Source organism: Malania oleifera, chromosome 7, assembly GCF_029873635.1.
Source record: "Malania oleifera isolate guangnan ecotype guangnan chromosome 7, ASM2987363v1, whole genome shotgun sequence".
In the NCBI taxonomy this organism is placed as follows: domain Eukaryota; kingdom Viridiplantae; phylum Streptophyta; class Magnoliopsida; order Santalales; family Ximeniaceae; genus Malania; species Malania oleifera.
The window spans coordinates 46825997-46898085 of record NC_080423.1 but is presented as its reverse complement, the minus strand read 5'-3'; the positions used below and the strand labels follow the sequence as shown (position 1 = coordinate 46898085).

At 35.3% G+C, this 72089-nt stretch overlaps 1 pseudogene; it reads right to left on the bottom strand.

The window, feature by feature from the left end:
* Nucleotides 1-17574: 17574 nt before the first annotated feature.
* LOC131160829 (uncharacterized) lies at nucleotides 17575-59520 on the bottom strand (annotated as a pseudogene).
* Between the last annotated feature and the right edge of the window lie 12569 nt (nucleotides 59521-72089).

The window sequence follows — 72089 nt, the reverse complement described above, 5'->3', positions numbered from 1 at the left end:
TCACAAGACAAGCATAAAAGACCCAAGCGCCAAGAATGTTCAAAGTCTTAGAAGTCTTTATGTAAGTGCTACATATTTAAAATATCTTTTTGAAATATTTTTGAAACTTTTTTAGGGTTGAACATGGACTTAGAGACCATATTTTTAAAACCCTAGAAAATGTGCTTGACAAAGTTATATTTAAGTCATTCAAATAACCAGAGGGTTTTTCGACACTATAAGTCCAATCCCATTTTGATAATGACAAATCACTTGGTATTTGATCTGTGCATTGAGATTGTGAACAGGAACAATATTTAGCATGTACGGAAGGTCATGAAGTCATGGAAGCCACGAGGATTAAAGCACATATATATATATATACCCTGGCACAAGTTATGGAACTAAGAAGAGTAGAAGAATGAAGATGCAAGCATCAAGTTCAAGATTGTCATGGGAATGGATATTTAGAATTAATGTATGAGCATATTTTATATGATATAGCTAGAAGCTCAAAATATATACACATGCATCTCATGAAAACCTTCATGGGTTAAATATGGATTCAGAGAACTTATTTTTAAGCTCTGGAAAATGTTTTATAAGATGTTAAAGCAAGAGAGCTCAAATGGTTTTTGAAAAGAAAATAAAAAAACAAAAGTTGGACTACATAGACGACTGAGGATTACTCTCAAAAGTCTGAAGATGCAACTTCAAATGACTAAAGTTTTACTTCAAACGTCTCAAGAATTTCCTCAGATGATTGAAAAATTAGTTCATAATTTTCAAGAATTAATTTTGAAACACAGAACAGGCAGAAGACGTTCGGATGTATAAACCTTAAGTTCTGTCATTTGAACTAGGGACTTCAGAAGACTGAACCCTCAGTTCAGTCATCTGACCCTGTGTCTAGACTAAAATTTTCAATGCTTTAAGGAACATCAGACGTCTGAATCTGAATCTTCAGTTGTCTGAACCAGTGAGAAGTTTAAAAATATGGTCTTTAGCAAGAGAACATGTGGGTTATCTATTTGATCAAATTGATCCAATGGCCAGGACTTATCCTAAGGCCGAAATTACCTACATAATCAACCTCTAAACCCTAGTGCCTTAACCTTTAGCATGGGATTGAGTGTATTGAACATTTAGCACAACTTGGGAGAGCATTGAACACGCTGCTGAATTCTTGCTTGGGATTTCAAAGCATATATGTCGAATCTGAGCTAAGGCTACATTGATTTTCAAAAGGCATTCTAGCGATTGTTGTGCATTCAACTTGGTATTGAGGTTTGGTAAATCGATCTATTTGTTACTACTCATTTTGAAAGAGTTTTTCATTTCAAAAATTTATCGTTGATTATTATTTAAGAGATTGATCTTGAGTGTACTTATATATATATATATAGATTGTTTTGAAAAGATCACTACTTAAGAAAAGTTTTGCCAATGGTTGAATATTTTTTATTCAAGTGTTTATTCATTTAAAGACTTGATATTATTTATATTACAAAATCACTTGATTAAATATCCTAAGAGCTCATAACTATATATATTATAGAGGGCTTTTTTAAAAAAAATTTAAATTATATTAGGGTTTTGATCTTTGGAACACATATTATATATATATATATATACATATTCATATACAAAGATCATATTGTGTTTTTGATATTTAGAATAAAACTAATCGATCTAGATTTTTGGGGCAAAGTTGAATTAAGTATTTGTATTGAGATCATTTTGTTGGATTCAATAATTGAAGCGAAATAGTCATATTCTTTTAAACCGAAGATTATTCAGTGATTTTATTGACCACATTACATACATTCATTGAGCTTCAAGTTTTTATCATATGAATATGTGTTAGGAATTTCTATTGTACTCACTAGCTTTGCTAGAAGCAATATTGAGTTTTTGTAGATTTGAAAGTTTATATTGTAATCGCAGTTTGGGTTATGAACCGAGTGAGGAGGAAGTTGTGCCTCTTGTAAGTAGCGGATTGTAAGGGAAGCTCCATCCCAGTTAAAGGAGCAGGGATTTAGTGGAATCCTTGAGTGGGTTGCTCAAGGTGATGACATAGGCTGGGTTGGCTAAACCTCGTAAAATTATGTTTGCCTTCTCTCTTCCCTTATCTTTTGAATTTCTGCGTGCATTTCATTATCAATTTTTGCATGTTTGTATGTTGATTTATACTATAGGCACTTAATAATTAATTGGGTAACATAGAATTTATTGAGATAATAATTTGAATTAATTTCAAGCCCCTGCAATTAATTTTTTAAATATTGAAATAAGGACTAAGTGGTAAAATAAACTTAAAGATTTTTAAAATACCCAATTCACCCCCTCTTGGGATAACACCGGAATTAACATTTGGTACCAGAGCGGGTTTGCATAGACTTAACTGTTCATTTTTTAAAAAGATCACATGACACACATTGGTGTAACTCCATTTGGTGAGTGACACTCGTCCACTAGACCACTCATTTTGTTCGATGTAAATTACACCTATTGGAAATGTAGGATGAGTATCTATCTTTTGAATGCGGATTGGAAAGTATGGAAAATAGTTTCTAAGGGAAACCATATTCCCACGAAAGTAGTTGACAAGGTAAATGTTCCTAAGATTGAAGATGAATATAGAGAGGACGACTGGAAATCTGTGCAAATAAATGCTACTACAATGAATTGGTTATTTTGTCCACTAGATGTAAATGAATTTAATAGGGTGATAGCCTGTAACACTGCTAAAGAGATTTGTAAAAAATTAGAAGTTACATATGAAGGTACTAAGGAAGTAAAGTATAGTAGGATAGACATGCTTACTAGTGAAAATGACCACTGATGAATCTATTCAATCCATGTACACTAGAGTCACACAAATCACAAATTCTTTAAATGCTCTTGGTAAATTTTACCCTACCTATGAGTTGATTAGGAAAATACTTAGGGGACTACCTCTAGTTTGGGAAGCTAAAGCTACTGCAATAGTGGAAGGGAGAAATCTGAAGGAGATGTCTATTGATGAACTAATTGGATCACGCATCACCTATGAGCTTGCAATAAATGAGAGGAAGAATGAGCAAATTAAAGCAAATATAACTACAGAACTTAAGGCATCATCTCACTACTCCAGTGAGGGAAGTGATTCAAAATTGGATGAAAACATGGAATTTATCACTAAGAAATTTGGAGAGTTCATGAGAAAGAACAAGAAATACACCAAAAAATTCAAGGGCTCAAAAGCAGAAAAGGGAGAGTCAAGTAGAAGGAAGCAAAAAGATGATCCTCCCATGTATTATAACTGTAGAGATTTTGGACATATCAAGCCAGATTGTCCCCAACTGAAGAAAGTGTCTAAGAAGATGAAGAAGAAGAAGAAGGCTCTAAAGGTGGGTTGGGACACTCATAATGCCAGTAGTTCAGAATCTGAATTCAGTGATGATGAAATTACGAATCTATGTCTGATGGCTCACGATGACCACGAGGTACAATCTTTTTGTTTAGCTTCATCTTACTATTCAAGTGATTCAAAGAATGAAAATAGCATGCTTTCTTATGATGAATTGCATCAAGAATATCTGTATACCCTTAAAATTCTTTATAAAATGAAGAAGAAAAGTTTTGGTTTGAAATTAAAATTGAAAGAATTTTCGAAGTTAGTTGAAAGTCAAAATGAAACTTATGCATCTCTTAGGAAAGACAAGGATTTGAAAATTGAGGAGTTAGAAAAAAATTTGAAAGATAAATCTAAGATTATTTGTAAATTTATAGAATGTCAAAATAATTTTGAAAAACTCCTAGGAGCATAAAGAAATTTCTTAGAGAAAGAAGGTCTTGGATTTAATAGGAAGGAGAATCTAAAGCAAAGACATCTCTACATGGGATATTTTGTAAGAGAGTCAAAATCGTATGTTTCAACTAAAGACTATTATAGAAATATTACATGTTTTAAATGTAAGAGGTTAGGTCACATAAAATTTGACTATCCTTTCAAAAATAAAATGTCAAAATTAAGAAAGTATGGAAAGTCAAAGGAGAATCTAGTACTAACCCCCATGGACTCAAAAAAATATGGGTACCAAAAGTAGTTATTTGATTATGTCTTGTAGATGTCCTTGAGATTGTCCTCCTCAAAGGACAAGTGGTAAATGGATAGCAGATGCTCGCGACATATGACAGGAGATAAAGCTAAATTTGCATCTATCATATCCAAATGTGAAGGATTCGTTACATTTGGGGATAACTCTATAGGTAAAATCATTGGAGTTGGTAAGGTTGGTAAGGAACCTTCACTTGTCATTGATAACGTGTTATTAGTTGATGGATTAAAACATAACTTATTGATTATAAGTCAACTATGTGATAAAGGCTATAAAGTCTCATTTGAACATGACAAATGCATTGTAGAGAAAAAATCTGAAAACAAAATATTGTTTACTACTGATCGTCATGAAACTGTCTACACCACTAGCTTTGACAATCTTGCTTCTCAACATGTTACTTGGTTTTCTGCTATAAATGAGACTAGTTGGATTTGGCATAGGAGACTAGGACACGCAAACATGGACTTAATATCTAAACTTGTTAAGGAAGAATTAGTTAAGGGATTTCTTAACACTAATTCGTGAAAGATAAAATCTGTGATGCATGACAACTAGGAAAATAAGCAAGAACTAGCTTTAAGAAGAAGAGAGTATTCTCTCCTGCTAGGCCACTTCAAATGCTACGCTTAGATTTATTTGTTCAAAACCCAACTCAGAGTTTGGGAGGAAAATCATATGCATTCATCATAGTTGATGATTATTCAAGATATACATGGGTACTATTTTTAGGTCACAAAGATGAAGCATGTGAACAGTTCATATATTTGTGTAAGAAAATTCAAAATTAAAAGGGTTATACTGTTACTAAAATCCAAAGTGATATGGGCAGAGAATTTAAAAATCAAGGCATGGAAGATTATTGCAGTTCATTAGGAATAGTTTATAATTTTTCGGCTCCTAGAACACCACATCAGAATGGTGTAGTTGAAAGAGAGAATAGGTCCATATAAGAAATGGCCAGAACTATGCTTAACGAACATAGACTACCTTAGTACTTTTGGGCTGAGGCAGTAAATACTGCTTGCTATGTTCTAAATAGAGTTTTGATTAGACCATCTCTAAATAAGACTCCTTATGAATTATGGAATGGCCATTGACCAAACATATTATATTTTCATGTCTTTGACTATAAATGTTTTGTGCTTAGACACAATGAACATTTAGGAAAGTTTGATGTGAAATCAGATGAAGGTATCTTTTTGAGGTATACCTTAGATAGTTCCTACAGAGTATATAATTAAAAAAATTAACCGTTATAGAATCCATTCATGTAGTATTCGATGAGCAAAATCCCTTCTCTAATGGGACTGATGAAGATGAAATTGAGATAAATAAGGAATTTGAAAAACTGTCTATTGAAAATTATTCAAAAAAGAGAAATGAAATTAAGGAACATCTGCTGAAACTAATCAAATTGAAAATGAGGTTAATGAACTATCTAAAGAATGGAAGTACATAAAGAGTCATCCCATTGATCAAATAATAGGTGAACCATTATGTGGAGTAGCCACATGATCCTCACTTAAGAATATGATTAGTCATTTTGCCTTTTTGTCTCAAGAAGAACCTAGGAATGTCAGTGAAGTAATTGAGGATGAATCTTGGGTGATGCCCATGCAAGAAGAGTTAAACCAGTTTGAGAGAAATAAAGTATGGACATTAGTTCCTAGACTTGAGGATAAGATAATTATTGGAACAAAGTGGATATATTAGAAGAAGAAATATGAACATGGGATAGTTGTTAGAAATAAGGCAAGACTAGTAGCTTAGGGATATAACTAGAAAGAAAGAATAGATTTTGAAGAAACCTTTGCATCTGTAGCTAGAATGGAAGCCATTCAAACTCTTTTAGCCTATGTTGCTTTTAAGGATTTCAAGCTGTGTTAAATGGATGCCAAAAGCACATTTTTAAATGGCTACATAAGTGGAAAGGTATATGTAGAACAACCCCCAGGTTTTGAAAACGATAAGTATCCAAAACATGTTTATAAACTAACTAATGTCTTGTATAGTTTAAAGCAAGCTCCTAGAGCTTGGTATGAAAGGCTAAGCAGTTTTCTACTAGATAATGGATTTATCAGAGGAAGGAAAGACACAACACTTTTCATAAAGTCTAAGAAAGATGACATGCTCCTAGTTCAAGTATATGTAGATGATATCATATTTGGAGCAACAAATAAAGACTTGTGTAGTGAGTTTGCAATCACTATGCAAAATGAATTTGAAATGAGCATGATGGATGAACTAAATTTCTTCCTAGGATTTCAGATCAAACATGCAAAACACATAATTTTTATAAATCAATCAAAGTACATTAGGGATCTGCTCAAAAATTTTAAAATGGAAGATGGAAAAATACTAGGGACACCTATGAGCTCTTCCTTGAAATTACATGAGGATGAACAAGGTATACCAGTAGATGTCAAGCTCTATCATGGAATGATTGGTAGCTTACTATATCTGACTGCTAGTAGACCTGACATAATGTTCAGCATATGTTTGTACGCAAGATTTCAAGCTGCATCAAAAGAGTCACATTTGTTAGCTGTCAAACGAATACTTAGATACCTTATAGGAACTATTGAACTGGGGTTATGGTATCCTAAGTGTACATCCTTTGAGATTATCAGCTATTCAGATGATGATTTTGTTGGTAGTAAAGTGGATAGAAAGAGCACGAGTGGCACTTGTCATTTCTTAGGACATTCTTTATTCTTTTGGTTTTCCAAGAAGCATAATTCAGTTGCTCTTTCCACAGTTGAGGCAGAATACACAACGGTTGGAAGTTGTTCTGCTTAAACATTATACATGAAACAACAACTTATGGATTTTGGATTAGGCTATGATACAGTTCCTATAAGGTGCGACAATACGGGTGCAATAAACATCTCAAAGAATCCTATATTACATTCATGAACTAAATATATAGAAATTAGACATCATCTTCTTCGTGATCATATGAAAGAAGGATATGTGACTTTTGAGTTTGTATGCACAGATGAACAATAGGTAGACATATTCACGAAACCACTTGTAGAGGATAGGTTTATCCAAATTAGACGTCAATTAGGCCTAATGCATAGTCGAAAAGTTGCCTAAAATTATATTAGATGACATAATTTAGGGGCAGCAACATCACTTAATATTCACAATTGGTTAAAAATTTTAAATTCAACTCATTTGTTCCCATTTGATATTAAACTCGTATCATGATGAGTGCATGTTAACTGATACATGTTACTCCTCCCATAACCTTTGAACTTTAGTGACTGTTTTTTGTTTATCTATGTTTATGAAATTTGACACACTGTGTATGTTCACATTACAATTTAATTCAACACCACAAATTTTTGCATTAGCAAGGGGGACAAGAAAATTGAATTAACATAGGGAGACATATTTCACATAACATTTTTTGAAATCTGAAGGTTGCATATTTAAAAAAAAAAAAATTGAGATTTAATTATGTCTGAACATTTTTGTTATATACCATTCTGTTGATGTCAAAAGGGGGAGAAGAATATATGGTAATAGAAAAAATATAAGGTTTATCATATTGCTGAATATTTAATTGTGCATTATTTGAGAGGGAGCCTTGTTAGGCATAACCCATTTTATATTTTTGCTTGTCTAATTTTCATCATCAAAAAAGGGGGAGATTGTCGACTCTATGAGTCCAATTCTTTTTAGATGATGACAAATCACTTGGTATTTGATCTGTATATTGAGATTGTGAAAAGGAACAATAATTAGCATGCCCGAAAGGTAATGAAGTCATGGAAGCCACGAGGATTAAAGCATATATATATATATATATATATATATATATATATATATATACACTAGCACAAGTTATGGAACTAAGATGAGTAGAAGAATCAAAATGCAAGCATCTTATGCAAGCATCAAGTTCAAAATCACCATGGGAATGGGTACTTAGAATTGATGTATGTGCATATTTTATATGATATAACTAGAAGCTCCAAATATATGCACACGCATCATATGAAAACCTTCTAGGGTTAAATATGGATTTAGAGAACTTATTTTTAAACCGTGGAAAATGTTTTACAAGAGGTTAAAGCAAGAGAGCTTAAATGGTATTTCAAAACAAAAAAAATAAAAAAATTGAAGTTGGACTGCCCAGATGACTGAGGATTACCCTCAAAATTCTGAAGATGCAACTTCAAACGACTGAAGTTTTACTTTAGACGTTTGAAGAATTTCCTCAAATGACTGAAGAATTAGTTCAGAAGTTTGAAAAATTAATTTTGAAACACAGAACAGGCAGAACACCTTTAGATGTCTGAACCTTAAGTTCAGTCGTCTGACCCTGTGTCCATATTAAAATTTTTAGTGCTTTAAGAAACATTAGATGTCTGAAACCGAATCTTCAGTCATCTGAACTTGCGGGAAGTTTAAAAATTTGATCTTTAGCTAGAGAACACCCAGGTTATACACTTGATCAAATTGATCTAACGGTCAGGACTTATCCTAAGGCTAAGATTTATATAATCAACCTCTAAACCCTAGTGCCTCAACCTTTGGCATGATATTAAGTGCCTTGAACGTTTAGCACAACTTGGGAGAGCATTAAACACACTTTTGAATTCTTTCTTGGGATTTCAAAGCATTTACGTCAATCTGAGCAAATGCTACATTGATTTTCAAAACGCATTCTAGCGATTGTTGTGCATTCAACTTGGTATTGGGGCTTGGTAAATCGATCTATTTGTTACTACTTATTCTTAAAGAGTTTTTCATCTCAAAAATTTATCATTGAATATTATTTGAGAGATTGATCTTGAGTGTACTTATATATATATATATATATATATATATATATAGATTGTTTTGAAAAGATCACTACTTGAGAAAATTTTTTCCAATGGTTGAATATTTTTTATTCAAGTGTTTATTCATTTAAAGAATTGATATTTTCGATATTAGAAAAACCACTTGATTAAATATCCTAAGAGCTCATAACTATATACATGAGTGAGATATATTTTCTCAAAAATATTATATTAGGTTTTAGATCTTTGGAACACATATTATATATATATATATATATATATATACATATTCATATACAAAGATTATATTGTATTTTGGATATTTGGAATAAAACTAATCAATCTAGATTTTTGGAGCAAAACTGAATTACATATTTGTATTGAGATCATTTCGTTGGATTCAATATTTGAACCGGAATAGTCATATTCTTTTAAACTGAAGATTATTTAGTGATTTTATTGGCCACATTACATACACTCATTGACCTTCAAGCTTTTATCATATGAATATATGTTAGGAATTTCTATTGTACTCACTAGCTTTGTTAGAAGCAATATTGAGTTTTTGCAGATTTGAAAATTTATATTCTAATCATGGTTCGGGTTGTGAACTAAGTGAGGAGGAAGTTGTGCCCTCTTGTAAGCAGTCGATTGTAAGGGAAGCTCCATCCCCGTTAAAGGAGTAGAGATATAGTGGAATCCTTGAGTGGGTTGCTTAAGGCGAGGACGTACGCCGGGTTGACTGAACCTCGTAAAATGGTGTTTGCCTTCTCTCTTCCCTTATATTTTTAATTTCCATTTGCATTTCATTATCAGCTTTTGCATGTTTGTATGTTGCTTTATATTATACACACTTGATAATTAATTGGGTAAAATAGAATTTATTGAGATAATAATTTGAATTAATTTCAAGCCTTGCAATTAATTTGTTAAATATTGAAATAGGGATTAAGTGGTAAAATAAACTTAAATATTTTATAATACCCAATTCACCCCCACTTGGGATTACATTTGAATTAACAAGTTTAAAAATGAAAAATGAAAGATTTTTAGAAAATGAACGAGTCAACCGACTGACAAGATTACACTGGGTTTACTCAGCCGACTGACAGGAATACAACGGTTAAATAAATTGCCTAGCCAACTGAACAAAAGAACTGACTTTACTCAGCTGACTAACAATGTCCAGCCGACTGACATTTTTGAACGTGGTCGAGCTAGCCTACTGACAAATTAATAGATTTTGTTTCTGGTAGACAGAAAGGCCTCAATCACCTGTCCAGCCGACTGACCTTGTGAAATACAATACTTAGTCTTTTGTCCAGCCGACCGACTCCATGAGAATTTGAATTATTAAACTTCAACGAGAAAATTCTAAAAATCAGTTTTTTAAATGTGAACGTTGTAAAAACTTGGTGGACACTCAAACTAACTTGAGGAACAAGGAAACCAATCCTAAAAAGTCTATAAATATTACCTTAATCCTAAGAAATTAATAACCAAGGCAATCACACAGCATTCTTGAAATCCAACTCTCAATCTCTCTCAAAGTTATCTATTGTTCACACTCCATCTGGGAGATGCCTTATGAATTACTACTGAATCACAAGCATACGGTTCTCATAATGATTTTTCTCAATGTCAAAAGAACCCTTGGTGATCTCTACACTTGAGCTTCAATTATATCTCATATTGGTATTTAAATTCTTGAAGTACATAGTGCTGATTTTGTACTAATTTACTCTATTTGGATAGTGTTCTTGTACATAGTGTTTATTTCATATTTTTTGTAGTTCTTGGATGATTCAAGGTGTTTGGTTCATTGGCTAACCGTGGGGTATCGCTTATAGAGGTGCTGCTCTAGCCTAATAGAAGGAGTGACCGAGTAAGGCGATATCAATTGGAGAGGCGGGCTCTAGCCAATTGAAAGAGTTTGTAATGACTTTGTTCCACCCAAAAAAGGGACTGGTTTAGTAAATCCATTGGTGGTTTGCCAAAGGCGAGGACGTAGGCTAGGGATACGATGAACCTTGTAAAAACTCAGTCTCACTTTCTTTCCCTTACTCTCTTTACTTTCAGCATATATAAACTGCGTGGATGCTGTAAATTCTTAATCATATACTATGTGGATTAGATATTAAATAAACTTAAGCTTAATTAGTTTTTGTAATTTCGGAAATCGAAAAGGAGTACATTGGTTGATCCATACTTTGTGGAAACCGTAAGGGAGTTTGTTGATTGGTAAAACACCAAAAGATTCTTTAAATTGAAATTCTATTTAAATGTCTAAGCTTTTGGAAAGTTTATTGGATTTTATATTGCACTTCATTTTTAGAAAGCAAATTCATTATCAAAGGGCTTGCATTAAACCATAGGGCTTGAATCAAACTTTCATATATACAAGGCTACAAACAAACAAAATATGAATCTTATATCTTAGTTTGAATATTGTGGTTAATTGAAAAATTGATTGATTTTAATGATTGATTGGTTAATTACATTGTTGGTATATGGTTATGGATTGAATATTGTTTTAAATATTTATTGTGTATTTGATAAATCAACAAGAAGTCAAGAATTCATTAAAAAGAATTAAAAGAGGGTAAGCATTCTTGAAAAGAATTTCTTTTTAAATCTAATTCACCCCCCTCTTGGGACTATACCTTAGTTTTCACGATGCTAGGTACAGAAGGAGATGAATAAATTGACTACTTTGGTGTCTTGGATGACATTATAGAGCTTTAGTATGAAGCTAGTAGACTTGTCCACATGTTCAAGTGTACATGGTGGGTCATTAGAAATAAAAAGAGTCGGATAAACACGGATGCCTACTTTACCAGTATCAATCCTAGCAAAACATGGTGTCAAAATGACCTTTTTGTGCAAGCAAAGCAAGTAGAACCAGTGTTCTACCTTAAGGACATGAAATTGAAGGGTGAATGGCATGTGACCCAAAAAGTTCCTCCTCAAAATTCATATGACATTAGAGAAGTCGTAGATGGGGAGAAAAGTGTCAGTGATGAGGCTTACCAAGAAGGGCAGCCATCTATTTGTGTAGTAACGCAATTTGCTTTCAATGTTGCCGAGGAAGGAGTCGATCGTATACCATTGAGTAGGGTTGGTGCTACGGCAAAACACATAGGAACTGCCAGCATTAGAATTGAACAATCTGTACACATTGACTTCATTGACAATGATGAAACTGATGGGGAAAATGAAATTGCTTCTGAGTGATATAGTGAAGACGAAGACACTCAGTAAAGTTAGGATAATACCGATATTGAGGACGTATAGGTTTAGGTACGCATGTTATGTTGTCACCATGTATCTGACACATGTATTCTACTAAAAATATATTTATGATGGATCCATATAATATCAAATCTTCTTATATTTACTTGTGTAATATTTTATAGACATAGCGCTAGGAGGTCGTCGAGGCCGACTTCAGTCTAGACTTTCTACTTCATCGTCTCCAGTGAATGTTCTAACATCCTTAAGACTAGCAGAGGACATCGGTCCTCATACGGCACCATCACCATCTCAGCCCTCGGGACCCCGACTAGACATGGATCCATCAGCTAGGGATCAAACTCAGTGTGAGTTGCATACCATAGTGAGCAGCATTGGTAAGGTTACGAGTAATTGAGTTAGGATAAAACTATCGACGGTCATTCACATGTATGAATCAAATATTGTTTTTTAACTCTTCTTTCATCATTGACCTCTACAGCACAATGAGGTCAGGCCATGGTGGAGCAAAGAACACCAAGTTACAAAAACACCTACTCAAGATTGGGGAGTGGATACAGATCGACATTCCTCCAGGCTTCACAGCCCCACTTGGGGGCATTTGGTGCAAAGCTTGGACCTAGGAGCTCGGCATTATATGCCGACAATATGCTCTAGCCACCGCATTCAACTAGCCACAGGTGACAGACGCTCAGCATAATGTCCTGTACAGGTGCATATTGGTAAGTAATTCCTTTTTTTAAAACTTTTAATGTACTAGCTAAATAATTGTCTAACATTCTAACTGTATTTCATATGCTGGAGGAGTTTGATATGGACATTCTCCATGCTGATCATGTAAAAAGGGCGGTCAACGTGCAACTCTGCAACAAATTTAAGACCTATCAAACCAAAATGCTCCAGCATTTTAGGGCGATGGGTGATTAGGCAGAAGCGCACCCATACGATAAGATAACCCAAGAGGATTGGGAGGTGGTGTGTTGCCATTTCCGCGACCCACATTATAAGGTGATGTGTTTGTATTATAATAACTACATTTTCATATTGATGTGGCTAATAAAAAGTCATTACATATTTTTTGTAGAGTATATGTGAAAAAAATGCTGAGAGCCGCAACAAACTCCCTACGACGCATTGCGGTGGGTCAAGGTTATTTATCAATCATTGAATGGTAATTACTATAAAACTATCTAAGCATTACCTGACGAGTGTTATTTATGTTTACACTGCCAAATTAATATTAATGATGTTTTATATGATAATGTAGCGTGATCCTAGGTGTAGAGACCCAGTGAATTATATTAATTAAATAATCGGATGAGGGGAGAAAAGAAATTATAAATTGGAATTCAATAGAGTCTCGTCAACGAACGCAACACGTTTGTCGATGAACATGCTTGATGGAATCATCAACGTGGACATACATCTAGCTGACAAGAAGTTACAAAGGGGCTATTTTTAGTTCTAAATTTTGTCGACGAGGAATGATCATTCGTCGACGAACTCCCTTTATGGCCTCGTCCACGAGGTGACATTTCTCGTCGATGAGTGCAAGTGTATAAATAGCCTAAACTCGATTTGCACAGCAGAATTTAGGCGAAGAACCTCTCTCTCTCTCTCTCTCTCTGTCTCTCCTCTTCCGTTTTCCTTCCTTATCTCTAAGATTTTGGATCCGTTTTTTACCAAATCGACGATTTGAAGTTGCCACGCTACTCCTGGGGAAGTTCTCTTCAAGTCTTCTAGAGTAGATCATTGGTGGGACTAACTTGGACTCCATCCCAAGTTCAAGGTAAGGCTTTTTATTAAGTATTTGGCATTCCTACAATTGTAGAAAATGTAGCACTCAAAGAAATGCTGAAGTTTTGTTCGGGGAAATGTTGTTTTCAACGTGTTGAATGGGGAACCCTGTAGGTGCAGGACTAGTCGTTTTAGGGGCTTTCTAATAGTTAGGTAAGGGAATAAACTAAAACAGTAATTTTCCATGAAAATTATTATTAATTAATAGCAGATTAATTTTTAGAAAGCATGTATTATGTATGAGTATATTTGGGAATATACATATATACTTGGGAAATTACTGTTTTTACATAGGAATATGTGTTAACGTAAAATGTCAGGAAATGTGATTTCAAAACAGAATTCATGATTTTATTCAGTTTGTGAGGCATGAATATTATTTCATGTATATTGTATTATGTTAAGACATTTACAGAAAAAAAAAAAACATGTTTATAGTTATTTTCAAGAATAACATGATAAAACGGGAAATTATGGTTTCTAAATATATGATAAACAGTACATATGCTCAGTTCAGTATTTATGATATGTTCAGCACAAGGTCATGATTGATAGTTGGCGCAGTTATGTATGTTATCTGGCACAATGCCACTGTTATGTATGTTATTCAACGCAAAGGCGCAGTTATGTATGTATCCGACGCAAGGCCATGATTATTTATGTTATGATAGAATTCATAAAATGCTATCAATCTATTTATGTTAAAAAAGTATATGATTATGTACTATATGTTATTAGAACCCGGATAATAGTGGAGGTCCATTTTCGAGAGCACGATACCGTAGCTATATAGTTCAGTTCAGTTCAGACTTATGCTAACTACCCCTACCAGAAGAGAGGGTGGGAGATGGATTGTCAAAGTGGCTTTCAATGTAGAGTTGTAGACGTGTACCTGGAAGTTTGGACCAGGGTGTGGTGGGCCCATCGTACTTACAAACATTTTTTACTCAATAGTAGTCGGCCAGCTAGCTATTCATCCTGGGTATATTTCAGTACTACTATTTATAGAAGATGATTTTATGAACATTGAGATACAGTATGATTTAGTATAACTGTGAAATTGTATGTTTATCTAGTTATGATATTATCAGTGTTTTTAGACATGTAATATGTACTGTATATATCTATTATTGGATGCAAATATTCATGTTGCACACAACTTTATTTATTTTATTTCCATTACTGAGAGATGTCTCACCCTAGCTTTAACCATTTTGGGGAACCCAGAAAGATAAGCGGATTGATCTCCACGTGGTTGAGGCAGTTGTTCTACCCTGCTAGAACTAGGTTCAATAGGTTTTTTATGTAAGATCTTAGTTTTATCTTTTGGTGTTTTTATGATTTTATATATACATCTATAGAAATATAGTGGAATGTAAGTATCTCAAGTATTGTATTTTATGGTTGGGTCAATGAAATTATGTTTACTATTGCTTAGGTGTCCACTGTGTGTAACAAGTGTGTCCTTTTTACCCACGGGTTCAGGTTGACAATATTATGTTATAAGTTAATGGTATCAGGGTATTTAATATGGTTGATTATATAGTAAATTAAGTAGGTCGTTACATTGAGACTGGCGCAGAGGAGCCGATTTCGGATCTTTATCGGGGAACACACCAAAGGCGATTGGGGGAGTGGTGCCACAGTGTGTAGGGCATACATGTAAGTCAAATATATTATTTAGTTCATTATTTTATTCAAAACATCGATGTTGTATTCTTATTTCTTCATTTTTATCATTTTTCATGACTGAAAATAGGAGAAGATGCTTGAGCTAAGGGATACACCCATTCTAGATGGGAGTCAGCCATTGATAGAATATAAGATCTCCACTCAGGTTGATACGGAACCCCAAGAATAAACGTTCGGAGACCCCAAATCAGATTTATCAAAACCCCAAACCCAAAATAAGATTCGAAATGGTATAGGATCCTTGACCTATTGCTTGACGTGAAGCACAAACCAAGAATATCAAATTAATGGATGAACGCCACAAAGGTAGCACCTTTGATAAGTTCGGTGAAAGTTGAATGAAGAACTTGAAGAGAAATAACCTCACTTGAATTCTATTCAGAAAAAATCAATATTCTTTAATACAATAGAGAGTTGACTACTTATAGAAAATAAAAGAAACCCGTGACATCAGTTTAGCCAATAGAATTAAGCTATGACATCAATTTGGCCAATAAAATAATCCCACATAACCTTAAGCATGCCATGTCATTTAATGAAACATGTGCAAGTCACATGCCATGTGTCATTTAATGAAACATGTGCAAGTCACATGCCATGTGTCATGTCATTTAATGAAACATGTGCGACTCACATGTCATGCTTAATTGACACAATTGGCCCACTATTTAATCCATAAAAATTCCCCAAACAGCCCTTATTGACTTAAGGTTCCAGCTTCACACGCCTTTAGACAATTTAGCATCTTGGGCTCTTCAAGAAAGTCCTTTTCTTTAGTGTCCATGGCCCTCATTGACTCTTGCTCAAACAACTTCTCAATTAGTCCTTGCATAGCCTCCTTGACCTTCTTGGCTCTAGCTCTTGTGATGGGTCCATTTGGCACGTGCAGATCATCATGTGGAATTGGAGCTTGTGGGTTCATATCATTCCCCCTTTCTTCAAAAAGATTCGTCCTCGAATCATCACCTACATCAAAAAGGATAAATCAGAAACGTTGAAAGTTGCATTGACCTTATACTCACCCGGGAGATCCAACTTGTATGCATTATCGTTGATCTTTTCTACCACTTGAAAAGGTCCATCACCCCTCGGTGTAGCTTTGTTTTCCTTTTAGTAGGAAACCTCTCTTTTCTCATATTCACCCATACCCAATCTCCTGGTTCAAAAGTAACGAACTTGCGCCCCTTATTAGCTTGAGATGAATATTGTCGGTTCTTCTTTTCGATGTGCTGCCGTGCTTGTTCATGGATCCTCTTCACCAAGTCAGCCTTGTGTCGGCCGTCTAAGCTAGCTATCTCATTCACAGGTAGCGGTATCAAATCCAATGGAGTCAAAGGATTAAAACCATAAACAATTTCAAAGGGAGAAAAATTAGTAGAAGCATGCACAGTTCTATTATAAGCAAACTCAACAAGTGGTATACATTCTTCCCATGATTTTAAATTCCCTTGAATGACCGCACGCAATAAGGTTGCTAAATTCCGATTAACTACTTCGGTTTGACCGTCGGTTTGAGGATGACAAGTAGTAGAAAACAATAGCTTAGTTCCTAATTTTCCCCATAAAACCTTCCAAAAGTAGCTAAGGAATTTAACATCCCTATCACTCACAATTGTCCTTGGAATGCCATGCAATCGCACAATGTCCCTAAAAAATAAATTGGCTATATTTGTGGCATCATCAGTTTTATGGTAAGGAATAAAATGTGCCATTTTAGAAAATCTATCAACCACCACAAATATAGAGTCCCTACCGTCTTTGGACATAGGCAAACCTAATATGAAATCCATTGAAATGTCTACCCAAGGTTCACTAGGTACAGGCAAAGGAGTATAAAGGCCATGAGGTAAGACCTTAGACTTAGCTTGTTTACATGAAATGCATCTAGAACACACTCTCTCTACATATCTATGCATATGTGGCCAAAAGAAGTGTTCATGCAGAATATCTAAAGTCTTTTGTACCCCAAAATGTCCCATCAAACCCCCACTATGTGACCCTCGCACAAGCAATTCTCTTAGGGAGCAGTTAGGCACACAAAGTCTATTCTCCCTAAACAAATATCCATCATTCCTATAGAATTTATGAAACGCAACTTTATCACATACCTCATACACATTAGCAAAATCAGAATCTTTAGCATATAAATCCTTTATGTACTCAAAACCCAATAGCTTAGTGCTAAGTGTAGTAATTAAGGCATACCTGCGAGAAAGCGCATCAGCCACGACATTTTCTTTCCCCTGCTTGTACTGAATGACATATGGGAAGGTTTCGATGAACTCTACCCATTTGGCGTGGCGGCGATTTAGCTTACCTTGCCCCTTCAAATGCTTTAAAGATTCATGATCAGAGTGGATCACGAATTCTTTAAGCCACAAGTAATGTTGCCACGTCTCCAATGCCCGCACCAAGGCATACAGTTCTTTATCATACGTGGAGTAGTTCAATGCTGCCCCATTGAGCTTTTCACTAAAATATGCAATGGGACGCTTATCCTGCATCAAAACAGCTCCAATACCAATCCCGGAGGCATCACATTCAATCTCAAAAGTTTTAGTGAAATCAGGTAAAAGCAACAATGGAGCAGAACACAACTTATCTTTAAGCATTTTAAAGGAATGTTCTTGTGCAGTACCCCATTTAAACCCCACGTTCTTTTTTATTACTTCAGTTAAAGGTGCAGCAATGGTGCTAAAATCTCTCACAAACCGCCTATAAAAACTAGCCAGCCCATGAAAACTACGTACATCAGTCACAGATTTAGGTGTTGGCCAATCTTTTATTGCTTTCACTTTTTCCTCATCCACTTCTACGCCTTTAGCACTCACCATATAACCCAAGAAAATAACCTTTTCCATGCAGAAATCACATTTCTTTAGGTTAGCAAAAAAATTTTCTTTTTTAAGAACATCGAGTACACCTTTCAAATGATCCAAGTGATCATCAAGATTCTTGCTATACACTAGGATGTCGTCAAAGTAGACAACAACAAATCTGCCTATAAATGCACGCAACACATGATTCATCAAGCGCATGAAAGTACTAGGTGCATTGGTTAGACCAAAGGGCATAACCATCCATTCATACAAACCGTACTTTGTCTTAAATGCAGTTTTCCATTCATCACCCGGTTTCATTCTTATTTGATGGTAGCCACTTTTTAAATCAATTTTAGAAAAGATGCAAGAGCCATGCAGTTCATCTAACATGTCATCTAGTCTAGGGATAGGATGGCGATACTTTACAGTGATTTTATTGATGGCTCTACAATCGACACACATCCTCCATGATCCATCTTTCTTCGGTACCAGTAGCACGGGTACCGCACATGGACTCATGCTCTCCCTCATATGCCCCTTAGCAAGCAGCTCCTCAACTTGTCTTTGAAGTTCCTTAGTCTCCTCGGGGCTGCTCCTATAGGCTGGACGGTTGGGAATCGTAGCCCCGGGAATGAAGTCAATCTGATGCTTAATTCCTCTAATTGGTGGCAAACCATTGGGCACGTCCATAGGAAAGACATCCTTGTATTCCTACAGCAAAGAAACAAGAGCACTAGGCAAGGAAGAGGTGAGTTCGTTAGTGCTCAATAATGCCTCCTTGTACATGAGTATAACGAGAGGTCTTTGTGCATAAAAAGCTTTCATACACTCTTTTTCTTTTGCATACAAACTCACTTTTTCCTCTCTCGTTGTTTTTCTCTCATTTTTACCACTCTTTTTTTTTTTTTCTAATTTCAATGCTCTCTGCCTCTCCTTTTGTTTTATTCTCAGCCTCTTTTTTGTTTTTCTCATCATTTGCTCTTTTCAATCTCACTTGATCTTCATACACTTGCTTAGGAGTCAATGGTACAAGGGTCACACTTCTCCCATCTTTTAGAAAAGAATACCTATTCTTGAACCCATCATGAGTGACACGTCGATCATATTGCCATGGCCTGCCCAATAAGATGTGACTAGCATGCATAGGGACCACATCACATAGAATCTCATCAGAATATTTTCCAATTGAAAATACAATCAACACTTGCTTATTCACCCTAACCTCCCCACACTCATTCAACCATTGAAGTTTGTAAGGCCTAGGATGTTTTATGCATTGCAACCCTAACTTCTCTACTAATGTGGCACTAGCTACGTTAGTGCAGCTCCCTCCATCAATGATCATGCTACACACCTTATCATTGATGTAACATCGAGTATGAAATATATTCTCACGCTGCTCCTCATTTTCATCTTTCACCACATGCATGTTTAAAGCTCTCCTAGTTACTAATGCCTCACCATGGACAGCATAGTTAACATCGCTAGAATCTTCTAGTGAAGGCATGGACTCATGATCGCTCTCTTCATCATCAGTCTCAATAGTACCATCATCTCTCATAATCATTGTTCTTTTGTTTGGGCATTGTGATGCAATAGGCCAGTCCCTAAACACCTAAAACACTTGGTATTTCTGTACCTACTAGATTGAGAAGAAGTTATACCTTTTTCATGGCTGCCCACTTTGTCTTTGCCTTTCTCCTTCTCTTCCTTGGATTTGGAAACAACCATTTCTTCTTTTGATTTCCCCCAATTCGGTTTCCATGTGGAATGGGAAGCCGAAGTTGTTGTAGCATGCTTGTTTCCACACTTGTGTTTGAGTTGCCTCTTTACTTTCATTGCCATATGCACCATGTCCTCTAACTCCACATAGTGCTGCAGCTCCACTATGTTAGCAATTTCCTGGTTCAACCCATATATGAATCGTGCCATTGTAGCTTCTCTATCTTCCTCAATATTTGCCCAAATCATAGCTATCTCCATCTCCTTGTGGTAGTCCTCCACACTTTTGGTACCTTGGGTAAGGCTTTGAAGACGTTGGTGTAAGTCTCGGTAGTAGTGGTTTGGTACAAATCGCTTCCTCATCACCGCCTTCATTTCAGCCCATGTCTGGATAGGTCTTTCCATGTTTCTACGCCTACTAAGAAGAATTTGATCCCACCATACCAGTGCGTAGTCAGTAAACTCCACAGCTGCCAATTTCACCTTCTTTTCTTCGGAGTAGTTATGACACTCGAAAATGAGCTCAACCTTCCTCTCCCATTCAAGGTATACATCCGGGTTATTTGTCCCCTGAAAAGGAGGAATCTTCATTTTGATGCTTCCGATGTTTCTATCAATGTTATCTCGACCCCTTGGCTCCCATCGAGGTTGTCGCTCTTGCCTAGCACCTCGATAAGCAAATCTTCCCATACCTCCATGTTCATCATCACTTGCTTCGTTGCTACCTATATCATATTCAAATTCAGCAATCGGAGGAGTATGTGGCCTTTGCCGCCTTTCATTGGATTGCCCTCTTCTCAATCCATCAATTGCAGCGTCTTGTCTATCCAATCTATCTCTGAACTCCCCAAAAACCGTATTGAGTCTTTCAAACTGTTGTTGAATGGCTTGCAAGGTGAAGAATGAGTCTTGTGGAGGGTTCTCATTCTCGCTACCTTTGCTGGAAGTTTCAGCGCCAACCACCTTTCTACTCATAATTTCAAACCTGCAAAAAGGATATTAGAGAGAAAAAAAAAATTCCTCACTCACTCCTTTACGTGTTTACCCTCCAAACAATGACATTCAACGCTCGTGTTTTTGACACAATTTTTTTTTTGGCTTTTTCCCTCTGATGCGCTCACACACTCGTGCCTCTTACCACTCAGGATTTCTCTTTTAGTTCTTTAATGAACTAATCCCAAACAAATCAAATGCAACTAAATCAATGAAAACAACTAAATCAAGACACGAAACAACGAAGGAAAGACAAAAAGAAGTCAAGAAAAACAATAATGACGCGAACAAAATAAAAAGAAATTCAATGGACCAACTCGACCAAGGATATATTCAAACACATATCAGAATAATAAGTTGCTGCCTCCTCTTTTTTTTTTTTTTTATGACTGCAAAATATTGCCCTTTCTCTTTTTCTTTTTTTTTTTGGATGCACAAAATGGTTTTTTTTTTTTTTTTTAATGTGCTCTAATCAGCCTTGCTGTATTTCTTGCAATTTCTAGCCACAAAAGATTCAATCTTGATGGTGGACAATATTAAAGAAGAGTTGGAAAATTTCAAAAACAAGAAAACAAGATAGGTAGATCGGAAGATAGAAGAATATGAAATAAGGATAAATCATTATAAGATAAAAAAATTTTCTAAAGCAATCAAGAAAAATAAGATAGATAGAACCTGATTTGAACCAAAGCTCTGATACCAAATGATACGGAACCCCAAGAATAAACGTCCGGAGACCCCAAATCAGATTTATCAAAACCCTAAACCCAAAATAAGATTCGAAATGGTATAGGATCCTTGACCTATTGCTTGACGTGAAGCACAAACCAAGAATATCAAATTAATGGATGAACGCCACAAAGGTAACACCTTTGATAAGTTCGGTGAAAGTTGAATGAAGAACTTGAAGAGAAATAACCTCACTTGAATTCTATTCAGCAAAAATCAATATTCTTTAATACAATAGAGAGTTGACTACTTATAGAAAATAAAAGAAATCCATGACATCAGTTCAGCCAATAGAATTGAGCTGTGACATCAATTTGGCCAATAAAATAATCCCACATAACCTTAAGCATGCCATGTCATTTAATGAAACATGTGCAAGTCACATGCCATGTGTCATTTAATGAAACATGTGCAAGTCACATGCCATGTGTCATGTCATTTAATGAAACATGTGCGACTCACATGTCATGCTTAATTGACACAATTGGCCCACTATTTAATCCATAAAAATTCCCCAAACAGCCCTTATTGACTTAAGGTTCCAACTTCACACGCCTTTAGACAATTTAGCATCTTGGGCTCTTCAAGAAAGTCCTTTTCTTTAGTGTCCATGACCCTCATTGACTCTTGCTCAAATAACTTCTCAATTAGTCCTTGCATAGCCTCCTTGACCTTCTTGGCTCTAGCTCCTGTGATGGGTCCACTTGGCACGTGCAGATCATCATGTGGAATTGGAGCTTGTGGGTTCATATCACAGGTGTTTGGGGAACGAATGGGGGGTTGGGTGAAAGGTCTTGGGAGTGGATACATCGCCCTAATAGCATCATCTTCTACGAGTGCGGCGTCTCATGCTGAGTTTGAACGAGCGTGTCGAGACATGAGGGCTTGAGCGGATTAGATGGCTCAGCGTATGTAGACAATGGAAATGGAAAATCAGCAATTAAAAGATACGGTGTCCAGCTATGGTCTGGAGAACTAGCAGCTAAAAGAGAAGTTGTCCAACTTTGAAGCCAAGCTGGAGTTCCTTATGAACAGGCAAGCATAGCTCGAACAAATGATGCACCAATCTCGTCCAGATGTTGTAGGTGGCTCCTCCTCTCATTGGAAGGTATGTAAAAGGTAGTTTGATTTTACAATATATTTGCCATTATGGGGTTTTGTAGTAATAATATGAAATCAGTAAATTCGGTAATTTGAATTTAATATTACTTGGTATAATTAGCAATTATGTGGGTTTTGGAAAGTATTAAGCGTATGAGGGAAAGATGAAGCTCAAAATACTAACAATGCAAATCAATTTTTGAAGAATTTAAGTCTTTTTGAACCTCCTTATATTCCTTGCTTCGAAAGTCTAAAATCCAAGATGACTTACAATTTACAGTTTACAACCTTATGCATGTGAAGAAGATAACACACTAAAAAAGAAATGAATGGTTCATAATATGGAATTGCCTAGGCATTTTTTAAATTTTAACCGAGTTCACAAGGTATGAGTAACTTGGATACATTCTGCAATAAGTGTTTGTTGTAGTACAAACAAATGGCACTTTTTTTTAGAAAAGTGCTTATTTTAAGTGATAAGTTTTACAAGCGCTTTTCTTAAGTGCTCCGAAACGATGACGAAGTTCATTTTCGTTACCTATTAGGTTGCATATGACTACTTATTTATTGATTGCATGCTAGTCACAACTATTGCGTGTTCATTGAATATCTTGTGAATATACTGGATTGAGTTGATACTGGTAGTATAAATGCCATTTGCATGGCTGATGCAAGTTTGTGTACTGCATGTTGGTAGTGAATCTAGGATTCTCGCATGCCCTTCTATATATATATATATATATATATATATATATATATATATATATATAAACTCCTTTTCAGGTCAAATTTTTTGAGAAATTGTTCAAATTATAGTTGGCATGCTGCTGAAATTTTGTTAAACTTTTCTCAAAAATGAAATCAGAAATGATTTTACTAAAACTATTTTTGAAAGGATGAATGAAAATCCTTTATAGCATGTTGCATACTTGAAATGAAATACTTGCTATATACCTCTTATTCTAACATATTGTTTTATTGTTTTATCTTTAAACTTCATCTCCAATGAAGTAATGCTTAAGAACTTAATATAGTGCATGCTAATCACACCTATTGCGTGTTCATTGAATATCTTGCGAATGTGCTGAATTGAGTTGATACTGGTAGTATAAATGTCATCTACATGGCTGACGCAAATTTGTGTATTGCATGCTGGTAGTGAATCTAGGTTTCTCGCATGCCCTCCTATATATATATATATATATATATATATATATATATATATATATATAAACTCCTTTTCTGGTCTTTTTTTTTTTGGGAAATTGTTCGAATTACAGTCGACATGCTGCCAAAATTTTGTTAAACCTTTCTCAAAAATGAAACCACAAGTGATTTTGCTAAAACTGTTTTTGAAAGGATGAGTGAAATTCCTTTATAGAATGTTGCATGCTTGTAATGAAATACTTGCTATACACCACTTATTCTAACATATGATTTCATTGTTTTATTTTTGAACTTCATCTCTAGTGAACTGATGCTTAAGAACTTATTATATTGCATGCTAGTCACAACTATTGCGAGTTCATTGAATATCTTGTCAGTATACTGGATTGAGTTGATATAGGTAGTATAAATGTCATCTGCATGGCTGATGCAGATTTTTGTATTGCATGCTGGTAGTGAATTTAAGATTCTCGCATGCCCTTCTATATATATAAACTCCTTTTTAAGTCAAATTTTTTTGGGAAGTTGTTCAAATTATAGTCGGCATTCTACTGAAATTTTGTTAAACATTTCTCAAAAATGAAATCAAAAATGATTTTTCTAAAGATATTTTTGAAAGGATCAGTGAAATTTCTTTATAGATTGTTGCATGTTTTTAATGAAATACTTTCTATACATGTTTTATTTTAACATATTGTTTTATTTTTTAACTTCATCTCTAATGAACTCGTGCATAAGAACTTATTAGATTGCATGCTAGTCAAATATGCATGTGTTATGGACTGCATGCACATATTCCATATGGCTTCAAATATGATATTTGGTCACTTGGTATGTGTTTTCTGTGGTGTATCTAAAATAGTTACAATTATTTGATGACGATTTAATTTGTTTCTTATTTTCCAAGCTGCTACATGTGTGAGATGGCCACTCATCGCCCTTCACTTAAAGCTTTAGTAAGTTCTCTTGATTGTTTCATTTTTTAGTTAACTCCTTCAATTTGAAACTATATAGTTAGAGTGTTATCTTGTGTCCTAGGAATTTTCTTAAGGACATCAGCACGATGTCATGCTACAATCGGATGCAGCTTTTGAGTTTTTCTTTGTATTTTTTTTATCCGAACAGATGAAATTTCTATATTTGAATTTAAATTTGTATAATATATTTGAATATGAATTTGGATTATTTATAAATTTGAATGATATATGAATTTTTTAGTAATTGTGGTTTAGTGTTATGTATAGGAAAATGTAATTACAGATTTTTATAAGACATAATTATTTAAAAAAATTTTTAATAATAGACTAATAGTGATGAATTTAAAAACCATCACTACTAGTAGAGTATTAGTGAAGGTTTCAAAAACCTTCACTAATAGTACACTATTAGTGAAATTTTCAAAACTGTCACTACTAGTAGAGTATTAGTGATGAATTTCAAAACTATCGCTAAAACCGTAGTATTAGTGAAGATTTTAAATTCGTCACTACTACACTACTATTAGTCATGGTTTTGAAGCCTTCACTAATACTCTACTAAAGCCCAAGTATTAGTGAAGGTTTTATATTCGTCACTAAGACTCCATTATCAGTGACAGTTTTGAAACATTCAAAAATACTCAACTTTTAGTGACAGTTCCCAAATTCATCACTATTAGTCTATTATTAGTGACGAATTTAAGCTAAACCGATGTATAATTTATAGTGATGGTATTAGGGTTTTAGTGACGGTGATAATTCGTCTCTAATACTCTAATATTAGTGACACTTTTAAAATTCGTCACTAATAATTATTAGTAATGGCAGTTATGGCAACTATTTTAAAACCGTCACTAATACTTATAAAACCGTTACTAATACTATTAGTGACGATTTTTTGATTAATAGTGATGGTTTCGATCCTTCACTAATAACCTCATTTTTTGTAGTGAAGTTAGCATAGAAACAAACATAGTAATTAAACATAGTTCATTTTTAAGCACTTAGCTTACAATTCACTCATACGAGGTCCGAACCGAGTGGGGTGAATTTCGACTGATAAAACTTAGTTAATTATAATTGTGTCATTTTTTTTACACTATGTCAGATTGTCCAATCATTTTGCCATCAAATCATTTTTATTATAGTATATACATATATGTTCAAACATTGTATGCTAGCTAATTTCTTGTACAACTATTATTTTGTAAGGTTTGTGGCTGTCACAAAACTACGATGATAAAAGACACTACAGTCAAGTCAGATGCACGTGGATTTAATTTTGACTTTTCTTGTATTCTTTGTTATTTGAATAGAATTATTCTTTATTTTTAATTTCAATTTGTATTTGTATATATGTATTTGAATTTTGAATAATTTATGAATGTTTAAGTAGTTTTGGTTTAATTTAATGTATGTTAAAATAAAATTACAGGTTTTTACAAGAATTAAAAAAAAAACAAAAAAATTATTTCAAAGTATCAGTGATGGTTTGTAAAACCATTACTAGTAATGGCAGGTTGAAGTATTAGTGATGGTTTACTAAAGCCGTCACTATAGAATTAACATTTTCTAGGCTCAAATTCGTCATTAAAGACCAAATATTAGTAACCATTTTATAACCGTTACTAATAGTATATTATTAGTGGTGATATTAGTTACTGTCACTAAAAACGTAACATTAGTGACGGTTTATTGACCAGCACTAATAACGTTATATTTGTGATGGTTATTAAAAATGTTTCTAATACTTGGGCTTTAGTAATGAATTTGAACCGAGAATATATATAATTTATGGTGACGGTTGTAGGCTATTAGTGAAAGTTTTTTTGCGACACTAATATTCCACTATTAGTGATGATTTGTATAATTCATCACTAATAAGTATTAGTCGCCACATATATGGTGACTAATTTAAAACCATCACTAATACTAATAGGACCGTGGCTACTACTATTAGTGATGGTTTTAAATCGCCACTAATAACCTTATTTATTTTGGTGAAATGATTGACATTCACAAAAAGGGGATACACTAATATGAGCCATGCAATCTTTATACAAAAATGGTTAAGCTTACTGTAGCTGGGCTCTGATACCAATTGTGAGGATTGGTGTAATCCCAAAGGGGGGGGGGTGAATTTGATTTTTAAAGACTATAACTAATTATTTAGCCGAATCACCAATAATACCCCAATAAAAAATAAATCGTATATGTAAAATAATCACAATATATATATATATATGCAATCATACACGTGCGAAAATATAAATAAGATAAGGAAGAGAGAGAATTACACCGATATTTTTACGAGGTTCAGCTATCCCCACCAACGTCCTTGTCTTGAGCAAACCATCCAAGGATTTTCACTATACCACTCCTCCAAAACCGGGAAGAGCCACCCGTTACACACTCTTTATCGGCAGAGCAACCTCTCCAAATTATACCCACCTCTGGCATGGTTCAAGCCCGAACCGTATTCCCTCTTTCTAAGAGAAAACACCTCTCTGAGCAATATACCCTCACTCGGTACGGCTTACACCATAATCCGTCCTTCTAGGCAGAGATACCTTTCCAAGTGATATATCCTCACTTGGCACGGTTCACAACCCAAACCCCGTAGAGATGATTTTGAAAATAAGTTTTGTGTACAAGAAGATGTTTCTTCAAAAGCTAATTTGTATAACGAAAAAATTTCTAGATGTATTCTCAAATGATTTGAAATATGAAGCTCTCAAAAATATTTTGCAAGAAAATGAGAGTATGGAAAAATATTTCTCAAGATTGATCTATTAAATATAAAGAGTGAGAAGCTTTTCAAGCAAGTATATATGAGTGAATATATGCTCAAAGCTCTCTTGAATAACTCAAAAGATTTTCTCCAAAAAGAGTTTTTAAAAACAAAATAGGAGAAATTTCAATTTGATCATGTAATGAGTTTGAGATGTGAGTAAGAATCAAAAGACATTCAAACAACGTTTCGGAATGATTTGCTGACCTTCTTGTAAGAGATATAGCAAGGTATTTATAGGAAAATTCGAAATATGACCGTTTTATGGCCGTTGGGTAATATAATAATAACATATTTCAATTTTTGTGACCATTTGGAGCTCAAAAAGGCATGTTGACTTTTTTAGTCCAGCCCTTGTTTTGATGCTAACAAAGCACGTGCATCTTTTGTGTGCATTTAGTATGTGAATGGGTTTTCATTTCAGCACGAACACAAAATACCGGAAAATAGAAGCCAGTAGGGACATAAAGCACACTCTTAGATAATTCCATGGAAAATGAAGAGCAAAAGAAGAAGACATTTTGATTTTAATTGTATTGCATTTAATTTTTTATATCTTCGGTCTATAATAATGCATACATCTGCATGATATGTTTAAATGCTCAGATAACCATAGGTTGACCATAGAACACCTAACTTTTCACCAAAAACCTTTTTATAAAAAGACTAAAATCATTCAACGTTTTTGGAATAGCTTTAGGGACAAATTAGGGCTTCAGTCAACCAACGTTAGAAATTTTGGCTTAATTAAAAGCCTCGGTCGACCGAACCCTTGAGGTTCAAATCTGCTCAATCATCCGAACACACTGCAGGCCAAGAGTCAACTTGTTGACCATGATCGGGTGATTGACCGTAAAATGAACGTACCTTCCATGGTCGACCGAACCATGGAACTTGACTTTTCTATTATCCCCGGGTGACTGAACTTATAGTTCAAAATAGACTTGGTCAATCGAACCTAAAGGACCGACAAACCAAAGCATTCATTGGGCTATCGAAAGCATGAAGCTTTGGAAAATCGCCTAGTTCAGCCAACCAGTCGTTGCCCACGGTCAATCGAACCCAAAAAATCACTTTACTCTTTATGAGTTTTCGAAGTACCCAACCTCTTGGGTTGGGTTAATTTCTGGCGCCTAAATACACTTAATTTTTAATTAAATATTTTTTAAAATACCGAGCGTGTTTCTAATGGTCATTTTTTTAGAAAAACTATAAATACTCCCTTCATTTGTTTAATTAGTAACTTTGATTAGCTTTAAAATTCTCTCAAATATTTTGTAATCAGAGTTCCCCCATTTCAATTTCTATTTCAAAAATATTTTTGGGGTTAAAGTTTTAAACTTTCTAATACTTTCTTTCAATCTTTATTTTGAAAATCCTTTTAGAAGAGAGCATTTTATTTTGGGCATTTAGTTTGTATCCATAGCGTATACTCTTGCTCAAGCTTTTATTTTAAAATCATTTGAAGAGCATACTTAGGGTTTCTCCCATATTTTCTTTGATAAATATTCTTGTGGAGAAATTGTTTATGGCATTCTGGAATCTTTGCACAACTCATTGCAAAGATTCATAAGCTCACTCGTGCTTATTGAAAAAATTCTTTTTGAGCTAAAAACCCTAGGTTTTCTTATATCCTTTATTGAAAAATATATATATTTTTTTAAATCTTATTAGGGTTTAAATCTCTATGTGCTTATCATATACATCTTTTTGAAGGATTGAAAATATCATTTTGAGTAAAACACCTTTACTCCCTGAGCATATTTCATATCATTAGAGAGTGCATTTTTAGGTTAAACGTGTACAACTTTGCTTGTATTTAGAAGCATTTTATTATGTACAAAAATGTTTTTATTGAACTGGTTGGGTTCATCCCATAAATTGAACTGGGGAGTCTTAATCTCGCAAGTGAGACTGGTTGGGTTCAGCCCGTTAGTTGAACTAGGGAGTTTTAGCCCCGTAAGTGAGACCAGTTCTATTTAGTTCAAAAATGACACTAGGGTGTCTTCATCCCATTAGGGAGACAAATTAGGCTCAACCTGGTAATTGAGTTGGGGTTTTCCTCACCTCGTAATGAGAGGATGTAAACGGTGTCTGCTTTTCCAGTTTAAGTGAGGCAAGATAGTGTAATGCTTGGGGGGTATGCCCAAGGCGAGGACATAGGCTAGTTTAGCCAAACTTCAATAACAAATATTGTGTGTGTCTCTCTCTATCTCATTTACTTTCTGCACTTTTATTTTTGTATGTGTATGCTTGTTTATTTACTATTATAATTATTTGCATGCATACTTTTGAGTTAAATGAGATATGTTGCACGTGTATGTTTGAATGTAACAGTTTCATCATTTTTCATACACGCTATTATATTGAATGAGAGATGAGCTGTCATGAAATGGAGTAAAATTTTAGCCAAAATATTCTTAAAACCTAATTCGCCCCCGCCCCCCCCTTTTGGGATCACACCAATTCCAACAATTGGTATCAAAGCCTGGTTGCAATAAACTTAACTGCTATTTGCATAAAGATTGCAATGACTTATTTTTTGGTGTGTCCCTGTTTTGAGGGTTAACCCTTTGCAAATCCTCCACTGCATTTATTGAAAAGATTTTACCATCTGAAAATTGAAAATGCTTTTGTAAAATCAAATGATTGGAGGATTTGGAAAGTGTTTGTCAAAGCTTATCATATCCCATAGAAGAATGATTTTTAAAATGCAAAGTTTCCCAAACCTATAAATGACTTGAATGTGCATGACATGTTTTTTAATGCAAATCATCATGTGTGCCATGCATTCTTTTTCTTTGCCTTAGTCACTACTACCTTTGCAAGTTAATATTTTTTAAGTGCTAAGGAATTCGGGAACCATAAGAGGTTTGGTAAAATGGAGAGAGAAATAGACACCACTCCTAGCCTTAACAATTAAAAAGAAGCTAAAATGAAAAGGTATATCTTTCCTCCTTCTACTTTATTTGATGTTTGATTCACATGTTGTATGCTTCATGTTTATTTTTATCATGTGAATTTTGTGATAATTGCATACCATCTTATGAGGTGTATTTTAAAAGAAATTTTTTAATACTCATAAGACTTTTGTAATTATTTCAAATGGGGTTATAACACTTTAAATGCTTTAATAGTGTTCTGTGCTTAAAATTTAAAATTTTAATATGCATATTATCATACTGAGAACCCTAAGAAAATCTAGCCAATACGTGAGTTTTAGTGATCATTTCCAATCTAAGCTTAATATATATATGCATATGATTATGATTGGTTAACTTGTGAAAATATTGGCCATAGCATGCTTATATAGAACTATCGATTCTTAAATTAAATCTCATAAGCATGTTTAAATAAATCTCATTCAAATGGACAATATTGTTTTTTGAAATGATGCTACTTATATGCTTAAGTATAAATATTTAACATATAACATATCTTTGTCCATCACACATTAACAAGGTTTAGGGAATTTATCATAGTACTTTATGTCATATAACCCTAAACTCATAATGCTCTTAAATGTTTTAATCATATTTAAATGCATTTAGAAGATCAAAAATTAGAAAAAATATATTCATATTCTTAGAAAGAAATTTTTGATCAATTCAGTTAAGTACTAAAAAGCCAAAATCATGTTTATTGAACATTTAAAACACTTGGCTAAAATCTTAATGATTTGGTTGCATAATTGAGGCGGAGCATCTTTGCTTAAATTTCATCTAATAAAAATTTCAAATTTGTGCTTATGCTTTTTGGATGATCAGTTGTTGAGCTGAATGTAAATATCCATTTGTGTTAAATGATTATATCTTTTGATGGATAGTTTATATTTGATTTCAACTATTGCCTGAACTACTGGAATGCATGCCTGTACTGAATGCCTCCTGCATGGCTAATGCAGTGATGTGAATTGCATGCTGGTAGTGGATATAGGTTCTTGCATACTTGAACTGAATGATTTCTGCATGATGCAGATTATTATGAATTTCTTGTTTGAATCTATTAGGTTTTGGTGCATGAATTTTTTGGGAAATGTCTTACTTATAGATGGCATACTACAAAAATTTCGTCAGGACTTTCCCAAAACAAAGCCGTGTGCCAAAACGACTTGATATGATGCATGCCAAAATAATTTTTGTAAGGATGAGTGAAAACTAAAAGAAAATTAATTTTCATCCTTAGTTAAAAATACATGCAAAAGAACATATTGGGAAGACTGAACTGGTCAAATGACAAAATGTCTTTATAGATAACTAGTGTAGTTGCGTTTAAAGGAGTGCTTATACTGGGTGGTATACTTAGTGGAATTATTTATAATTAGTATAAGCAGCTCATTTCCCCTTCGTAGGATGCCAAACAATTGAATAGACCTATACATGTAAAATCAAAACCACTATTTAAATTAAAAATATGTACACATCTTGTCATCCTAGGAGGAAATAGTTCATGGGCACCATTTGGTCAAATTCTTTGGTTTATGAATTTTCACTTAGGACCCAATTGGTAGAGCATCATCCTTTTAAATTGAACGTCCCATATTTTGATGATATTCCATTAACAAGGAAATTGTATGACATAGGAGCAGCATTCACTTATCACATACTCATTGAGTATTCCAAGTTGTGTTATTTTCATATTGGTCCCCTATTGCAATTACCTTTGAGTATAGCCCTAAATTGGCCATTGTGCTTTTAAAATGAAATGGAATATGTCATGCATATGTTTTGAATGATTAATGTTGACTCTATGAGTCCAATCCAGTTTTGATAATGACAAATCACTTGCTATTTGATTTGTGCATTGAGATTGTGAACATGAACAATATATAGCATGCACAGAAGGATGACAAGTCATGGAAGCCATGAAGATTAAAGCATACATATCTTGGCACAATCCATGGAAATGAAAGAGTAGAAGAATGAAGATGCAAGCAACAAGCTCAAGATCGTCATGGGAATGGGTATTTAGAACTGACTGTACTTACATTTCATATGATTTAATTTTAGGCTCAATATATACCCTAGAATGACCTTACGACTCATGCATTTCATGAACATCATTAGGGGATATCTATGGACTTAGATATATTTTCAAAACAGCAGAAAATATTTTTATAAAAAGGCAAAGAAAGAAAGCAAAACAGATGTTTTAGATTGAAAAGAAAAAATTCAGGAATTGATAACTTCAGAAGACCAAACTCAATGTTCAATCGCTTGAAGATGCAACTTTAGAAGATCGAAGTTAAGCTCAGTTGTCTGAAGAATTTCTTTAGAAGACCGAAGATTAAGTTCAGTCACCTAAAGAATTTATAGTGAAACACAGAACCTGGTAGAAGAACCTCAGAAGACTGAACTCTGACTTTAGTCATCTAACCCCAACACTTCAGAAGACTGAACCCCAACTTTAGTCATCTAACCCTGTGTCGAAGTTAATTTTTTGAAGCTTTAAGGAACTTCAGTCATTTGAGCCTTTAACCTCAGTCATCTAAACCTGCAAGAAAGTCAAAAAAAATTTATTTTTTAATGAAAGAACAAGCGAGCTAATTTTTTATCCAATGGTTGAGATCAATTCTAAGGAAAAGATACTTGTATATTAAACATCTAAACCTTAGTGCTATAGCCAAGATCAACAAGAACAAGAAGAGAAGAGGAAAAAAAACACCTTTGGCATACGATTGAGCTGATTGCACATTTAGCACAACTTTGAACATATGGCTTAAACTTTTGCCTGGGATTTCAAAGTAGAATTTGAGCTAAAGCTATCTAGATTTTCAAAAGGCCATCCAACTATCATTGTGCTTTCATTTTCGGTATTGAGGTTTGGTAAATCGATTTACTCATTAATAGTTATTCTCATAGAGTTTCATCTAAATTGATTTGCTGATTGATATCCATTTTTCAAAGGGCTTGTCATTGATAAATCCATTTTTGAATATTTGTGAAGAGGTTGATCCTGAGAGTGCATATATTAAATCATTTTGATAAGATTATCACTTGAGAAAAGATTTTGTTATTGATTAGATATTTTTTATTCAAGTGAGTTCTCATTCAAAGACTTGATATTTTCAATATTACAAAACTACTTGTTTGAATATCCTTAGTGTTCATAACGATATAATATTGAGGGATATTTTCTGAAAAATATTACATTAGGTTTTTGATCTTTGGAATACATATCATATATATATATATATATATATATATATATATATTTGCACATTACAAAGATCGCATTGTAGTTGAATATTTGGAAGTAAACTTCTTGATTTTGATCATTGTAATATTCAAGATAAATCTTTTGACATGATCACGGTTGGTATTTGTGTGTTAAAAAGGGTTGAACTCGAATAATAATTTCTCCAAAGCTTTTAATTATATCACTACTTTGGAGTTTTGATAAAAGGGAATTTGTGTGTTGGAGCATATCATTCATCTAACGATTGTATCATTACATACATATTTGAGCTTCAAGTTTCAGCATATGATTATGTGTTAGGAATTTGAATTGTACTCACTAGCTTTGTTACAAGCAACATTTAGTGTTTTGCAGATTTTTGTATTATATTGTAATCACAGTTCGGGTTGTGAACCAGGTTTAACGAGAGAGCTATATCTCTTGTAGGCAGTGGAGTAGGAGGAAGTTGTACCTCTTGTAAGCAGCGGATGTAAGAGAACCTCCGTCCCAATTTAAGGAGTAGGGATTATTGTTGAATCCTTTAGTGGGTTGCTCAAGACAAGGACGTAGGCCAGGTTGGTTAAACCTCGTAAAATCACGTTTGCATTCTCTTTTCCCTTATCTTTTTTATTTACGCAACGCACTTCATTACTTATTTTGCATGTATGTATGTTGAATAACCTCACATGAACTTGATAAGTAGTTTATTAAATTTAGAAAAAGGGACAAAGAGGTAAATAGGATTTAAAGAATTTTAAAATACCCAATTCACCCCCCTTTTTGGGATTACACCTAAATCAACATTTGGTATCAAAGTGGGTTTACATAGACTTAATAGTTCATTTGTAAAAGGATTACATGGCATACATCGATGTAACTCCATTCAGTGAGGGACACTCATCCACTAGACTAGCAATTTTCTATGGTGTAAATTACCCCTATTGGAAATGTAGGATGAGCATATACCTGTTAAATATTGATTGAAAGGTATGGAAAATAGTTACAAGGGAAATCATGTTCCCATGAAAGTAATTGATAAGGTAAATGTACCTAAAACTAAAGATGAGTATACCGAAGAGGACTGGAAATCAGTACAAATAAATTCTACTGCAATGAACTTGCTTTTCTGTGCATTAGATGTAAATGAATTTAATAGGGTAATGACATGTAACTCAACTAAATAAATTTGGGAAAAATTAGAAGTTATATATGAAGGCACTAAGGAAGTAAAAGATACTAGGATAGACATGCTCACCAGTGAATATGAAGCATTTAAAATGATTGTTGATGAATCTATACAATCCATGTACACTAGATTCACACACATCACAAATTCTTTAAATGCACTTGGAAAAACGTACCCTACTTATGAGTTGATTAGGAAAATACTCAAGGGACTACCTCCAGTTTGGGAAGTGAAAGCTACGACAATAGTAGAAGGGAGAAATCTAAACAAGATGTTTGTTGATGAACTCATTGGATCGCTCATCACCTATGAGCTTGCAATAAATGAGAGGAAAAGTGAGCAGAATAAGGCAAAGAAAATTACCGCGCTTAAGGCATCGTTAAACAACTTTAGTGAAGGAAGTGATTCTGATACAGAAGACGATATGGCCTTACTAACAAAGAAGTTCGGGAAGTTCTTGAAAAAGAATAAGAAGTTCAACAGAAAATTCTGGAACTCAAAATCAGAAAAAGGAGAGTCAAGCATGAAGGAAAAGAAGGAAGATCCACCAACTTACTACAAATGCAGAGAGGTTGGACACATCAAGCCTGAGTGTCCCAAACTAATGAAAGCCTCCAAGAAAAAGAAGAAGGCACTAAAATTCGGTTGTGATACGCACAACACAAATTGTTCAAAATCTGAATCCAGTGATGACAAGATTGTCAATCTGTGTGTAATGGCACATGATGACCTTGAGGTACAATCATCATTCTCATCATCTTCTTATTATTCTAGTGATTCTGAAAATGAGAATGACATGCTTTCATATGATGAACTGAAACAAGAATATTTGTACACTATTAAAATGCTCGAGAAGAAAACTAAGAAAATCAAACTAAATTCAAAGACCTTTCAAGTTTAGTTGAAAGTCAAAATGAATCACATGCATCTCACACGAAAGACAAAGATTTGAAAATTGAGGAGGTAGAAAAGAATTTGAAAGATAAATCTGAGATTATTTTTAAATTTACTGAATGACAAAATAATTTTGAAAAACTCCTCGGAGCTCAAAGAAATTCTCTAGAAAAGGAAGGGCTTGGTTTTAATGGGAAGGAGAACCTAAAACGGAGACACCTTTACATGGGATATTTTGTAAGAGAGTCAAAATCATATGTTCCAACTAAAGACTATCATAGAAGTATTACATGCTTTAAATGTAAGAGGATGGGTCACATAAAATTTAACCGTCCTTTCAAAAATAAAGATGTCAAAATTAAGAAAGTTTGGAAGGTCAAAGGAGAATCTAGTACTAACCCCCATGGACCTAAGAAAATCTGGGTACCAAAAGAAGTTATCTGTTTGTGTCTTGCAGATATGCTTAAGATCATCATCCTCAAAAGACAGATGGTATATGGATAACAAATACTCACATCACATAACCAGGGATCAAGCGAAGTTCACATCCATCACACCCAAGGATGAAGGATTTGTCACTTTTGGGATAATGCTAAGGGAAGGATCACACGTGCAGGAAAAGTTGGTAATGATTTATCACTAATTGTTGATCTCATTGGTCACACCGAGTTTTGATTATGACAAATACTCTTAGTACTGATGTTTGTACTAAGAATTGCATGCAGGTTCATCTTATGCGCACTTAGGACTGAAAGTCATATCATGACGGCGTGAAGTGTTCGTGCCGAAGAATGAAGATATATGTATTGTATTTTGTATTCATTTGATTATTTCTTCATTATGGGATGTAATTTATTATGGACCATGCGCGTGTATAGGTTGTAAAAATTTGCATCATGCATGGTAGGTACATATGCTCAAAACAACCATAGTTGGTCTTTAGGGGCTTACACAAACCCTAGGTCACTAAAAAAATGCACAAAGTTCCCCATTACCATCTTCATATCAGGGGAATCACAACTGGCTAAAACATGGACTTAAATTGAATAGGCTAAATGGGTTCAAGCGACTAAACCTATGCCGTATAAAGCGGCTTGGGCAACCGAACAAAGTCAACATATTAACTTAGCTTGGGGCGACCGAACCTCTTTGGAATGTGTCTTCCTCGGGCACCCGAATGCTTTTCAAAGCACTTTTCAACTTCTCAAGCGACCATCTGTTTACGTTTAAATAGAGGCTCGGGCGACTGAACTACCTGGTTCGATTAACCGAACTATGCTTCGCTCACCCGAACCTCGAACATTTGGCTACTGACTTTGTTTCAGCCAACCAAATCTTAACTCGGGCACTCGAACTTCTTAAAATTGATTTCTTGACTGTGTCTGTTCGGGCAGCTGAACCTTAGGCCGGGCACCCAAACCTTGTGGGTTAAAATAATTTTTACTGATTTTTAAATGGGCTAAACTAGATTAATTTTCTTAATGGTATTTTAGAAAATTCTAATAATACTCTTTGTATCCCCAACAATCAAAAAATCTTCCTTGCCTATATATACCCATTCATTTGTCTTAATTAGACAGGGGACTAGCATTTTGATTAAGGAAAAATTATCTCAACTCTCAAAACCCTAAAAACTCTATATTAGCCATATATTCTTTCAAGCACTCACATATTTCTCATTCATGGTTTCTCTATGCATTGTGAGTATTCCAAGGCTATTGTGCTTAACCTACTTTGCTAGAACTCTCACTTGGATTATTTGCTTAATTGATTTTCTTTGAGAGTTTAGCTATAAAGTTCTTCCACGGATTTCATTTGATAAATCTTGTGTGGGAAGACTTTGAGGTTTTTGTTCTTGCATTACTGTTGCAAGTTACCTAAACCCAGTTTTTGGGTGCAAAAATCCTTTACAAAAGCTAGTACTTCAAACAACTCTAGTATGCTTTGAATATTAGAATATATTATTGAGTTTGATTGTTTGAACTTGCTAAGCATAGTTTTGAAACCCTGATCTGATTTGTGTTATTCATATAGTGCGTTTCAAATATTGCTTAGATATACACTCTAGATCTGGACTAAAAATATATACGTGATTGAGTGTTTAACACACATTAGAGTACTGAGCATATTTACATATCATTCGTGCTTGCATTATTGACTAAGCTATATTGGTGTACACATTTGCTTGTGTCGAAGCGCATTTACATGTACAAACAATTTGTACACATTGGTTGTATTCCAAGCATAGACCTGAAAAGGGAGACTAGCCCTGTGGAATAGTCCCCAATTGTCTTAGACCCGGTTAGCAAAGCTAGGTGCGCCATCCTATTAAGGCGTGTCAGTTGAGGTTAGCCCCTTAAATTGACCTGGCTTGTATAGGTGCCGCTCCACCCGTTTAAGTGAGCATTATTGTGATAATCCTTATGCTGGTGTGGCAAAGGCGAGGACGTAGGCACTGTTGGCCAAACCTCGATAACATATCGTGCGTATTCTTTACATTTCTGCAATTTAAATTTACTGCACGTGTATGTTTTCTTGATGGTTGCATAGACTGACCCTAGGCTAAATTACATTGTTGTTGAAATCTAGTGACCTTGTTAACAATTTTTTTTTTTTAAATACCCGATTCATCCCCCCTCTTGGAGTTGCACCATAACTATCAATTGGTATCAGAGTCTCGTTACTTAGACTTAGAAATTATTTAGTAAAAGATCATGATGGCTCACGTTAGTGCATCCCCTTCCTGTGAGGGAAGATTAGTCACACACCCACCTATATTCTGTTGTATTGATTATGCTATAGGGAAATTTAGAATGACTGTGTATTTAAAAGCTTTAAATTGGAAATTTTGGAAAATCATTGATAAGGGTGATTGTGTGCCTATAAATTCTATTGGGTGTATTGATGTTCCTAAATCCGAGTTTGAAATGAATGATCATGATAAGGACTTAGTACAGGTAAACTTTGATGCCATGAATACCTTACTACATGTTTTAGATTCTAACGTTCTATGTGATATTATGGCTTGTAGTAGCGCTAAGCAGATTTGGGATAAACTTGAGTGGAGATATGGGTCCATGCAAAAGGGAGTGATCTCTCCATGCAACTCCGGCTCCACTAATCTTAAGGAAGGTAACCAGTGTTACGTAACTTTAACTAATGATGAGGTTATCTCCGTTCCTTCTATTTTAGTAGACAAATATGAAAATGATTCATATGCTTATTTGAATGATATGTCTGATTGTGAATCATATGATAGTAGTGATAGTGAGAGCATGCCTCCTTATAAGGAATTGCAAATTGAATATATTAAGACTCATAGGTTACTTGTTAAATGTAACAAGAAATATTCTGCTTTAAAAAACAAGTATAAAGCATGCATGAAAGAATGTGACTCTAAAGTTCTTGTTGAAAGAGAAAATATTTTGAAAATTAATAGCCTAGAAAGCAAAAATGAATCGTTGGAAAATGAGTTAACTATTTTGAAATCTAAAATTTCTAATGATGATAATAAAGATTACCTGATTGCAGATCTTGAAAGAAATGTAAACAATATGTCTAAAGAGCTCTTAAAACTTCAAAATGTTTGCAAAAATTTTGAAAACTCAAAAATTCAAGACCTAGAGAAGAAAATAGAAGACCAATCTAAGATCATCTATATGTTCACTAGAGGCAAGGAGAACTTTGATAAACTACTAGGTGCACATAAGATGACCTTAGACAAAGAAGGTATAGGCTATAATGGGATTGATAATAAGAAGAGAAAAAACCTATACATGAGGTACTTTGTAAAAGAATCGAAACACTATGCCAGTACCTCCTCTTGTCCATACACTTACACCACATGCATCTTATGTAAAAAGAAGGGGCACACAAAATTTGACTGCTCGTTTAAAAGAAAAGGTGTGAAACCAAAGCAAGTGTGGAAAGCCAAAGAATCATCAACTCCTAAACCCTCAAATACAAAAGGAAGAAAAATGGCATGGGTGATTAAGAAAGAAAAGGAAAGACTTGCTTAAACAGGAATTACACGATCACATAGCTCTTCCTTAGCAGTTAGGATTAGTCATACGGTGCAGCATTCTCTAACAGGTTACGTAGTGGCCTAAGGCTCGTTAATCTTGCCCCAATCTTAACTTATAGCCAATTCATTGTCTTAACCCCTTCAGATAATCCATAGGGTCTCTTGCTTTAAAAATTCAAATCAAATAAGGACAAATGGACCATGGTCGGGCGACTGAACCCATCGGTACATTTTTACTTCGGTCGACCAAACTTGTAGCCAATTCCTTTTTGGCATGCATCACAAATGTTATCTTTTATAAATTTTGTATTTGGTAATCCTTTTACTAAAATTTTCTGCAATAGTTTAGATAATAGGTCCATGCTTGCATGTCCTAGTTTCCTATGCCAAAGCCAACTAGTTTTATTCATGGTAGCCAAACAAGTCACATTTTTATTAGCTAGGTTATCAAGATTTATACAATATACGTTATTTATTCTATGAGTTATGAATAAGGTTTCATCATTCTTAGCATTTTGAATAATCCATTTGTCTTTCTTAAAATTTATTTCAAAGCCTTTGTCACTTAATTGACTAATACTCAAAAGATTATGTTTTAAACCTTTTACCAACAACACATCATCAATTGTAAGAGAGGGTTCTTTACCTATTTTTCCAATGCCAATAATTTCACCTTTGGCATTGTCACCAAAGGTCACGCATCCCCCATCTTTTTGTTTTAGTGTGGTGAACTTGGTCCTATCTTCGGTCATGTGTCTTGAACACCCATTGTCCAAGTACCACTTTTTCCTTGATGGTGTTGACATAAAGCACACCTACAATGAAGGATTCATGGTATTAGTTTTTGGAACCAAAATTTTCTTAACTTTCTTTGAATTATTTCTAGTTCCATTGTTTATTTCCTTTTGAGTGGGTAGTTAAACATCACATGTTATTTTCTCTTGCACATGTAGCAAGTAGTATGTTCATGTATATTGGTTGAGGAAGTACTAGCATAGTACTTTGCTTCTTTAAAAAAATATCCCATGAATAACTTCTTACTTCTTTTATTTTTTTTTCCATTATATTTTATTCCTTCTCCATTTCTATGCAATCTTTGTTGTTCAATCATCTTTTCAAAATTTTCTTTGCCTTTGGTAAAGTTATAAATGATTTTCTCTTTATCCTCTATTGACTTCTTAAGTTCAATTATTTCTAAATCCTTCTTATTTTGATCATCTACTTGTATTTTGACTATTTTTTGAGTCATATCTTTTATATTCTCTTATAACTTTTCAATATGAAATTCTTTCTCCTTTTCAAAGGATTTAGAAAATTCAAGTTGTTTCATTAGTTTTTCATTTTTTTCTTTCAAGGTTATGTTTCTTTTAGAGACTTTGATAAACCTTTTATGTAATACAAATAACTCAGCTTGTAGTTCCTTATAGGAGGGCATGCTATCGTAGGATTCATCACAAGATTCGTTACTAGATTCCGTTGATGAGGAGTAGTAAGAACTTACCTCTTCATCATTAGCCATGAAGCACATATTAGCTATCGCAGTCCGGCTTGATGTGTCCTAGTTTCTTGCAATGATAATATGTAGGAGGGTCATTTTTACTTTTATTTTCTTTCCTACTTGTTTCCCTTTTTTTCAGATTTTTTTTTACTGAACTTTCTAGGGAACTTTTTATTTCTCCTATAGAACTTGCCAAGTCTTTTAGTGATGAATGCTAATTCATCTAGGTCTAGATCACTTGATTCACTTTCATCTTCACTTGAGCTTTCACTAGCTGCTCTTAAGGAAATGGACTTCTTATGCTTAGGTTCAGGGTTTCTTTCTTTTAATGCCATTTCATAAGTGAGTAGTGAACCTATAAGTTCATCTAGTGAGGCAATCTTAAGGTTCCTACCTTCTGTTATTGCAGTGGCCTTTGGTTCCCATATGGAGGAAAGGCCTCTTAGTATTTTCTGAATCATTTCATAGGTGGTGTAGGTATTTCCTAAGGCACTTAGAGAATTTATTATGTGAGTAAATCTAGCATACATACTAGTGATTTCTTCATCCAGATTCATTTTGAAAGCTTCATGCTCACTTGTTAGCATGTCAATCCTATTGTCTCTAAAATCTACCATTCCTTCATAAGTTACTTCTAACTTATCCCAAATTTCTTTGGCCGTTTTGTAGGCCATGAATCTATTGAATTCATTTGCATCTAGAGCACAATACAAGGTATTTATCGCACTTGAATTTATTTGTAGCATTTTGTAATCTATATAGGTCACGTCCTTTTTCTATTTAGGAATTTGTTCTCCATCTACTATTTTGAGAGGAATTAGATCTCCATCCATGAAAACTTCCCAATCCATGCATTGAAGATAGATTTGCATTCATTTTTTTAAAAAAAGTATAGTTATGTCCACAAAAGATTGGTGGTCGGGTTGAGGATTGGCCCTCTCAGAAGGGAGCTACTCCTATATGTGCCATTAGATCTTTTTATTGTGTCTTGTTAAGATTTACTATAACTAGGCTCTGATACCAATTGAAAATAGGATATTGTTCCTAAGAGGGGGGGGGTGAATTGGGTTAAAAAAAAATTTATGTTCTTTTTAAAACTGTAAGCCTTGTTAGGCCTATTCTTATTTTGATGATAACAAATCAAATGATATATTTAATATGTTTTAAGTAAAAGTTTTCAGGAAAATAACAGAGTTCAAGTGCATAAGAAAGTTCATGGATTACAAAGAGCATGAAGAATGAAGTCATATTGAGAAAAGCTCAAAGGAAAGAATGCAACTACAAAGATGATGGAAGAACAAGTTTGAAGACTAAATTATACTTTTAAGGATATTCTCAAATGTAAGTACTTCAAAGTAAATCTCAAGTATAAAGAAATTTGAAGCTCAAAGAAAATTAAAAATTATGTTTCAAACATATACTCTAAAGAATAATTTTTCAAATCAATAAAAAGAAAGGTTTTAAGAAAATAATTTTTTTTTAAAATACTGAAAGGCCAGGCGACTGCCTTGTTGAGGCAGGTGACTACCAAATTAAAATAGAAGTCTTTTAAAAGTTAGTAGCTAGACAGGTGACTGCCTTGGTTCTGGCAGGCGACTGCCTACATTCTTTTTTGAAAATTGCTTTGTGAGCGACTGCCACTCGAATGTTTGCAATAAATTTTTCAACGAAAATATTTTTTGAACAACGTTTTTGAATACATTTATTTCAAAATATTTGAAAATGAATTTTAGAAATCTTTGGGAGTAACAGATGATTTCTAAAGCCTCTATAAATAGTCTTAATCTCAAAAAGAAATTTGACAAGAGAAACAACTTTGATGAAATATTCAAAAAATTTTGAAATTGTGAAATCCTCTAAAGTTTCCAGATTTAGTGCTTTTCAACAACTTTTCTGATCCAAAGATATTCAAAGGCTTTTAGATCAAAGTAAGTTTTTTCAAAGGGTTTAGATCAAACTAATCTTCAAGTATTCAAAATTTTGTTTTCAAAGGATCTAAAATTCTTTTGAGATAAAATCTCTAATCTGAAATTGATTTACAATCTGAAGCAAAGTTTTCCAACGATCAAAATCTTTTATCTTCTTTGGAAAATTATTTGATAATCCATACCAAGCAATTGAACTTGAAACTTCTTATATTTGAATTACTTTGAGGTATAAAGTGAGCTGATTGGTGTATTAATTCACTCTACTGTGAGAGTTCTCTTTTGTACACATATTCCTTTGTTATCTTTCTTAAACGATTCTGAGTTGTTGAATCGTTGAACCAAATAAGGGGTTGTTATTTGGAGAGGCGGACTCTAGCCTAATTGAAGGAGTGTATTGTAAGTTGATATTGTTCCACCAAGGAACGGAACTGATATAGTGGAATCCATTGGTGTTTTTGCCAAAGGGAAGGACGTAGGCTGTGTTGAAGCCAAACCTCGCAAAAAATCTTGTCTCTTTCTCTCTGATTTACTTTACATTTCTTACTTGCTGTTGTTATATAATTTATATGTGCAGGTTGCAATTTCTAAATTGAGAAAGAAACAAAAAGTACTTGATATTTAGAAAGTACGTTTTGATTAATCGTTTGCGGAAACCTAAGAAGGGAGTACGTTGATTAATCTGCGGAAATCTTGATCAAGTAAAGTGTTTTGCTAAAAGTTTACAGGGAAATCAACAAAAGTTTTTACATCTTAATTGAGTGATTGAATTATCATGATTTCATTGACTGATTTGTAAATTTAAATTTCTATATTCTTGAGTGTGGTTATTATTTATATACATATATATATATATACATATATATATATATATACATATATATATATATTGTTTTCTAGGTTATTAAAATTAAAAGTTGATAAATCATTAAAATTTTAAAAAGAATCCAATTCACCCCCCCTCTTGGGAAGCTATTCCTCATTTCAAAAACTTTTCTATTACAACAATAAAAACAACCCAAACAAAATCACAAAGTACTTGTAAAATAATCAACCCTAATCAACCACAATCAATACAAAATAACCAAACACTTGATTCTTTTGATAATAGCCTTGTAGTAATATACAATGCTTGTTGGATTTGTGTAAGCCCTGTGTTGAAATTCACAATCACACTTATTTCCAAGGTTTAATTTTTAAATAAACCTTTAGTTTAATAGGTTTAGGATGATCAACCAACGTATTCCCTTTCGATTTCTGCAATCAATGCTTATCAAACCAAAACAAATTATCTTCCAATCTATTTAATACCAAAACACTTAGAATTTAGAAATTTTAAAGCATCCACACAGTTTGTAAAGTATGCTGAAAAATAAAGAGTAGGGAAAAGAGAGAGGAACACAAAGTTTTACAAGGTTTGGCTTATACCCAACCTACGTCCTCGCCTTTGGCAAACCACCAAAGGATTCACTAAGTTAGTTCCTTTGCCAGGCAGAACAACACTGTTTACAACACTCCTTAGATTAGGCTAGAGCCTGCCTCTCCAAACGATATCCCCTCGCTTGCCACAACAATCCAACAACCTTGAATCTTCTAGAAATAAGAAACTAGTAGAGAGAAATTTGTGTACAAGAAACACTCTCGAAACAGAGCTGATTAGTACAATATTCGGCACAAATATACTTAAATATAATTCAATATAAAGAGATTGAAGCTCAATTGAATTTACATCACCAAATTTATCTTTCGTGTATTGAAATATTCATACTTTGAAGACTCAAATTTGGAGTGAGGATCAGCAGGAATTCAGTAGTGAAAGCAAGATGAGCATAAGAGAGATTTAGAGCTTTGAGAGTTCTTGATTGCTGGAAAATTTCTTGGTGTTTGAAATCATTATAGTTGGGGCTATTTATAGATGTTTAAAAGATAATTCCTTGCCCTCCATGTTTTCTTGGATTAAAAATCAAGTTTCCAAAAGGAGTAGAGTCGTAGAAAACAATTTAAAAAATTTTCTTGTTGAGTTTTTTTTGTTTTAAATCCTGTTCGAGTGGCAAGCGACTGCCAGATCGTAGTCGCCAAAACTCAACACATAGAAGGTTGGCAGTCACCTACCAAGGCATAGGCAGGAGCCTGACTTGATCACCCAGGCGCCTGATAGGTCTCAGGCAATCGCGTGGGACCCTACTGCCTCTTAGTTTTTAATTCTTTTAATTTGGCAGTTTACCGCCTGTATTGGCAGTTGCCTAGCTCTCAGAAAATTGCTTTTCACTTTGAAAACTTCTTCCCTCACTTGAGACCATTTTCATTTTGATTTAGAAAACATATTTTAAAGTTTTTCAAAAATTTGTTTCTTAGTTTCTTTTTATTTGTAAGAGCTTAAATTCAATTTATATTGAGGTTTACATGAAGTACTTACATAGAGACATCCTAAAAACTCTAAACTTTTGAACTTCATGTAAATCCTTGCCTTGAAATCTTTCCTTGATCATACATGATCTCTAAACTTTCAATCACCTTTCATTCTTCAAGCTTTTATAAAATATGTCCATCATAAGCTTTATTAACCCTTGAGTTTGGCTTTGAAATACTTGACCTTTACCTGCTTCCTGAAACAGTTCAACTTGAAAACCAAATAAAACTTATCTTGATTTTTTAGCATAAAAATAAGAATTGTAAGCTTTGTTAGGCCAACAATCTCAAAAATAAAAATAAAAATAATAATAAACAACAACAAAAAAACAATAGAGTCTAATGCACAACATAACATATCCATGCCATATGAATTAATAAAAAAAAAATCATTTTCATTTAAAGGCGCACCATTTCCTTTAACACTCACCTGCCAGGCCCTCTAGTCTTTAGATTTTATAAAAATACTTATTCTAATTCTCCATTGGGTGTAATTGAAACCACAAAATATAGGAGACCTAGTAAGAGACTGTCCCTCACCGAATGGGGATACACTAAATTGAGTCGTAGTAATCTTTTGCAAACATAATTAAGTCTAGTGCAACGAGGCTTTGATACTACTTGTTGGAATTGGTGTATTCCCAATAGGGAGGGTGAATTAGGTGTTTAAAACTTATCCCTTCTAGGTTAGGTTCTGATGGGGATCAACATGTGTTACCCCTTCCTTTTGCAGATGTTCTGATACGTGGACGACCCCTAATTGTTTACATTCTTCACCGACATGGTGACTACCGTGGACGACCTCTAGATGTCTACATTCTACACCAACATGGTGGCTACCTTTCGTTCGCCAACATGGTGACACCTAGACGACCCCTAGATGTCCACAATGCTTACAGAAAGTTAAGGAGTTGTCCTAAGAGGAAGGGATGAATTGGATTATTAAAATTTCATTTAATTCCTTTCGTGAATTCTTAACCTCTTGTTAATCTAGCAATCACACAACCAAACCTTATTTGGACAATCAATCCACAAACCAATACTTCATCATAACACAAACAAAATTGGTTTATAATCACAAGTTTAGCAGAAAATTAATTAAGTTATAAACCTTTATAAATAAGAGTAAGTATGGTAACTTGAATACTTTGTAGATTTTCAAATATTCTTCCAAAAATTCAATTCAACCAAAATGATCAAAAAGAGATACACAAGTTAGATTGATTCCATGAATGCTTTCAAGATTCAGCACTTTAATAACTCAAAGTAAACAATCGCAAAATACAATATGCAGCACTTTGGCAATTTTCAGCTTTGTTTGTAGCCCTACGTATATGATTGATTTAAGCCTTGTATCAATATGATGCTTATGATGTAATCCAAGATGCTTTCCAAAATCTTTGACCTTAAATAAACTTTCAGTTAATAAGTCTTGGATGTTGAACCAATCAACGTACTCCCTTATGGTTTCCATAACTTGTATTGATCAACTAACGTACTTCCTTTCGGTTTCTGCAAATTTCAAAAAATAAATTAAGCTTTAGTTTATTTAATATCTAATCGACGTAGTGTATATGATCAGAAATTAAAACACAAGCACGTAGCTAATATTTTTAGGAAATGAAAGAGAATAGGGAATGAGAGTGACACCACGTTTTTTACGAGGTTCAGCTTATCCATAGCCTACGTCCTCGCCTTTGGCCAATACCACCAAAGGATTCCATTATATCGTTCCTTTTCAGGTGAAAAAAACCTTTTACAAGTGATACCCCACGCTCAAACACTTCTTAAGTAGACTAAAGCAAAGCCTTTTCAAGTGATACCCCACACTTGGTCCCTCATTCAATAGGCTAGAGCAAAACCTCTCTAAGCGATACCCCACAGTTGGTCCAACAATCAAACAACTTGGAGTCATCAAGAAACAAGAAACAATATCTGCTTACAATAATACTCTCACAAAGAGCAGATTAGTATAATTTCAAACACTAGATACTTCAATATTCAAATATTGAATTGAAATACAATTGATGCCAAAGTAAGAATTTCACCAAGCTCCTTCTCCATATAAGAAATCAGCAATGGGAACTCAGAGAATGGTCATCAGTAATAAAGAGATTCAATAATTCAATTGAGCGAAGATTTGAGCAAGAGAGAGCAGCAAGATAGCTTTCAACTTACAAACAAATTTTTCAATTCTTTTGTTCTTGGTTGTAATTTGATTTGCAAAATCATGTATTTATAGGCTTAGAAAAGTTATTTCGTGTTGCCCAAGATTACTTAGAGCATCTTCCAAGTTTTTAGAAAATTTGGAGCACAAGAAACCTTTATTTGAAATTTAAAAAATTTGAAATTTCTAGACATAAACAATGTTCAAACGACTGTAAGTATCGAGTTTAGTCTTTTGATGTTCCTTAACACATTGAAAATTTTGAACTATAGACAGGGTCAGACGACTGAATTGTAGATTCAGACTTCTGAAGTCCCAGCTCAGAAAATTGAACTAAGGGTTCAGTCTTTTGATGGTGTACTGCCTCTTCAGGATTTCTCTAGAAAATTCTTCAGTTGACAGAACTAATTCTTCAGTTTTCTGAGGTATTTCTTTAGTCTTCTGAGGGTGCTCCTCAGTCGTCTTGGTAGTCCTTTTGCTTTTTTGCTTTGATTTCTTATAAAACATTTTTTGGGATTTTGGATAAGGTCTCTAAGTCAAAGAATAACCCCTAAAGGAGCTTTCAACATACTTCACAAGATATTTAAATATGAAGTACTTACATAAAGACTTATTAGAACTTTTGACATTCTAAGCACTTAACTCTTCATGCTTGTCTTTCTTTGGCTTCATCTTGTCTTCAAGCTTCATCATACTTTAAGCTTTTAGCAAGTCCTCTTTAACATCTATGCTCTCATGATCTTCAAGCTTTATTAGATCATATTTTGAATCCATACCTTGACTCTTTAAGCTTTATTTGATCATATTTCTTTGAATTATAAGCTTTCAATGATCATTGTGAGCTCTTGACCTTGTATTCACATACTTGTGTCCTGAAATATCATCACTTAACAAAATATGTTAAGTTGCTCTGATTTGTTATCATCAAAACAAGATTTTAAGACTTGTAAGATCAACAATCTCCTCCTTTTTGACAATGACAAACAAGGAGTAAAAAATTGAGTAAGTCTTAAAAAGACCCCCCCCCCCTTACAATAAGCATTTACTTAACAATATTTGCAATATCAAGATTAAGTTCAATATTAATTTCAATATCATTATCATGCTCAAATATTAATGTCGCATCATTTAAGATCAAGATCACATTATTCAAGATCAAATACCAATAAATCAACTTAAGAATGTCATATTCTACTCAATTTTAGCCCAAAATTTCTCTCCCTTTTGACATCAATCAAAAAGAGTAAGATATCAAGAAGAATGTATAAATACTAAGGCATTGAGCAACCGAAAGCAAAAATTTTTATTTATCATGCATAAAAAGATTAGAAAATAAGTCTCCAAAGTAACATGAAAAAATACAAAAGATTTATCATAATTTTCAATGATTTACCTAAATCATGATACCATTATTTATTAAGTCTAACTCCCCCTGAATGAAAAGTATTTCATATTAAATAATTTCAGACTTTCATTTGAAGTATTATGAAAATACCAATTATTGTTTTAAATTTTAACATGCCATGCTTCAAATATTAATTATTTCAAGTAAGTGCTCATGGATACCAAGATTAAGAATAATACCAATAGCATATCAATATCATCAATATCATAACATGCTTATGAATACAAATGTGCTGCCATGCTTAAGTATCGACTAACATACTCATGGATACCAATATATTTCATAGGTACCAATAGCAATATTATATCATGAGCTACTTATGGATGTCAATTATAATTTTTCAATTCAACACTCTTTATCCCCTTTTTGACATTAATAAAGAAGGTTATCAATAAGCATATGTAAGGTACAATACAAGACAAATAAGCCTTGAACAATTCATCCATTGATTGTGGCCAACATATTATTTTCATTTTTTTCAATATGTTAAGTATCAATAAGCTCGGAAACTCATCCTTATCCTCCATTTCAACATGTCAAATATCTTTGTATGATTTTCAATATATTTTATCAAGGAAAATTTTTCTTCTTGAGTCAGCCATATGCTATGAGCATAAGACAAGTTCATTGCACCTATAATACTTTAATCAGCCGTAATTCATATTTTTCACTTATAGGCTTCATTAGTGATTGATTTTCTAAATCTCAAGTATGTTATGCTCTAAATATTTTTAACCTTAAGTATTCGTAATAGTTCATCTAAGGTTGTGCTTTTTCATCCCTTTAGCTATAACGGAAATATTCAACATGATATGCATAGTTAATATAGACTTTCAAATTATGCATCAAAACTCTAGGATAGATATTTCTATTTATATTTTATGAGTTGAGCATGTCTATTATTAGAGCATATTTAAAATTATCACTTTATTTCTTTTAGGATTGGTTAACTTAAATTCTATAGGATTTTGAGTCATTACTAATCCTTTTCATTTTAGCATAATTTTAGCTTTCGTAACTCCTAATAAGAGAATAATTAAAATCTATGGTTTATGAACTAGTCTTATATCTTGGTACCCATACTTTCTTGGGTCTGGATGGTTTAACAAGAGATGTTTCTTTTACTTTCCAAACTTGTTTAATTTTCACATCTTTCCTCTTTAATGGATATTCAAATTTTATATGTCCCTTATTCTTACATAGGAAGCATATAGTGTGAGTATAACCATTAGATGAGGTGCTCACATAGTTTTTGGAGGCCTTTATAAAGTACCCCATACAGAGGTTGCTTTTCTTTGTATTTTCAATTCCACTGAACCCTATGCCCTCTTTATTTAAAGTAATTTGTTGTACACCAACCATTCTATCAAAGTTCTATTTTCCTCTTGTGAAATTGTAGATTACTTTAGCTTGATCTTCAATTTTTCCTTTAAGACCACCGATTTCTATGTCTTGAGTATTTTTACCCTTTTCTTGCACCTTTTCTTGGTTTTGAGACACCTTGTTGATTTTACTGAAATATATATGTCTTTCTTATGATTTTGAGATCTTAGGTCTTCTACTTCTTTTATCACCTTTTCATTCTTCCTTTCTAATTCTTTAATTACACCTTCATTCTTCTTTTTCAATGATGTGTATCTTTTAGTCACATTAACTAAGATCTTATGCACCTTCAATAATTCATTTTGAATTTCTTTGTAAGAAGGCATACTTTCATCATCAGAATCATTAGATGAATAGTACAAGACTCATTAATTGATTTGGATAAGGAGCTTTCCTCATCGTCCCATGCCATATAGCAAGCAACCTCTTGGTCACTTGATTCATTATTGGAGCTACTTGTATTCATATTGTCCCAAGTAGTGGCTTTCATTGCCTTTTTATTTTTCCTTTTGGAATCTTTCTTAAGTTTTGGACAATCCGATTTTAGGTGTCCAACTTTCTTGCAATTATAACATGTAGGGATTTTATTCCTTGATTCATTCTTATTGTTTTCTTCTTCATCTAATTCCGAGTCCCTAAATTTTCTAGTAAATTTATTTTTCTTCCTAAGAATTTTTGCAAGTCTTTTGGATATGAAGGTTACTTCATCTTCATCCATCTCTTCTTTACTACAAGAGTTTTCGTTTGAGGCTTTAAATGCAATTGATTGTTGGGTTTTAGTTTTCCCACTTTTTTCATTCATGGTCATCTCATAGGTGAGAAGAGATCCTATGAGTTCATTTAGGGATGTATTTTTTAAATTTCTTCCTTCCATAATTGTTGTAGCTTTAGGTTCCCATATTGAGGGAAGCCCTCTAAGTATTTTCTGAATCATTTCATATGTTTAGTATGTTTTTTCCTAAAGCATTGAACGAGTTTATTACGTGAGCGTACCTAGTATACATATTTGTTATAGTTTCATTTAGATCTATCTTGAAAGCTTCATACTCGCTTGTGAGCATGTCTATTCTACTATCTCTAACATCTATGGTGCCTTCATAAGTTACTCCTAGTATGTCCCAAATTTTTTTAGCTGATTTACATGTCATAACCCTATTAAATACATTAACATCCAAGGCACAATATAGTGCATTCATGGCACTAAAGTTTAATTGTATCATTTTGTAATCAACGTCGATCAAGTCTTTTTCTTCTTTAAGGACTTCTTTGCCATCTACAGTTTTAGTAGGAATGTAGTCACCATGTGTGACAACGTTCCATGCTTTCCAATCCATGGTTTGAATATATATCCTCATTCTTTGTTTCCAAAAAGTGCAATTTAAACCACAAAAGATAGGAGGTCTAATAGATGATTGGCCCTCCCTAAAGGGAGCTACTCCTAGGTATGCCATATAGATCTTTATGTAGCTACTAGTTAGGATTTGCTACAAACCCTCTCTGATAGCAATCAAAAGTTAAGGAGTTGTCCCAAGAGGGGGGGGGGGGTGAATTGCATTATTAAAATTTCTTTTAATTCCTTATGTGAATTATTAACTTCTTGTTAATCTAGCAATTGTCACGCCCCGAACCCGCAGATGGGTCCTAGGTGTGAATATAGTAACCTAACCTATCTCTATGTCAATTCAAACATACATGATACAATACAATAAGAGGGTCCGACCCCGTGGGGTACACAGAAGCCCTATACACGTACACATATACATTCATACTCATTAGTTATGCAGTGGAAAATGTTTCATCTATCTATATAACATACCATACCAGAGTGTGTACAACACTAGGATACACGAACCCATACAATACTAAGGTATACAATCCCATAAATACCGTACATACTCTAGGTTTCTACAAAAACCATCACAACAACCCGGTTACAAAAACTCGTACCTAAACAGGCACTAACGGCAGCTAACGACACCCCCGCTTCCGATTGCTAGGATGCTAATTATGGCTACCTGAAGGACCTAAAAACATTGTATGTACATTTAGGGTGAGATACCTCTTAGTAGGGAAGAAAGCAGGTTATATCAATGTGTGGCAAACCAGTGTTATTTTACGTAAAACATAACACCATACAATATGACGCAGTTGAAAAAAAGTTCCATACAGTTCCAGTATTTTCACAACTCCATTCGAGTACATACGATACCCAAACATATGGACAGTGTCATCACCCTAATACACAACTATGCTATGAAGCCCGAAGCATCACAGCCATTGCATTGCCAATACGATGTAGCTCACACTAGTACGCAACTACTCTATGAAACCTGAAGCTTCACAGCGATTACATTGCCATTACAGTGTAGCTCACACCCCTCAGTGACCAGTCGAGATACAAGTGATATTTCACACCCTCGGATATAGAGACGGACACTCTCGCCCACGATTTTGACACCGATACATGGCGCAGCGTACAGTAGTTAGCCGCCATATAGTTGTTTTGGCGTACGGTAATTAGCCGCCCCTAGCCGATTTCACAGAACTTGGAATCATTTTGGAACTCACGTTCCTATACTCATCAGTGTACAGTAATTAGCCGCGACATAGCTATTTTACAAATACCTGGAACAATTACATACAACCATACATTCCAAACTTATTTGGTTTATGGCAAATCATATCGTTTTTCAATTCAAGTATACAACTTATACAAATATAGATAACAGTCGTCTCAATAATACAGTTTAAACAAAACGAAAGGTTTTCCAAACAAAGTAGAGATGATACTCGAAATCCCTAAATTTTCTTGAAAACTGTATCCCAAAAATCCTGTATTTTTACCCAATAAATTTCCCTAAATAAGATACCAAAACATACATACGATCGTAGCCTATAAGCTTACTGATCCCGATTTCAAAAAGTAACTGATATAAACTGAATCTCCTTACCTTAACCTGAATTCTAATTACGAACTCTACAGTCCCCAAAACTACGAAGCGAGACTCCAAAACCTACAAACCACAGCACAATACATGCTTACAATCCGTACTACTATACATATTCTGAAACAGAAACGAAAACTGAGCCTTACCTTGATTTTGGCCCAAAACTCAAGATTGCTCGAAATGTGATTTCGATCAGCTAGAAACGTAGAGAATCCTTCCCTGATCCTCGCAGTAACGTCAGATTTATGAATCAGGCGACGAACAACCAAGAAATCAAAGGAGAGAGAGCTTAAAGTACTAGAGAGAGAAGGAGAGATTTTTTTTAAGCTAACTTAACTTGGAAGCAACTCATTTGGATATTTATAGCCCTTTTACTCGGGTGGATTCATTGACGAATTGGTGTTCTCGTCAACGAGGCCGCCATTACCTTCATTGACGAGACGGTGGCTTCGTCAACCAGCCTGAGGTTCTAGATTTTCCAAAATCTCTCAGAATCTCCTCGTCAATGAGACACTGAATTTCGTCGCCAAGAACAAAAGAGACTTCATCGACTAACTCTGGCTTCATCGAAGAAGCTTGCCCAAAATTCCACTTTACCCTTCTTTCGAATATTTAACCCACATACTACTGTTCGGGTTCTTATAACCTCCCCTTTTTACAAAAATTTCGTCCTCAAAATTTACAATCTCTCATTACGAACACATTCATACTACCAAATACATACACACTCTAAGATGAACCAGCGGCCATTTATACTCAGCCCTGTCACAATACATACATACACTAAGAAGAACCAACAACCAATTATACGCAGTCCCGTTACAATACATACATACTCTATGAAGAACCAGCGGCCATTTATATGCAACCCCGTTACAATACATACATACTCTAAGAAGAACCAGGGGCCATTTATATGTAGCCCCATTATGATACATACAAACATACATACATACATACATTCCCTCACTTATGGCGGAGGAATACTATGGTTACATACATACGCGGTCTTGGGAGCTCACAATACTACAAGACTCTCCCAGAGACTAACCACATAATACTACTACGATAACAGAGTACTACATACATACATTTCTATACTGACTTTGCTATCAATACTACTATTCATAACAACTGCGGATACTTCTGGTGTATTTCTGCCTCCAACTCCAAAGAAGCTTCCTTAACCGCGTGATTCCGCCACAATACCTTTACTAATGGTATTTCCTTGGTACGCAACTTCTGAACCTTCCAGTCCAGAATCTGAACAAGTACTTCCTCATATGCCAAAGTATCCCCAAGTCCCAAAGACTCGTAACTAATAACATCTGACGGATCCGACACGTACCTCTTCAACATGGATGCGTGAAATACATCATGCATCCGCGAGAGCGCAGGGGGAAGTGCAATCTGGTAGGCTACTGGACCCACTTGTTCTAAAATCTCAAATGGTCCGATAAACCTCGAGCTCAGCTTGCCTTTCTTTCTGAATTTCATCACTCCCTTCATCAAAGCAATTCTAAGGAATACCCTACCCCCCACCTCGAACTCCAACTCATGGCGGCGAACATCTACATAACTCTTCTATCGACTCTAAGCTGATCTAATCCTCTCCCATATCAAACCCACCTTTTCAGATGCCTGCTACACGAGTTCAAGTCCTAGAACCTGACGTTCTTCCACCTCATCCTAATACGAAGGAGATCGACACCTCCAACCATACAAACCCTCAAATGGTGCCATCCCGATACTAGCCTAAAAGCTGTTGTTATAGGAAAACTCCATTAGTGGCATAAACTGGATCCAACTACCACCGAAGTCTAATACACAAGCCCATAAGATATCCTCCAAGATATGTATTGTCCTCTCTGACTATCCATCAGTCTAGGGGTGGAACGTTTTAATGAAAGCAAGCTTCATCCCCAGTGCCTCCTGCAAGCTCTTCCAAAATTGAGAAGTAAACCTCGAATCTCAATATGAAACAATGGACACTGGTACTTCGTGCATTCTCACTATCTCATGTACATATAGGTCCTCTAGCCTACTCAAAGGGTAGCTAACCTTAGTTGGTACAAAGTGAGCAGATTTCATCAACCTGTTCACGATTACTGAAATAACATTCTACCCATGAAGTGTTGGTGGTAATCCGGTAACAAAGTCCATGGAAATGTGCTCCCATTTCTACACCGGAATAGGCAAAGGCTGCAACGGCCCTGCTAGCCTTTGATCTTCAGCTTTCACCTGCTGACACATCAAACACTGCTCCACGAACCAGTCAATATCTCTCTTCATATCGCTCCACCAAAAGGACTTACACAAATCCCGATATATCTTCGTACTATCCGAATGTACCATATACAAAGAACGATGCGCTTCCTCAAGAATCATCCTTTTGATCTCATCGTCATTTGGAGCACACAGCTTGGTCCCAAACCTCAACACACCTCTGTTAGAGATGTTAAAATCTGCAACCAATCTCTGCTGCACTTTCTCCACAATCTTAGCTAACTTCGCATCATTAACCTGTGCGACTTTAATACGCTCAAACAAGGTCGGCTAGATGACCAAGCTAACAATGAAAGCCTGATGATCACCAGACACCAAGTCCACGCCAAGGCTTTCCAGATCCCGTCTGACATGATGCTAACTTACAATTGTAGATATTGCTGCATGCTCCTACTTCCAACTCATCGCATCAGCTACCACATTAGCTTTCCCCAAGTGATAATTGATCGTGCAATTGTAGTCCTTGATCAACTTTAGCCACCGCCTTTGCCTCATATTCAGCTCCTTTTTGTGTCAAAAAGTACCCAAGGCTTTTGTGGTCAGTGAAAATCTCATATTGAACATCGTATAGGTAGTTTTTCCAGATCTTCAATGCATAAACTACAACGGCCAATTCTAGATCATGCATAGGGTAATTCTTCTTATACTCCTTAAGTTGCCGAGAAGCATAAGCTACTACCTTACCTTGTAGCATAAGCACACATCCCAAACACTTTAGGGATGCGTCGCTATAGATCACAAAACCGTCATTCCCCAAAGGAATGGTCAATACTAGAGCAGTAACCAGCCGGTGCTTCAACTCAAGAAAGCACTGCTCACAATCACTAGTTCAGTCAAACTTCATCCCCTTCCTAGTCAATTATGTCAGAGGTCCAGACAATTTATAGAAACCCTCTACGAACCAACGGTAGTAACCCTCCAGTACTAGAAAACTCCGAACCTCCTACACACTCTTCGGTCTCATCTAGTTGACCACAACTTCAATCTTGCTATGATCAATTGAGATACCACCCTTAGAGACCACATCACCTAAGAACACGACCTGATTCAACCATAACTCACACTTCTTCGACTTAGCATACAACTTCCTTTCTCACAGAATCTGTAGTACAAACCTTAGATGGTTTTCATGATCTTCTAAACTCCTCGAGTATACCAGAATGTCATCGATAAACATCACTATGAACTGGTCTAGGTACTCATGGAAAACCTTGTTCATCGAACCCATTAACACTGCTGGTGCATTGGTCAAACCAAACGTATAACCAAGAACTCATAGTGGCCGTATCTGGTTCGGAAACCAGTCTTCGCTACATCCTCAAATCTAACCCTCACCTGATGATACCCTGACTGTAGGTCGATCTTCAAAAAGACCTGTGTTCCCTGCAGCTAGTCGAAGATATCGTCAATACAAGGCAACTGATAATGGTTCTTCACCATCACTTTGTTAATCTCACGGTAATCAATGCACATACGCATGGACTCGTCCTTCTTCTTCACAAACAAAACTGGGGCTCCCAAAGGCAAAACACTCGGCTGAATAAAACCCTGGTCAAGTAGTTCCTGTAACTGCTCCTTCAACTCTTAAAGTTTTACTGGAGCCATCCGGTACAGAGCTTTAGAGATCGGTGCCTTTCCCGGCAGCAACTCTATCGCAAAATCCACCTCACGATCCAGTGGTAAACCAGGTAAATCATCAGGAAACACATCCGAAAACTCGTTGACTACCCAAATATCCTCGAGTCTCCAATCATCCCGCGGCGGTTCCTTCACGCAAGCTATGTAGCCCTGACATCCGTCCAAGAGTAGCGTCCTCACCTATAATGCTTATAGAACCTATGACGTCAACCGCACACATAATCCTACGAACTCGTACTCTTGCTCCCCAGGAGGTCTAAACACTACTACCTTCCTACGACAATCAATCACTGCAAAACTAGAGAATAACCAATTTATCCCCAGTATGACATCAAAACCAGACATGTCGTATACTACAAGATTCGCTGGCAGCAGTCTCTTTTGAATTACAACTGGGCAGTTTCCTAACATCTTACTACAGATCATTACCCTCCTAGTTGGTGTAGCCACAAATAATCTCTCATCTGTAGCTCGGGTTTCAACCCCACATAACTTCATGAAACTAGTAGATATAAACAAATGGGTTTCTCCCGAATCAAATAAAACAACAGCTATATTCGAAACCAGTAAGATGGTACCTATCACCACGTTCCCAGCGTGTTTCGCATCCATTGGAGTCAGTGAATATACCCTCACCGGAGCCATGGTTGCCTGGTAGTTTCCTCGAGGCATCAAATTACTCCCATGGTTCTAATTCTATGCAGACATATCTCTCCTCGGTGCCTGACAGCTCTATGACATGTGGCCTAGCTTGCCACAGTTGTAACAATTTCCCCAGAATGACTGACATTCGCCATCGTGCCTTTTACGGCACTTGGCGCACGGTGCGGAGGATGGATCCCCCTGATGACTCTGCCACTTGGTATTCTGCCGATAACCTGAACTGTAGTTCTTCTTCTTCTTTAAGTGTCCCTATTGAGGACCACTCTGAGGACCAGAAGATACTGGCCTCTTCCCTTGATCCTGCACTACCTCATCTCCCTGAAAGTCAGTCTTAACTACGGTGGATTTATCCACCAAAACAGAGAACTCACTGATTTGTAGCATCCCCACAAGACAGCGGATGTCTTTCCCTAGACCCCTCTCAAACCTCCGAGCCTTCTCGTACTTGTTCGGAACCAAGTACGGCGTGAACAAAGATAACTCAATAAATCTGGCAGCATACCTCTACACCATCATGGTTCCCTATGTCAAGCCGGAGAACTCATCGGCCTTCGTATCTCGTGTGGAGACCGGGAAGTATCTCTTAAAAAATACCTCCTCGAAGCGGGCCCACGTCATACTAGATGGACCAGATCTCTGCCTCTCAAGCAAACTCACCTCAGTCTACCAATGCCCTGCCTCCCCAGTCAGCTAGAAGGTAGCGTACAAGACCTTCTGCTTATTAGTGCAGTGGAGGACTTCCAAAATCCTCTCGGTCTTCTCGACCCAGTCTTCTACCACAATCGGATCAAGTATTCTCGTAAATGTCAGAGGGTGCATGCATGTGAACCTCTCGATGGTACACCCTGCATTTGTAGGAGAGCATTTGCGTCTCCTAACACTCCGTCCGATCTCTCGGATAACCTGCCTCGCCAAACCACGAGAAACAGAAGGAGACTCTTCGCTCGTTGTCTCCTCGGAGCCATTCTCGAAGTTATTATCCTTGCGCTCCATTTTGAAAAAAATAGGAATCAATTAGAATTCCTATATCGTACACAGTTAACATAATCAAACACCTAATCATGTTAACTACCAATCCCACGGGTCTAGGCTTGTCTCGTCACACTGACATGAATGCATCAATGGTTTGCCGTGATCTTTCTGATATCATCATTCCAGGAAGGACACAGAACACCGCCAATGAGTCCTCGTCTAGCAACAACACAATCCTTCACCTACACTAGCCATTTCCTACATCCTATACTCTGGTATGTACACTTTAATACATCTAACCAAGTTTACAAAACTTAGCAACCTTTTTAGCTCTGATACCAAGATGTCACGCCCCGAACCCGCAGATGGGTCCCAAGTGTGAATATAGTAACTTAACCTGTCTCTATATCAATTCAAACATACATGATATAATACAATAAGAAGGTCCAACCCCGTGGGGTACATAGATGCCCTACACTCATCAGTTACACAACAGAAAATGTTTCATCTATCTATATAACATACCAAACCAGAGTCTATACAACACTAATATGCAAGAACCCATACAGTACTAAGTTATACATTCCCATAAATACCGTATATACTCCAAGTGTCAACAAAAACCATCACGACAACCCGGTTACAAAAACTCATACCTAAACAGGCACTAATAGTAGCTAATGACACCCCCGCTTCCGATTGCTAGCATGCTAATTATGGCTACCTGAAGGACCTGAAAACATTGTACGTACATTCGGGGTGAGACACCTCCTAGTAAGGAAGAAAGCAGGTTATATCAGTGTGTGGCATACTAGTGTTATTTTACGTAAAACATAACACCATACAATACGATATAGTTCAAAAACATTTCCATACAGTTCCATTATTTTCACAAATCCATTCTAGTACATACATACCCAAAGATACAATCAGTGTTGTCACACTAATACGCAACTACGCTATGAAACCCAAAACTTCACAGCGATTACATTGCGAATACGATGTAGCTCACACTAATACGCAACTACTCCATGAAACCCGAAGCTTCACAGCGATTACATTGCCATTACAGTGTAGCTCACACTCCTCGATGACCAGTCGGGATACAAGTGATATTTCACACCCTTGGATATAGAGCCGGACACTCTCGCCCACGGTTTTGACCTTGATACATGGCACAGTGTATGGTAATTAGCCGCCACATAGCTATTTCGGCGTACGGTAATTAGCCACCCCTAGCCGATTTCAAAAAACTAGGAATCATTTTGGAATTCACTTTCCTATACTCATCAGCGTACGGTAATTAGCCGCCATATAGCTGTTTTATAATACCTGGAACAATTGCATACGACCATACATTCCACACTTATTTGGTTTATGGAAAATCATATCATTTTCAAATTCAAGTATACATTTTATACAAATATGGATAACAGTCATCTCAATAATACAATTTAAACAAAATGAACGATTTTCCAAACAAAGTAGAGATGATACCCAAAATCCCCAAATTTTCTCAAAAACTGTAACCCAAAAATCCTCTATTTTTACCCTATAGATTTTCCTTAATAAGATACCAAAACATACATACAATCGTAGCCTACAAGCTTACCAATCCCAATTTCGAAAAGTAACTGATATAAATTGAATCCCCTTACCTTAACCCGAATTCCAACTACGAACTCTACGGTCCCCAAAACTACGAACCGAGACTCCAAAACCTACAAACCACAATAAAATACATGCTTACAATCCGTACTACTATACATATTTTGAAACAAAAATGAAAACTGAGCTTTACCTCAATTTTGGCCCGAAACCCGAAACTACTCGAAATGAGATTTCGATCCGCTAGAAACGTAGAGAATTCTTCTTTGATCCTCACAATAATGTCAGATTTATGAATCAGGTGATGAATGACGAAAAAATCAAGAGAGAGAGAGCTTTGACTTCTAGAGAGAGAGGGAGAGATTTTTATAAGCTAACTTAGCTTGGAAGCAACTCATTTGGATATTTATAGCCCCTTTGACTCAAGTGGATTCGTCGACGAATTGGCATTCTCATTGACGAGTCTGCCATTACCTTCATTGACGAGCATGAGGTTCCAAATTTTCAAAAATCCCTCAGGATCTACTCATTGACGAGACACTGAATTTCACCGCCAAGAACAATAGGGAGTTCGTAGACGAACTTTGGCTTCGTCAACGAACTTTTTCGAATATTTATTCAACATACTACGGTTCGGGTTCTTACAAAAATCACACTACCAAACCTTATTTGGACAATAAATCCACAAACCAATACTTCAACACAACACAAACAAAATTTTTTTATGATCACAAGTTTAGCGGAAAATTAATTAAGTTATAAACCTTTATAAATAAGTGTAAGTATGGTAACTTGAATACTTTGTAGATTTTCAAATATTCTTCCAACAATTCAATTCAACCAAAATGATCAAAACGAGATACACAAGTTAGATTGATTCCAGGAATGCTTTCAAGATTCAGCACTTTAATAACTCAAAGTAATCAATCACAAAATACAATATGCAACACTTTGACAATTTTCAGCTTTGTTTGTAGCCCTACGTATATGATTGATTTAAGCCTTGTATCAATATGATGCTTATGATGTAATCCAAGATGCGTTCCAAAATCTTTGACCTTAAATAAACTTTCAGACAATAAGTCTTGGGTGTTGAACCAATCAACGTACTCCCTTATGGTTTCTGCAATTTGTATTGATCAACTAACGTACTCCCTTTAGTTTATTTAATATCCAATCCATGTAGTGTATATAATCAGATATTAAAACACAACCATGCAGTTAATATTTGAAGGAAATTAAAGAGAATAGGGAAAGAGAGTGACACCATGTTTTTTACGACGTTCGGCTTATCCCCAGCTTACATCCTTGCCTATGGCCAATACCCCCAAAGGATTCAACTAAAATGTTCCTTTCTGAGTAGAACAAACATTTTACAAGTGATACCCTATGCTCAAACACTCCTTATGTAGGCTAGAGCAATGCCTCTCCAAGTGATACCCCACACTCGATCGCTCATTCAATAGGCTAAAGCAATGCCTCTCCAAGCGATACCCCACACTTGGTCCAACGATCCAACAACTTGGAATCGTCCAAAAAAAAGAAACAATATCTATGTACAATAATACTCTCATAAAGAGCAAATTAGTACAATTTCAAACACAAGATACTTCAATATTCAAATATGAAATTGAAATACAATTCAAGCTCGAGTAAGAATTTCACAAAGTTCCTTCTCCAGATGAGAACTCCGCAATGGGAAGTCGAAGAATGGTGATCAGCCGTACGGAGATTCAACAATTCAGTTGAGCAAAGATTTGAGCAAGAGAGAGCAAAAAGATAGCTTTTAGTTTACAAATAGATTTTTCAATTCTTTTGTTCTTGGTTGTAATTTGATTTGCAAAACCATGTATTTATAGGCTTAGAAAAGTTGTTTCATGTTGCCCAAGATTACTTGGAGTATCTTCCAATTTTTTAGAAAATTTGGAGCACAAGAAACCTTTATTTGAAATTTAAAACATTTAAAATTTCTAGCCGTTAACAGTGTTAAGATGACTGAAGTATCAGGTTCAGTCTTCTGATATTCCTTAACACACTAAAAAAATTGAACTAGACAGAGGGTTAGACAACTAAACTGTAGGTTAAGACTTCTGAAGTCCCATCTTAGACGATTGAGCTGAGGATTCAGTCTTCTGAGGCTGTACTACCTTTTCAGGACTTCTCCAAAAAAATTTTCATTTGACTGAACTAATTCTTCCTTCTTCTGAAGTATTTCTTTAGTTTTTTGAGGGTGCTCCTCAGTCGTCTGGGCAGACCAAATCTAGAATTTTCATTTTAGTTTTCAAAAATCCTTTTTGCTCTCTTGCTTTTATTTCTTATAAAACATTTTCTGGGGTTTTGAAGAAGGTCTCTATGTCAATGAATAACCCCTAGAAGAGCTTTTAACATATTTCACGAGGTATTTAAATACGAAGTACTTACATAAAGACTTCTTAGGGCTTTTGACATTCTAAGCACTTAAGTCTTCATTAGGGGTGTACAAAATTTATTGAAAAATTGAGAACTGGACCGAAACCAAACCATTTGAAGCTTTGGTTCGATTTTTTGATTTTGGTCTTTAGTTTCGACTTTGAATTTATAAAAAACAAATTTTCGATTTCAGTTTCGGTTTCACTCAAAAACCGAACTGTAAAAATCAAAAACTAACTATAATTTAAAATAATTATTTTTAATACTACACATATATGTCCTGTGGAATATATTATTTTTTTAATATGAATTGTTGTGTCTTCTTGGACTTTTTCAGGGAGTGGGGAAGGATTTTATATAGGAGGCATGAGATTCATGCTTCCTATTTTGGCCATGTGGGTTGAATTTGCTGCCAGCTATTGCCTATTGGTCTGGGGACTTGTCACTTGCCTATTAGGAAGAAGACTGAAGACACTCAATATTCCTGGTCTTGGACTCCTGGTAGCTTCTTGAGTGCCGACTGTCGTGCCGTCTGATGCTCACGCCCACACCAACGTCGAGTCGCCCACACCTTCCATCCTCATAGCACCTCCCCCTTCCTCCCAAGTCCCACTCCCATGCCGATGGAGTGACACTCACACCCACGCTAGTTGCCAACGCCCACATCTTCCACACTGATGCAATCACGTAGCAACCCAACTTATGCCAACATTATCTTTGGTGTGAAATATGAATCATAGGATCTAGACATGGAGTCGAATATATCATTTTCCTATGCAGTCGTCTCCTTCTCGACAATCTTCTTGTGTAGGAACTGCCTAACCAAAGAGAAGGATTTAATATCATTGCCAACTGACAAGGCAGGAACCACTTGATGCTAGTCGTCCCACATCGGTTGGAAATGGGAATAAAAAAGTTTCCCCACCCTATATATTGTAGTTGGATCTACCTTTCCAGGTGTCTCATCCTCTCATGTGCTACCCACAGCCTACTACTTTATTATTCTATCTGGGCTTTGCATTCAAAGGCCAGTTAGAATAATAAATGCAAAGGCCAGTTAGAATAATAAAGTAGTAGGTTGTGGGTTGTGGCCCGACTTGGTTTTAAGTAATGGTTTTTTTTTTTTTGTCTAATAGTTTAAAATTTGGTAAAACCGAAATAACTGAACCGAATTGTAAAATAAATGGTTTGGTTTGGTCTTAAACCGACGGTATATGGTTCGATTGTGGTTCAGTAGTTTAAAAACAAAACAGTTCGGTTTGGTTGATGGTTTTGGCAATAACCGAACCAAACCGAACCGTGTACACCCCTAGTCTTCATTCTTGTCTTTCTTTAGCTCCATATTGTCTTCAAGATTCCTCATACTTTAAGCTTTTAGCAAGTCCACTTTAACGTCAATGCTCTCATGATCTTCAAGCTTTATTATATCATATTTTGAATCCATACCTTTACACTTTAAGTTTCATTTGATCATCTTTTTTTGAATTATAAGCTTTCAATGATCCTTGTGAGCCATTGGCCTTGTATTCACATACTTGTGACCTGAAATATCATCACTTAACAAAATTTGTTAAGTTTCTCTGATTTGTTATCATCAAAACAAGATTTTAAGCCTTGTAAGGTCAACACTTACTAACCATTGCAAGAACTTATGGAGACACTTAGAGATCCTGTGAAGACACTTGAAGGCTCTATGCAGGCAGTTGAGGCCTTTTTTCGAATAAAGAAGTCGATTTGTGATTTTACAATTCTGAGACTCAAGACCCTTGTGGGCCCCGCATAGATCTACTGGGTCCAACACAGCTCATCTAGGCCCCACAGAGCTTGGACCTCCCTTTTGATTTTATTTATTTTTAATTAATTACATTATGAGTTGTTAGGTATTTATTTTATGATAGGATTGGGTGATTAATAAGTTTTAATCGTGAACATTGACGTGAGGCATCCCCCATGCCTGTATGGAGATGTTTAGGCCATTTATTATTAAGTCTTTATTTCCCCTATATATATATATATATTCTATTGTAAACGCTAGAAGAAGCAGCTAAGTATTATTACTAAATAAAAAATATTCTTCCTTTGTGAAGATCCTAGAGCTTTTGTACCCATCCTTGTGATTGAGTGGCGAGGGCTATGACGCTCTCCTCAGAGATCAAGTTGTCTGAGACCAACAACCTTTCCAAAATCCATCTATAACAATCCATCCATCACATCTACACCATCTCAGATAATCTCATGCTATTCGCACATGATGAACAACAAGCAACAACCTTTGCACCGAGTTATCATGATCTTGATGGATTTGTTGGTTTGATTCACATTCGTGATCATTGGTAAGTCATTCAGAGGACCCACATGGTAAAACTCATCCTAACCCATGCATAACTTTGTTTCCCATCTTTTTTTAAGATCCCACAAGCCCCCATTTCACAAAACCCCATAAAAATCCCGTTTTTATGCCCACCCTTCACTGAACAGTCACCTGACAGTGTCAACCTTTCGAATTGATGTGCGATTTTCACTTGCAACACCTTCCCATCTTCAAACCCTTCAAACACAAAAGTTGTTCACAACTTGCTTAGATTTCTTTTGACATCAATGTCACCTTATTTGGAATTCTGTAGCAAAAGTTATGCCTCAAATACCAAAAGATGTTCACGTTTAAAAATCCATTAGCTACTATTGGGATTCCCCACATTTCTTAGTTTAAACATATATTTGAATGCAAACCATGGGAATATGATTGTGGTAGCTTAGAATTATTTTCTTGAATGATTGAAGAGCATGTTCATGGCATATAACTTGATTATCTTGTGAAAGAACAACCTAGGACTGAATTTGAATCTAATTATATACCTTTTTAAAATCCTTTGACCACATGATAAAGCATGATTTTATTTTGTTTATGTTGGTTGATTAAATTCTAATTTTAAAGTTTTTATCATGTGTGTGTTGATTGAGGGTTGAACACAAGTAGGACTAGGTCACCCTACCTTGCCCTACATCATTTGAGTATAAACAACTAGGGTGTACCATCTTGTCCTGCACCATTTTGGTATCAGAGCCTAGGTTAGAATAGGCTAAACCCTCAAACCTCATCCTCCTTTGGTTCAATTGACCTCCCCAAGTTGTTGTTGTGAGAAGTTGCCCTTGTTGTTATGATTTAATGGAAACTAAAGCTGGTAACCATTACCTAGTTCGTAGGATTTGTGATGAAAGAGAACTTTCTATGCCTGCTAGAGAAAGACCACCCCTCCTTCCACAAAGGTGAGTGAATCATCAAGATGATGTTGCTAGGAGACCACTGCGTCATGAGCTATATGTCCAACATTAGGATAATAAGGACTATGACGTTGATGACCTCCATATTAGGAGACCTTCCCATAGGGACCATCGTGATCCTTACAAGGATGTAATGAGGATTGAAGCCCCCACCTATGATAGGCAGATGGATCCTAAAGTCTTCCAATATTGGTTGACTAGGATGGATGCCTACTTTGATTGGTGTAAGATGATTGACCCTCATTGGGTTATGTTTGCAAAAATAAAATTAACGAGGCAAGCCGAACTCCATTGGATAAATTTTGAGAGGCAAGAAGTGAGGTTAAACCATAGACCCATTGAACATTGGGATCTAATGAAGGATAGATTAAGGAAGAAGTTTGAACCCCTTAGTTATAAAGAGCACCTTATGCAAGAACTTTACAGTTTGTGTCAAGGTAGCATGGCTGTTTTAGAATATGCGAATAAATTCAATAAGATGACTGTAAGATGTGGTGTCTATAAGACTGATAGTCAATAGACCTCCTGATTTTTTCTAGGACTAAATCCTGAACTAAGGAGAAAGTCGTTCCCATATCATATGGAGTCCCTTGAACATGCCTATAGTTTAACTTATAACTTTGAGCAAAGAAGTAAAGAGCCCATGGGAAAACAATTTGATACCTCTTCCAATGAGTCATACTCTCACCTGATTCAGAGTTATGAAAATTCTTGACCAACGCAATTTGGTCTAGTCACCTCCCAAGGAAGCAATTCCCCAGTCCAACAATCTATGGGCAAAGGAAAAGCCCCCATGAACTTGGCACTTGATAGGTAAGATGGTGAGAAAGATAAGAAAGAAAAGAAAGAAGCTAGTGGTGAATCCTTGAACACCATAAGTAAAAAGTTGTGTGGGCATGAAATCCAAGATACACAGGAAGTGAATGTGGATATCCCTAAGGAAACTGAAACACCCCTTTCTTAACAGGAAATACCCCTAGAAGTATCAACTCCACTTCATGAGATTAAGGAGGTTATTTTTGGGCCACTTAGTGGGTCATTTCCCATGAGAGATAATCAACATATCACTAACCTTGTTCTTTATTCATCTCTATCTCATTTATCACAGCGTAGAGTGAACCTGATATAAAATGAGGAGTTGAATATACAAGTGAAAAAATTAAAGGAACATGACCTTTTTCACAAGATCTTGAGAGTTGAAGTAGTGAATAGGAAGCCTATAGACCTTATTCAATTATTAGTTAAGTCTAGAGTGAGTGAGCCGATTGATGCCTTTGCAAAACACATACATGAGCTACACTCTGAAATTAGAATGACGATCAATCTGAACAATGAACATTATAATTCTATTGTTGATATTCATTGCAGGTTACAATAATTTTCAGAGGGTGATATGGTCATGATCCCTATTCATCCCAAACGGATTCCGATAGGAAAGGTAAAAACGTTATATGTTAAGAAAATGGGTCCTTTCAAGAGTTTAAAGGAAATCAGTTCTAATGCTTATATGATTGATATTTCCATCGAACCTAACATTTGCAATGTGTTTAATGTTGAGAACTTAACCCCATTTCTTGCAACATCTACTTTTGTAGAGGCTTCTATTTCTAACCTTGAAGGTAATCCCACTCCGTTCTCCATTCATCATGCACCCGAACCACAGAAATTGCCTTTACCACCATCACCACCAATATCCAAGAACCGTGATGACATTAAGGAAATCTAGGATGACAAAACCATAATCACACGAGCTGGATCCTATCAGAAATTTTGGGTCAAGTGGAGAGATAAGCCAATTTCAAAGCGCAACTAGATTTTAAAGGAAGATTTAATTCGTTTCAACCTGGAATGTTACTCCCAGCACTTCGTCTTTAATTCTTCAGAGAAGAATTCTTTTGGGTCGGGGAGAGTTGATGGGGATCAACATGTGTTACCCCTTCCTTTTGCAGATGTTCTGACGCATGGACGACCTCCAGATGTCTACGTTCTTTGCCGACATGGTGAATATTCTAGATGACCTCTAGATGTCTACATTCTTCACCGACATGGTGACTACCTTTTGTTCGCCGACATGGAGAAGCATAGACGACCCCCAGATGTCCACAATGCTTACTAACCATTGCAGGAAGTTATGGTGACACTTGAAAAACTTATGGAGACACTTTAAGACCCTATGGAGACACTTTAAGGCCCTATCGAGACACTTGATGACTTTTTAGAATAAAGAATCCTAGCTATGATTTTACAATTCCGAGACTCAAGACCCTTATGGGGCCCACATGGATCTAATAGGTCCCATATGACTCATCTAGGCACCATATAGCTTGGACCTCCCTTTTAATTTAATTTAATTTTATTGATTACATTATGAGTTGTTAGGCATTTATTTTATGAGAGGATTGAGTCATTAATAAGTTTGAATTATGAACATTAAAGTGAGTTATCCCCCATGCCCGTATGGGGACATTTAGGTAATTTTAATATTAGGTCTTTATTTTCACAATATATATTCTATTTTAAATGTGGGAAGAAGCAGCCAAGTTCAATTATTGAATGAAACAAAAGGTTCTTACTTTGAGAAAGCTTTGAGCTTTTGTTCCGATCCTTGCGATTGAGTGGCGAGAGGCTACGACGTTCTCCTCGGAGATCAGTTGGTCTGAGACCAACAACCAATCAAACATCTATCTATCACAATCCATCCATCACTTCTACACCATCTCAGATCATCTCACGCCATCTACACATGACAAACAACAAACAACAACCATTGCATCGGTTTATCGTGATCTTGATGGATTTCTTGGTTTGATTAATGTTCGGGGTCATTGGTAAGTTATTCAGAGGATCCACATAGTACAACTCATCCCAAACCATCTATAACATTGTTCACCATCATTTTTTAAGATCCTATAAGCTCTCATTTTGTAAAACCCCATAAAAATCCCATTTTTAAGCTGACCCTTCGCTACACAGTCGCCTGACAGTGTCGATCTTCCGACTTGATGTGTGATTTTCACTATCAAAACCTTCCTATGCTCAAAAACCTTAACAAAAAAGTTATGCAAATTGTTGTTATTTTTATTTTCACACTACGATCACCTTATTTGGAGTTCTATATCTAACGTTATGCCTCAAATACCAAAAGGTGTTCGCAGCTGAAAATCCATTAGCTGCTCTTAGGATTCCCTAAATTTCTCAATTTAAACATATATTTGAATGTCAACCATGGGAATATGATTGTGGTAGCTTAGAATTAATTTCTTGAATGATTGAAGAATGTGTTCATGGCATATAACTTGATTATCTTATGAAGAACAACTGGGACTGAATTTGACTCTAATTATATACCTTTTTAAAATCCTTTGACGGCATCATAAAGCATGATTTATTTTGTTTATGTTTGGTTGATTGAATTCTTGTTTTAAAGTCTTTCTCATGTATGTGATTGAGGGTTGAATACAAGTAGGACTAGGTCACCATACCCAGCCCCACATCATCTAAGCATAAGCAACTAGGGTGTACCACCTCGTCCTGCACCAAGTTCAAATTGCAGTCAGTAATACACAACCTAGGGTCTTTCTAAAATAGACTAAATTTTCAAAGCAATTAACTAAGAAAATATTCAAAGCATATATACCAAGCTCCCTAATTCACAATCATGCACAATGATAAAACATGAACATTCAAGTGTAGGAATTAAATTGCGAAAATTAAAATCAGACACAAGAAATGTTATCAGGGTTTGGCCAAACTTACCTACGTCCCCGCCTCAAGCTCACAAGCAAGAGGATTCACTAAATGCTCGCTTAACGGGTGGAGCAACACCGATTACACTACTGTTTCTTTTCTAGGTAAGGGAATACCCCAGGTTAGATTCACAGGGCTAACCCCAACCTTTACACCCACACCTTAGATAGGTATACCCAATTTTCGTAATCGGGTTTAAACCATCTAGTGCTTTCTTAACCAGGGCTAAGAAATTCGGTGCACGTTGCTGGCTAGTGCAATCCTCCTCAGATGATCACACATAGGGAATGCAACAGATATAAAATTTATGTGCAATGAGCGTGCTTCTACAATAAGCAGATATGTACTACAATATGATCATTGTACTCACAAATGATATAGAGATATGCTCGAGTGAGATTTGTCAAGATAAATGTCAACTCTCAAGAATGTGTGTATATATATATATATATGTGTGTGTGTGTGTGTGTGTGTGTGAGAGAGAGAGAGAGAGAGAGAGAGAGAGAGAGAGAGAGAGTGAGACCTTTGATTCAATATAGCCTATTCAATAAATTAAAAATCAAAGGTATTTTAAAACCCCTAAGCAAAATCTCAAAAAAGAATTTCCAAGTAACAAGCATTATAGATATTAGGGTTTAAGCTTGCAAATATGTTTATCAAAAATAATGTGGAAGCTTTTGATTCTTGCAATAAAGATGTTGAGAATCAGAAGCAAAGATGAGCTCTTCCCAGTACAACATTTATCAATGAAATATAATGGGAAAAGAATTTTGAGCTTACTCTCAAAAAATCAAGGTCAAACCATGCAAATATAAGAGAGAGTAATAAGCTATGAAAAGAATTTATAAATGGCCACAAGATTGAGTATTCAATCTACACTCAAGTTGCAATAACTTTGCAAATGAAGTAGAACACAATTGAACTCTTTCTAAAATATGCAATCAATAGAGTAGGAGAATGATTTTTAAACAATTTGCTTGCAAGAATGTTGGAGTATGAAAGATTTTAGCACAAAAATATTCAAGAGAAAATTTTATAATCAAAATGCTAATCCCCTCGCTAATTAGGACAAATGAAGGGGTATATATAGAAGCCCTAAAAAATATTATTGTTAGGTACGTGGTGGTCATTTTTGAAAAAGTTTAATTAAAATTAACTCCTGTTTAACATGGTGAAAAATCATGAACCCTAAAGGTTCAGTTGCCCGACGTAATGGGCCGATCGCCCAAGCAGACACAGTGAATTTGTAAGATCTTAGGGGTTCGGTTTGCCATGGGCAGTGTTGGTTAGCTAAGCCAAGGAAATTTTCCAAACCTTCGTAGGTTCGGTCGCTTGGCCTAATTTTTGGTTACTCAAAATATCAAGCTCGGTTTCCTAGACAATTCTACCGAGGAAGTTGTGTCAGTTGGGGATTTTTGTTCGGGCGCCTAAGGAAGATGTGTATTTAGTGGAACGGTCGCCCGAGCCACTTTTTGGAAATCTTTAATAAATAACTTTGTTCAACTGAGCCAAATTAAACACTTAAGGTTTGATCAACCGGGGCC